We start from the raw sequence: 70,642 nt of genomic DNA, 5'->3' as shown, positions 1-70,642 counted from the left end.
TGAGAACAAGGACTAACACTACCTGCATGCTCTCTCTTATCATGGAGCCATCCCTCCCCATTTCCCCCCTATACTTTTTTCTGACGAATTGCTTGCTTTCACAAAGTGCATAAGGGTTCAGGAATAAACTATAGCTTGAATCCCACAAAAAGTGTAAGCATACAATCAAGATATGGATAAAATTATTAAAATACAATGATTTGTGATCTTGCCTATGCAGAATGAAGCCTCAATATGAAACTGAAAAGGCAAGCAAAGAATAGATTAATACGACAGGATAAAAGCAGTTTGACTAAGGGGTCATTTTCAGTGGTCCAAAAACTGGATTTTGCAGTACGAGTTAGCCACTTGGCTGAACTCTACAGATGATAAGGTGAGCTGACTAACCTTTAAGTTACTGTGCACACGTGGTGAATATGAAGATATCTGAGCTGACAGAAAAAGCTGGTGGTGTTTTGCTGCTAGTGCCTAGTCATTCATATATTTTGGGACACCCTCCAGATCTCAAATTATAGATTGCCAGTTATCGTGCATTCTGTAGAGAGAAATTGGACCATTCTACATTTAATTCTTGCTTGCCTTTGGGGACATTTAGGTTAGGTTCCAGCCAATATTAGCCATGTTTAGGTCCCTCATTGTTAAAGAGGCAGAGACAGACATGCCCAATGGGTTATTAAGTGGTCAACAGGGCTGGGTAGGGTCCTTTGTTTAAAGCTGCTCATGCAAATTGCAGTGTCTGCACAAAGTTTATGTTCAGCATCACACAGTTGCCTCTGGTGTCAATAGTGGACGTTTCACTCTCCACACAGAGCAGCCTTTGCCAACCTGGTGCCCTCCAGAACTTTTGGACTTCAACTACCAAGTGGGCTGGTAGGATGCTGTAGACCATAAACATCTGGAGGCAAAGGCTGTTGACACCTCCAGCAGCTAAGAGCATATTTGGAACAGGGCAAACTGTGGTCAAAAGCAGGAAGCGTATGAAAAGCGGGAACCATTCTTCGAAGAATGTCCCTGGATGATAAATCTAGGATAGTTTGTTTATGGAAAGACTTTCGGCCTGTATTAGGTTCAGTGTTGGACTATGCTGGAAAAGAAGAGCTCAAGTAACATGAGATCCCTAAAAATAGATGGCTTGCAGAAGAATTAAGTGCACTTACTGTGCCCTCTGACACATACAAACACTGCTTATCTTCATTTCCTTATCTTGTCTGTTTGACACCTCATTTGATTACATATTTATTCATTTGGCTCCACAATCCACCTCCTGACAGTTCAGTACTGATACTGTTCGCAGCCTGAGGGAAGGGTCTTTCTGTTTAGGAGAGCAGGGGGTGGGAGTGGGTTTCTGTGTTTGAAAAAAAAGAAGTAGGCAGATTCTCAGTAAACAACAAGCACAGCAATTATTTTAGACGGGCACCAGCCTAGTTTTGCTGGGCTTTCAGTACTGCTCTTACTTTTTCCTGTATGGATTCAGGGACTTCAAAATGTGCTCTTCTGAGGCAAGACTTGGGACAGGGGCATACCTGAGGGGGCTTATTGGTGAAAGCAATGTGAAGCAATGTATATTTCAGGAAGCAGCTTGCAAAAATCTATATTAGGTGTGCATTATGAGAAATATTCACAAAACTTCATACAAATTTCTGTGTAGGTTTTTTTTTAAAGACTCAGAACTGCTTCAGAAATTGACTGAAGTGAAATAAAGATTGCAGTTCTCGCTTTGTTTGCAGTGCCCAAGAAGACGTGTAAACCATTTTGAGTGGGGTTTTTTTTTTAATACAATCAAGCAGTAGTATATAAACTTTATGAAATAAATAAAATTAAAATGCCAAGTTGCTGCTTTGGGTGTTATTCGTTTCACTATAAACATTCAGTATTGACATCACCACTTACTCTGCTGCTTAGATCAGGGGGCCATATATCCAGAGCAGTCTAATCCCAAGATTTTTTGTGAGGGACATGGTCAAATGTTTCTATATCTGCAGAATTCCGATCAGAGTTGCCAGCTTTTTTTCTGCCTGAAAAAGGCTATCCAGCCTCCTATTCTCACAGCAGCCAATCAAAGGCCCATGAGAAGTGCCCAAGCAGAACCTAAACACAAAATACTTATCCCTCCTGCCATTTCAAGCAACTGGTGTTCAGAAGCATTGCTCAGGTAAGAGATGGCCAGCAGCTCAGGCAAGAGATGGCCCAGATTTCAATGTGCACCAATGTGCACTCGATCTATTTAGGATAGAAAATATGAGCAGTGTTATCCTTGTTCTACCTCTTTGCAAAGAAGCCATTCAAATTCCCTCCAGCCCAGGCAGCTGATCAAACACTGTGTTGTTGAACTGTGGATATAACATAAACTTTGACCCTGGCATGGCACACAAACAATGGTGAAGAATATCACACCTGTGGCATCCAAAGCACCAGACAACTATACAAGACATGTGTTGTGGGAAACAGAGGAGCCAGCACAAGGAAAATCCATATAGTTCTGTCCCGGTAGAGTGCCACGCAGCAGATCCAGGAAGTATTTATGCATTATGTGACCACAATTAGCAGCGTAATTAGGCACAGCCGCCTACACCAACTTGTTTGTGCTGTAAGCAGACGGGGAGCTGTTACTCTCTCTCTCTCTGCATAATGCAGATGAGGAACTGTTGCAGATTTCAGAGCTCACTCAAACATCCACACATGGGATTAATTTCTCTTTGTTAAAAGTCAATTTGGAGAGTGAACACTTTTGCTTGAAGCAGAGTCCATTAGTCCACCCTAATCGGGTTTTGTGCAAACAAGGACTAGGAATTTTTACACCCTCTCGACCAAGGCGGTAGGTCTTAAAGGCTGGGTAAAGGTAAAGATAAAGGGACCCCGATCATTAGGTCCAGTCGTGACAGACTCTGGGGTTGCGGCGCTCATCTCGCTTTACTGGCCGAGGGAGCCGGCGTACAGCTTCCGGGTCATGACTAAGCCGCTTCTGGCAAACCAGAGCAGTGCACAGAAACGCCGTTTACCTTCCCACCAGAGCAGTACCTATTTATCTACTTGCACTTTGATGTGCTTTTGAACTGCTAGGTTGCCAGGAGCTGGGATCGAGCAACGGGAGCTCACCCCGCTGCGGGGATTCGAACCACTGACCTTCTGATCAGCAAGTCCTAGGCTCTGTGGTTTAACCCACAGCGCCACCTGCGTCCCATTAAAGGCTGGGTAGGAGGAAGCAATTCAGCAGCTGTAGTTTTTGTGATAGAGGTAGAAAAGACTCTACAGCCTGAAAGAAAGATAATGCGCATACAGTGGTACCTTGGGTTACATACGCTTCAGGTTACAGACTCCGCTAACCTAGAAATAGTGCTTCAGGTTAAGAATTTTGCTTCAGGATAAGAACAGAAATCGGGCTCCGGCGGCGCGGCGGCAGCAGGAAGCCCCATTAGCTAAAGTTAAGAACAGGTTAAGAACAGTTTCAGGTTAAGTACGGACCTCTGGAACGAATTAAGTACTTAACCCGAGGTACCACTGTACTTTTGTAACCTAAGAAAAATTATTTTTTAAAAAAATGTAAACCAGCATGATGCATTTGGGGGAACTTTCTGCTGATTGGGGCCCTGGATTTCTGCTCTGTCCTTTAAACTGTACCACCAAATGAAAGACCTTTGATTGGGAAGTGAAACTGCTGCACGTAAGCTGTCAGGAGTTGCACTGAGATGACATCCTCGGTGTTTGGTTCCACCTCTGTATTACTGTGAGAGTCATGATACTCATGATGTGTCATTAGAGACCTTGCAGATGATTCAGCTGAAGTTTTGGCTTCCTGATCAGATGAACCCTGATGCAAATGTTACCATAGTGCAGAGCTTTCCAAACTGTGCGTCGCAACATGTTAGTGTGTCAGCAGCATTGTGTAGGTGTGTTGCACAAACGCTCCCTGCGCCCTTCCAGGGGGGCTGGAGAGGGGTTAGTTTAACCTCTGGTTTGCTAGTAAAACTGAATTACTGTGATGCGAAATGATGCATGCTCAAAAAGTGTGTCACCAACTTGAGAAGTTTGGAAAGCTCTGCCATAGTGTATTCGCAGAGCTATGCAAATTAAAAATGGTGTTGCAGTTGTTGTTGTTGTCGTTTTAAACCTATTATTATTATTATTATTATTATTATTATTATTATTATTATTTTAAGCTTGAACTTTATTGACAATCTTATACAACAAACATAATGTATATCTTCTTAACTAGACAAGAATATAAACCGTATAAACAAAAAGCATATACAAGTAATACTCCATTTGCTTACAGACATTAAACTTATTTTATATTTTTACTATCTCTTATTTTCTTATCTATGTATTAACATAAATTTAAAAAATGTAGTTGGACTTCCTATCATTTCCCGATGTGTATTTTCTTTCTGATGTTGAATGTACCTTACATTATTAGCTTATCCTTTGTTTTCTTTTCCAATACATTCTTACAACAGTTTGTACCTCTTGATTTCTTTCGTTTGTGTTTCATTAGACAAGGGTCAATCAAATGCTTCCATAGACAACATACCTCTATTATGAATTCGTATAGATCTCTTATTTTTTCCCATTTTTGTGTAAACACTTGCCTTGTATTGCCTCTCAAGCTGTTTGTCAGTTGTGCCATTTCTGCATATTCCTGTAACTTGCCTTGCCATTCCATTATAGCTGGAACGTTTGTTTTAATCCTGTTATTAATCCATACCCAAAGGCAAGCATATGGCACCTCGGGAAGAAGAAACTTTGAGTCAAACTTTAGGACAAGGTGGAGGTTAAAGAATGCATTTCGACACAGACGAATTTAATTAACAATGTTTGAGAGCAGAGAGGTATATGCCAATGTCCGCCCCCCCCCCCCCCCGGTTCCAGCCCAGATCTACAAGATCTGTACTGTAGCGGGAAAGTTGACAAGGTCAGTAACAGTAGATAGGGAATTGATGCCACAGACACCAACCTGACCTCTACATAGTCATTAGCACTAGTGGAATCGTTTCCCCAAGACCCATGCAAATTCCTCCCTCAGGTACCATTTACTAATGAGATCTTCAAAACCAAATCTCACCCACACGTATCAAATATGGACGCAAGGCCCAGAATGGAGACAAAAGTTCCCAGACAGCCTGCTGCGGAATATATCTCTGTGTAAATAAATCAAAGGGCTGTTTTTTAAAAACCATCAAACTGTCAGCAGGAGCTAGTTGTTTATTTTTAAATACAGTATATTTTACAGATACCCTGTTGCACTGAGACAAGAGATCTTGTTTTATGAATGTCTCTCAGTGGTGGGGATATGGAAATCTTGAATTATAATCTCATCTCACTGAGGCCTGCTTGAGTTTCCGCGAAGACCGTTAGCAGGAAAATCTCTCAACAATGTCCTGAAAAGGGCTTAGTAATTTCTTTGGAAATTCATCCCATAGGGGATTTAGACTAGACAATACAGAGACATACATATATTGCCTCTGTCATGAACTCAAATTGGTTACAAATTCCATCTGCATGATCCACGGCATCTATTGACACTTCCTTGGTAACTTTTTTCATCTGTTGTACGTATACTGCTTGAAGATTTTTAAATGTTAAATTAATGTTTTAAATTTCATTAAGAAACATTTATTTTCTTCAACTTTAAAAGTTGTTAAATGAATAAATTTAAATGCATTTCTAAACCTCATAATACTTAAATGCATTAGTCTTTAAGGTTCCATGAAGCTCTTGGTGTATCAGGATCCGCCCTGCCCCTGCATAGTATTGTTACAGATTTGTGGGTGCCACGACTCTTCTGGGTTTCTGGGTGCCTTGCCCCCCCAGATTCCTGGGTGTTGGGGTTTAATCAGTGTTTAGACAATTAAGGTGAGCTAACTGACGTTGAAATTAGCAGTGTAAAAATACCAGTTTTCCTGTTCAGGGGATCGGCTGATAGAGGTGCCATTAAGAAACGAAGAGAGGTGGTCATTGAGAGACATTGACAATGCAAATATTGTCTTTTCCCTGCCAGCCGTGAGTAGTGGGCAGAGACAAAAGAGTTGGGAGGGGAAGGTTGCTGGGGTTACAGGGGGCATGATGTTACCACAAGAAAATAGTCTCCTTTTGCATGAGGTTTTTGGAAGGAGCAGGAAGGATGGAGGGGGCAGAAGTCCATGTGGGCTGGCTGGGATAGACTAAACACAGAGACCAGGGAGCATGGCTGGCTTCTACTTTGGACTGAAGCTATGGGAGAAGCAACAAGAGACACTCATGGAGTATAGTTCTGCACTCCCTCCATCAAGGTGTACATATGTGTAAATAGAGCCATAAATCTTAAAGACACTGCAGTCCCCTCTGTGCCTATTTCCCCTGCCCAAAGGGGAAACACAAGGCCTGGTTAAGTGCCAAGACCACTGGGATGGCCTGTAGAATTTCTTGCCAGTTTCATTCTCTACCACACACAGAGAGAGATTCTTTCACTTGAAGATGGCCAACTGATGTGATCGGTCAGGTCTGCTGCCTTGAAGCGGGGGGGGGGGGCTTCCTGTTCATTCTGCTGAGTTCTGTCCTAAAGTCCTGCTCTGATGCCACCACTGCATTAAAAAAAATCTGTTATGATGGGGAAACTGCTCCTTGGGATGCCTGCAGTTGATGACCCAAACCCAGGGTGCAAATGTGCAATATTAGTAACTGTAATACTTATTGCCCCCCACCACCACTCATCAAATGATTGATCTATTTACTGGGAAGAGTGCTGGGCTTCTCCTGACTCAGCACTGTTGAGATAGATAGATAGATAGATGATAGATAGATAGATAGATAGATGATTGATTGATTGATAGATAGATGATGGATAGATAGATAGATAGATAGATAGATAGATAGATAGATGATAGATGATAGATAGATAGATAGATAGATAGATAGATAGATAGATAGATAGATATAGATATAGATATAGATAGAGATAGAGATAGAGATAGAGATAGAGATAGAGATAGAGATAGAGATAGAGATAGAGATAGATAGAATGCCACTGGCACCAAAATAGGTAGGGGCAGGAAAAAAAATGCTTTGCATGGACAGTTTGAACCCCCAGTCTGAGGCTTAACTACACCTGCTCTACAGTGTAATACTAGAATTCAAGTCTGTTCTGAAGTCCTGGAGAAGATAGGCAGCCACTCTAAATGTCCCTGTGTTCAAGAACTTGAAAAAAAAGCTAATAATTGGATGCAGGTTTTTGGGTGATAAGCATCCGTTTCCAATAGATCCCCCCCTCCAAAAAAAAAATATTTTCAAGGAAGGGGCATCCATTTTAGGACAGTTAAAAGCTTTAGGATTTGGTTTTAGAATGTTAAGAGGGATTATTTTTCAAGTTCCCGTTTTTGTGCCAAGGATTATATTAATAAATCAGATCAGCGGATGATGAGAACTCTTTTCCTTTCTCTTTTGTTTAGACCATTGCCCTAATCTTAAGTGTATAACTGTACTGGAAAGCTGGAAGGTCTCCAGAAGGAGCCCTTCCTCCTTGGACCACTTCTGCTGCCGCTCATTCGCTCAAGTAACGATATTTGGCTTGGGCGAAATTCCAGCTGAAATACATGACATGAAAAGCACCAACTGTCTCTCAAAAAGCAAACACTGTTCCAGATTTAAACTTGAACTGTAAAACGGGAATGTCGGAGAAATAGCCAAGGGAATTAACAGTAGTTGGGATAGGGGAACGACTTCCCTCCCACCCCCTCCTGCTGCTGAAAACAAGGGAAGATTTGATGCATTAAACAGCTTTTCTTACCTACTTAACATTTGTTTTCTTTTCCAGGTCTCTCTGCAGACTAATGGTGAAAAAGTATCTGTTTGCACAAAAACTGAGCCCACTGGAACTTAGAAGTGTGTTTGAGGCTGCAGCCTCTGCGAATCAAGCTCTTATTATTTTCCATCTTGATTCCACAGCTGAGACATGCTTCATTCTATGCATTCTTCACGTATTGGAAAGAAAGACATGATAGTTGCAGTACAACCTCATAAATCTCCTCTGATTTCAATTCTGAGTCTATGAACTCCAGCAAAATTCTCATGAGAAAACAGTATCTGTCTATAAAAACTCCTGAACTCCCCATGGGAATTGGCTGGTTTAGAAGGGTTCAAGGGTTGAGGGCTGCGGCTTATTTGCAAAGATTTTCTCAGTAAATACATCATGGCAACACAGGATAACAACCACTGCACTCCGCGCGAGGAATGTCCATCCTTCTTTTTATAATGCATGAACTTTTGAGCCTTCCGACTGAAAAACAAACTTTGAGCAAATGGATTAAATGCAAGCGTATCCTTTCAGTAGGAGATGCTCAAATTATTGGTCAGGGATTTGCTTCCTGTTACAAGAGAGCCTAATTTCGCTTTGCGATAAACCAGATTATGAGAACGGATTTGTCAGCCAGATTTGTTTGGCTAAGACATGACTTATAGCAATTCTGTCAGCAGTGCTTATAGTTCTTTCAGAAGGGCGACGCTTCCGTCAGCCATCCTGCGGTGACTCTCTTTCTGCCATGAGATGCACAGCCGATCCTAACAATGCATGGAACACATTAACTGGATTCTGTAAGGTGTCCTATGATCAGTGCTACTGCTGAAGCCCTAGGCTGCCACCATGGCAAGCATAATCACAGGTTCATAAGAATTGGAACGGACACTGGAGGTCGTCTAGTTCAACAGTTGGTAGAGTGTGAGACTCTTGATCTCAGGGTCTCTTCCAACTCTATAATTCTATGAATCCCTGTGCTCAGTGTGGGATTTGCAATGCAGGATGAAACAACAGCATCCTTAACAGAAGGCCACCCTATGTTTTTGTTGTTTAGTCATCTTAATCGTGTTCGACTCTCCATGACCCCTTGAACATGCCTTGGAAACTCTCACTTTCTTCTCAAAACTTCTCCTTTTTTTATGTCCTTGGAGCTTTCCTGGCAAAATACTGGAGTGGTTTACCAGTTCCTTCTCCAGGTGGATCACATTTACAGTGGTACCTTGGGTTACATACTCTTCAGGTTACATATGCTTCAGGTTACAGACTCCGCTAACCCAGAAATAGTACCTCAGGTTAAGAACTTTGCTTCAGGATGAGAACAGAAATCGTGCTCCGGAGGTGTGGCAGCAGCGGGAGGCCCCATTAGCTAAAGTGGTGCTTCAGGTTAAGAACAGTTTCAGGTTCAGAATGGACCTCCGGAACGAATTAAGTACTTAACCCAAGGTACGACTGTAGTCTAAACTCTCAGCTATGACCTGTCCGTCTTGGGTGGCCCTGCATGGCATAGCTCATAGCTTCTCTGAGTTATTCAAGCCCCTTCGCCACGACACGGCAGTGATCCATGAAGGGGCCACCACCCTTAGCCAGGGACTAATGCCATTTGCTACTCTTAAACTGTGTGGTGTGACATCACATAAGCAGTCAAATACAACATTTCCTGTTTGCCCAGAGTGGACACGCAAGGGAATGTTGTTCCAGCCAGGAGGACTTCCTGTCAAACCTGGTTTTCAGCATCCTCCCCCTCCATGTGACTAGGTAGATGGGCATGACCCTGGCAGGCCCTATAAAGGGGCTAGTCACACAGCCGTCTTCCTCTTCCTCTTGATTCTCTCAATCTCTTGACGATCTTGATGCCTTTTGCTGTGTGCTGGCTCTCAGCCAGCAGCACATGGGCTCATCCCTCACAAGAGGATGAACTCACACCTTTCTCTGCAGCCGTAACTAAAATCTAAAGCCTGTCTTCAGGATCGTACTGTGAACTGAATGTAAGTAAACCTTATCATTACTTTCTAAAGGAAGACTGTCGTGTCATTATTGTTTTTAAGAGGGAACTAAAGGGGAAATTTGGGACGTGGGTGGCGCTGTGGGTTAAACCACAGAGCCTAGGACTTGCCGATCAGAAGGTCGGCAGTTTGAATCCCCGCGACGGGGTGAGCTCCTGTTCCTCAGTCCCAGCTCCTGCCAACCTAGCAGTTCAAAAGCACATCAATGTGCAAGTAGATAAATAGGTACCACTCCGGCGGGAAGGTAAATGGCGTTTCCGTGCACTGCTTTGGTTCGCCAGAAGCGGCTTAGGCATGCTGACCACATGACCCGGAAGCTGTATGCAGGCTCCCTTGGCCAATAAAGTGAGATGAGCGCCGCAACCCCAGAGTCGGCCACGACTGGACATAATGGTCAGGGGTCCCTTTACCTTACTAAAGGGGAAATTTACCAGGAACAATCCAATCTGGACAAGCCAGACTGGATTTCTCAATTTATATGGTTCCAATGAATCCATCAACTTGCTTCTGGGAGTGGGCTCTGCTATTAGCTCACTAGCGTGAGTGAGGAAGGATACTATTTAATCTCCTACTATCCTCAACATTCCCACACAAACACCTGACTAGCACTGTTGTAGGCAAGGAGGTGCACATTTTGTGTGTGTGTAACCTCTCATACGTCACACATATGCGTGACAATGCGTGTGTGACACAGGAGGCTGAGGGCTCTGGAGGAGTCGGCCACTGGACCTGCGTTGCGTGTTGCGCACGTGACTTCACACATGCGTGACGCGCTAAGACTGATATGTGGGTTGAACTGCATCTCTTTGTTCTGAAAGGATGTTTGCAACAACACTGGGATGTAAAATTATTTGTTTTCTGCTTAAAGTTCAGTCTTATGTAATCCAAGGAATAACAGAGCCTCCTTTCTTTGACCAAAGTAACACCTTCACATCTTCGTGTCCCTGTTAATAAGATTTGTTTAGTCTCATGGATAAAAGACTGGCATCATATTTCAAAAAGCCGCTCCTAAGTACAAATCTTATTATTAAAAAGATTTACCTTTATCTTATTATTAAAAAATTCTTTGTCTCTTTCTGATCTTCTGATCTTAGCCCAGAACATTTAACTAAATGGTGGATTACAGGAAAAAAAAGGCGGACATTCAGCCCTTGCATATCAATGGGGAACGGGTGGAGAGGGTGGCGGAATTCAGGTTTTTGGGAGTAACTATCGATCAGGGCATGACTTGGAGCGCAAATACCACTGCTCTGGTGAAGAAGGCCCAGCAGAGAATTTATTTCCTCAGACTTTTAAAGAAGAACAATCTGAGTGAGAGACTGCTGGTGTCCTTCTACCGAGGCTCCATAGAGAGCATTCTTACATACTGTATTTGTGCTTGGTTCTCCAGTTGTACAGCTAGGGAGAGGAAGGTGCTCCAGAAGGTCATAACCACAGCACAAAGGATTATTGGTCAACCTCTCCCATCCTTGGAAGAATTGTACGGTTCCCGTTGTCTTAGGAAAGCAAACAACATCCTGCAGGATTCATCTCACCCGGGATACAGTCTGTTTGCACTACTGCCGTCTGGCAGGAGATATAGAAACATCAAGTCAAGGACAAATAGACTGAAAAACAGTTTCTACCCGAGAGCTGTGGCCCTTTTGAATGCTGTAACTCGATAGTGTGACTTGGGAGATTGATGGGTGTGGGTGTGGGTGTGGCTGGAATGTGGTTTGTGGGTTGTTGTTGTTGTTTTGCTTTTGTTGTTTTTAAGGGATGGCATCCAATTTCGTTGCACTTGTGCAATGTTGCACGTGTGTAATGACAATAAAGAATCTATCTATCTATCTATCTATCTAAAGTCTAAGACCTGGATTACAAGGATAATTCGGAAATATTCAAGAAATCTTTTTTGGGGGGGTGGGGGAGAGAGGGAGATGCAAGGTATTTTATTAGTAACCCATATTGCGCTGCACTGGAAACTCACAGAAATACAGGAGGCAAATATGATGTTCACTTTAATAATAGTTTTATTATTTATAAAGGGCAGTCATATAGGTAATGCCCTTTTAAAATGTGTTGGGGGGGTTATTGGGTTGTTTTTATTTTGATTATGTATTCTGTGGTTTTATATTCTGATATTTTTCTGCCCTGAGACCTGCAGGTATAGAGCAGTATAGAAGAAATAATAATAATAATAATAATAATAATAATAATAATAATAATGGTGACCAAATTCATTTGCTGCTTCTCCAGAGGGTGAGACCTAAAACAATGGATCCACATTATGAGAAAGAGGATTTCCATCTATGTTATACTCAAAGTAGACTCACTGAAATTAATAGACCAAAGTTAGAAATCTGCAGAGCCTTAAATTACTGCTTATAATGGAAACACTGACAAAGTATTAACTTTGGCATTGCAAACACAACATGCTAATTATACCTCTATTCTTAACTATAACTTTTGTGGCTGAAATTATGGCTAGAACATATTATGTTTCATCATGGGATAGTTCTGTCCTTAGCATACACATGCAGCTCCCAGATAAAGATTGTTTTGCTTTCTTTCCCAGCAAGACTTCCATGCATGGCACTGATTTTATACTGGCCCCAGTTGGGTTTACTGCCAATTGTAGACTTCGCTGAATGCATCTACACACACTCATTTTTTAAAATCTTGAAATAAGGAATCTGAATTCATCCATACTAGTATTCTTCTAATACTAGATAAGGTGAAATGGGTTCAGCAAGACATTTAAACAAGAAAATGTTCAACCAGACAAGAGGAGCACTCTACAGTATTGACCTAGAAGGTACAATGACCGTGCAGAAGTACCGAATGGATGAGTTAGTTAATCATTTCCTTATTTCTTATTCTTTAAATTACTTTCAGTATTATAATGATCACTGTCATATTACTGTGCTGGCTTATTTGGTTGTGCCTAGTTTGTTCTCTTTTTCAATTATAATTTTGCATTTCCCTGTAACAATAAATTATGAACTGCTTGGGCATCTTATGAATTGTGCCCAACTAATTTCATCTCATAGTAGGACATTAAAATAATGGACCTAAGTTAGACATGTCCATTAATTTGAATAAGTCTGCTCTGAGTATGGCAAACACTGTATGCAATTCTATATATTTTTGCAGTGTTTATAAATAAAACACATCTGGGTACTTTTTCCTTCCTTCCTTCCTTTCTTTCTTTGTTTGTTAAAGACAACCAATTTGAATACTTTTAGAAATTGATCCCCAAGACTTGGGGGGGGGGGCGGCGGTATTTTAGGAGTACATTGTATTTACACACACTTTTAGAAGAAATGCTAACTTTGTTCCATCAGTAAAAAAATAAATACTTTCAGGCATAATTACATAAAAATACCAGGTAGGATTTAAATAACACTTAAAATTCTCAGCCTCTGCTGAAACATTTCAGAACAAAGGAATTGTCATACGCACACTAAACAAATAACAGGGAATGATCTTGACAAATATTTTCTCAGCTGAGTACAAATGGCTTCAGATGGCTCATTAAAAAAATAAATAAGAAGTTTTTAAGGCTTGGTTCTACTCTTTGTACTTTTGCCTGGCTTCTGTTTCTGGTCCCCAGATTGCAGGAGGTTCACTAGTGAAATATTTACCACTATGTCAACATTTGCTACCAGAATTACTGTTGTTGGCAATATAGCTCCTAATAACTGATGTGATGTTTGGCCCACCCAGCAGGAGTTCTGTGTATCTTAGGGGCTTCTGGCTAACCACTGAATTCAGGATACAGGAGAAAAGGAACCTCTGGTTTGCTCCGACAACACAGTTCGAATGCTCTTGCATGCCACCAAAATGGGTAGCATTACATGAGCAATAGTTGTGGATTGTTGTAGGAAAATAGCCCATAGGATTGTGTTTGTCTCAGAACTACCTGAGCCGCCTTCATTACAAGCATACAGAGAGAAACTACTGTTCTAAAAAGGGATGCAGGTGGTGCTGTGGACTAAACCACCGAGCCTCTTGGGCTTGCTGATCAGAAGGTCGGCGGTTCGAATCCCCATGACGGAATGAGCTCCTGTTGCTCTGTCCCAGCTCCTGCCAACCTAGCAGTTCGAAAGCACACCAGTGCAAGTAGATAAATAGGTATGGCTGTGGCGGGAACGTAAACAGCGTTTCTGTGCACTGTGGCTTCCCTCAAGCTGTCTGTGGACAAACGCCAGCTCCCTCAGCCTGGAATTTGACTGGACTTAACTGTCCAGGGGTCCTTTACCTTTACCCTATTGTTCTCTCAAACAAGCAAAGGCAAAGGCTTATAGGGAAAGAAAGAACACACTTCCTTATCTAATAGTACAATGCGTTTTCAATATAAGAAATATCCTTGTGGTTACAGAACAGCCTGACTTTTCTCAAAACCTTATTTTCCTCATCAAACCTCCCACCCCCTTGCCACATACACAGTTGTCCTGGACTTCCCCACTGCAGAAGGATGTGCAGATCAGGAATTGGCCTTTATGGTATGGTTACCAGATTTTTTCAAGTGAATTTGGGGACTTTTTTTTCTTTTTTTTAAAAGCTGAGTAGCAACAGGGAGTTAGTAGTGGGGATGGTGAGGCAAAAGACCCTAGGCCCAAGCACACCTGCATATTGTATAAAGGTGCAAACCCTTCTTTCGTGCCATGTGAAACATAAATGCACAGGTTTTTTTATAAACTGGGAAACGGCGCACCACCTGCCCATGACTCCCGAGCCTTCCCCGATCTCCTTCCCCCTTCCCCCTTCGCTTTGACAGATCAGGGGAGGCTCAGGAGTCACAGGCGGGCGGCCGTTGCCCAGGAGGGGCCAACCGGGTAGTGCAGTTGGCTCTGGCTGGCTTCAGGAGCTGCTCACTGCCTGCTACCATGGCACAGGAAAAATGGCGGGTGCCACGGCAACAAGCAGCTCCTGAAGCCAGCCAGAGCCAACTGCACTACCAGGCTGGCTCCAGACTGCTGAGGCTGCCGCGGCCACGTTTCCCAGGGACAGATTTGCAAATCCGGGGACTGCCCCCCGGAACGTCTGGTAACCCTACTCTACGGTCACTTGAGGACACACTGTTAAGCCAATCTTACTCGGCTATGAGTGATCACCAAAGAAGAAAATGGCCAAGAAGCAGCATATAGCCCTCATAACTAGTAGTCTCCACGAATGTGTCTAGCCACATCTAAGCTCGGGGCCATTGTGATAGTGTATTCCTCGGCTTAATGATGTATTGTGTGAAGAATCATTTCCTTTTGCCAGTCCCAAATATCCCATCAGTCAGCTTTGTTTGCTGATACCAGCTTCTGTTATTGTGAGAGAGGGAGGAAAACTTCGCTGCATCCACTTTCTCCCTCCACCAACTTGTATAATTTTATTGTACAATTATTATACAATTATACAATTATTATACAGTTATTCTCTAATCCTTTTAGAGTTATTGGTGGTGATGGGAATACAAAGAAATGGGGAATATAATTTTAAAATAGACTGCCGAGCAGAAACAAAGAGAAGAAGAAAAAACAATGTTTTTCTTTGGAAGAAAGATTAATTGACCGTTCCAGTTATTTTAAAGCATTTGCATCCAAGGCCTGCAAATATACCATATGCTTTATGGTCCAGACTCCAGGGGAAAATAATAATAAGAGGGGGGCAAGCTTTAATTGGTATGCAACTTGATGATGCATGTGTTTATTCATCGGCATTAATCAGCTGATTTATCAGAGAAGGCTGAGATGGAAATTATATTTGGGAATCTATTTTGGCTGTTTCATGAGCATATCCATAACACACACACACAAATTTTAATAGAGTGTTAGACTGCATAGAATCTACAGGTCCTTTTTCATAGGTGGAACATTATCTATTTTTTATTTTTATATCCCACCACTTTTTCTCCAATTCAGGCAGCATACCTGGCTCTCCCTCTCCTCATGCTGTCCTCACAACAACCCTGTGAGGTAGGTAAAGCTGAGAGACAGTGTTTGGCCCAAGGTCCCCCAGTGTGCTTCGTGGCCGAGTGGGATTTGAACCCTGGTCTCCCAGGTCCTAGCCCAGCACTCTAACCATTATACCACACTGGCTTAGCCTAGGCTTGGCAACACTCCTTCTCACCACTGACCAGATATGGAGACGTGCCGTGGGATTGATATACAGTGGTACCTCGGGTTAAGAACTTAATTCGCTCTGGAGGTCCATTCTTAACCTGAAACCGTTCTTAACCTCAGGTACCACTTAAGCTAATGGGGCCTCCCACTGCCACCACACCGCTGCCGCACAATTTCTGTTCTTATCCTGAAGCAAAGTTCTTAACACAAGGTACTATTTCTGGGTTAGCAGAATCTGTAACCTGAAGCATCTGTAACCTGAAGCATCTGTATCCCAAGGTACCACTGTACTGAACTTGTTCAGCAAGACACAGGTGGTATTTGCCCCTATTTTGCAGGGACCGTCCCAGATTTACAGAAGCCGTCCCGGTTTCTGATTTGAACCCAAAATGTCTCACTTTTCCTTAGGTAAAGGTAAAGGGACCCCTGACCATTAGGTCCAGTCGTGGCAGACTCTGGGGTTGCGGCGCTCATCTCGCTTTATTGGCCGAGGGAGCCGGCGTACAGCTTCCGGGTCATGTGGCCGGCATGACTAAGCTGCTTCTGGCGAACCAGAGCAGCACACGGAAACCGCCGGAGCGGTACCTATTTATCTACTTGCACTTTGACGTGCTTTCGAACTGCTAGGTTGGCAGGAGCAGGGACGGAGCAATGGGAGCTCACCCCGTCGCGGGGATTTAAACTGCTGACCTTTTGATTGGCAAGTCCTAGGCTCTGTGGTTTAACCCACAGCACCACCCACACCCCTCCACTTTTCCTTAGGAAGTCCCTATTTTCATCAGAGAAATGTTGGCAGATATGCATTGAGTCTCACCAGATCTCAGCCTGTGGGTACCCAGATGATGTTGAACTCCCATCATCCCTGAACTCTGGCCTTGCTAGCTAGGGGTGATGGGAGTTGTAGTTCAACAACATCTGGGGACCCACAGGTTGAGAAAGGCTGCAAGTTTACACTGACTTCTTTAAACTGACTTCTTTAGAACCACCTCCTTTTAGTCTTGGCACTTTCGCTTTCTACTTTCACCCACGCGGTGGCACTGTTGCCTTGCCTTGAAACGCTCCGGCCTCGGTCAAAGGAGCAAAAAACCCGGGCAAGAAAATAAAGAGGACGTACTAGGAAAGGTCTTGGAATTACGTCCACCCTACCCCACACCCCATCGCAAACCCGCACCTCCGAGGGCCGTCGCTACCTTGCAAAGAGGCCCGCGAAGGCACACCCACCCACGAAGCCTCCCTCTCACTCTGCGCCGGTAGGAGGCGCGCAAGAGAGCGCAAAGATGCGGATGGAGACGGAGGCGGATCCCGAAGGCGAGGGAGGCGCTGCCCGCACTGCGAAGCCAGGTAGGTGGGCAGCGGGAGAAAGGAGGTGGGCAGCGGGTGAAAGGAGGGCGCGCCGGGCAGAGGCTTGCTATGCGCCCCCCAGGGAGATGGGGGCCTGGGAGGGAGAGGGCCAGGTGGCGGCGGCGGCAGCAGCAGGAGCAGCAGCAGCCGCCTTTACATACCCCGCACAGTGCACCGGACTGACAGCAGAGCGCGCCAGCCCGGGCTGAAGCTCCCTCCTTCCCCTTCTCCGGTGCAATAGCCTCGCCTGGCCTATGGCAGCCCGCCGGGCCGCGATTGACAAGCCCGGCCAGGGCCGAGGGCCTTACAGAGCCGTCACTTCCTCCTGCTCCGGCGAGGGCTCCTCGGGTGCCTCCCACTCCCTGTTGCTGCTCCGGGTGTCGTTTTCGCGTGAACTCTTTGCAGAGCAAAAGGGAGATACCTCGCCCCCGCCACTGGGGATATGCAGAAAGAGCAAAGGGAAACTTGCAGGATTTGGGGGTGAAAACCTGGGCTGGGCGGGGCGGGGGCGAGAGAGAGGCCCGGCGCGCCCAGATAATGCCTCTCAGCTGGTGGTAAAACATGGCAGGCGCGCCGCCCTTGTTTTCCAAACTGAAACTTTTGCACGCGCTCAGAAGATCGGCGGAGGTCGCGTTTTGCAAGAGGTGTCACATGTGTGGGTTATCTTCCTGCTGATGCTGCGCAAAGCCATCCTGAGTCCAGAGCAGCCTTTCTCAGCCTTGGGTCCGCAGATGGAACAGGCTCCCTCCAAACGTGGTGGGTTCTCCATCCAGAGGAGATTTTTGAGCAGAGGTTGAACGGCATTGGGGTAGGGGAGGGAAGCTGTTCCACCCCCTAAATAAATAAAAAATATTAGTAAAGGTAAAGGGATCCCTGACCATTAGGTCCAGTCGTGGCCAACTCTGGGGTTGCGGTGCTCATCTCGCTTTATTGGCCGAGGGAGCCGGCATACAGCTTCCGGGTCATGTGGCCAGCATGACTAAGCCGCTTCTGGCAAACCAGAGCAGCTCACGGAAATGCTGTTTACCTTCCCGCTGGAGTGGTACCTATTTATCTACTTGCACTTTGATGTGCTTTTGAACTGCTAGGTTGGCAGGAGCAGGGACCGAGCAACGGGAGCTCACCCTGTCACGGGGATTCAAACTGCCAACCTTCTGATCAGCAAGTCCTAGGCTCTGTGGTTTAACCCACAGTGCCACCCGCTAACTGACAAATCGCATCGCAGATAGCTCAGTTCTGCCACACAGCCCAACGTTATAGATCCTGGCTACGCCCATGCTGGATGGCCATCAGTAATGGATGTTTTAGCTGAAGTTCCTTCACTGCAGAGGCTTGGATCAAATTCCATGATTCTTTGACTACAACTCTCATCGTCCCTGGCCCCTGGCCCTGCTAGCTCTAGGGGTGATGGGAGTTGTAGTCTTACAATTGGATTCTGCAACAGGGCTCCCCGTTCTGGTCATTTTGGGAGAGAAGCTTGCATCCAAGGGCAAACTGAAAAAGTAAATAACAAAACAAAAAAATTGGCCCTGGGAAACGGTAAAAAAAGTTTCAGAAGTTAAATTGCTAGGTAGGGTAGGAGGTTGACCTCCAGGACCTCCAGGTTAGACTTTTGAAGAATGTTAGGTGGCCATTGCGCAGCCTGGAAAAACTGCAAATTCTCCATGATTTGTAGGGAAAGTGGTTAGGTTTATTATGCTCTGGAGAGCAGTTTGGGATAAAGGGCCAAGGTACTTTAGAATTAGCTAAGAGCAGTGGCGGAATTTGGGCTTTTATATTTCAGCGGCGCTGAAATTCGGTGCCCTCTCCTGGCTCTCGCCTTCCGTTGTTTGCCATTGTTGCAGTGTCCCCAGTGGCGCCCTCTCAGCTCAGCACCCCCCAGTGCTGACAAACCAGTCCTGCCCCCCCCATCCGTCTCCACTAAGAGCTAGTTTGCCCCTTAACACCTGCCATGTGGAGGCTGCTGTTACCATGTGGTGAGCAGTTTTGAGTACAGTGGCAGGACAGGGCAGACTGCACCATACTGTTTTTATTCATTCATTCATACATACATACATACATACATACATACCCCGCCCATCTGGCTGGGTTTCCGGGCAGCTCTCAACAGAATATTAAAAACATGATAAAACATCAAACATTAAAAACTTCCCTAAACAGGGCTGCCTTCAGATGTCTTCTAAAAGTCAGATAATTGTTTATTTCCTTGACATCTGATGGGAGGGGGTTCCACGGGGCGGGTGCCACTACCGAGAAGGCCCTCTACCTGGTTCTCTGTAACCTCACTTCTCACAGGGAGGGAACTGCCAGAAGGTCCTCTGAGCTGGACCTCAGCTGAACAATGGGGGTGGAGACGCTCCTTCAGGTATACTGAGCCGAGGCCATTTAGGGCTTTAAAGGTCAGCACCAACACTTTGAATGGTGCTCGGAAATGTATTGGGAGCCAATGTAGGTCTTTCAGGACCAGTGTTATATGGTCTCGGCCACTCCCAGTGAACCAGTCTAGCTGTAGAGCTCGAAAACTCACTTTGTCTCTGGTATTTGTAATATGGAGACTGGTATCTTAAGACAGCTTGAATGAAAGACAGGATTTCTTCTAATCCTCCAGTTTGCAGACCTGACCATGGGTGCATATTGGTTTGCTGGGTGGACAGAGCTGACCGCCATGTCCAGGAATGTGTTTTCCTTTAATTGTTGGGTGTTCACAAGAACACTGGATCATAACTCTCTTTCCCCCTCTTTCCCTGAGTTTTTCTATATTCTCACTGGTAACTTGGTTTTCTGCCCTATAGATTTTTCATCATGAGTGTGGACTGGATTGGCTTTGGTTATGCTGCGGTTGTGGCTCTCGGAGGCGCTGCAGGATATATTCGCAAAGGTAAGCACTGGAATTGTAGAATACACACACACAAAAATGGAGTCTTCTTTCCCACTTCTCCTTGGATCACATTCCAGTGGTGTAGAAAGAATCATGTGAAACACTTCAGTTTCCCGTTTAGGGAAGATTTTAATGTTTGATGTTTTATCATCTTTTTAATATTCTGTTGGGGGCTGCCCAGAGTGGCTGGAGAAACCCAGCCAGATGGGCGGGGTATAAATAATAAATTGTTGTTGTTGTTATTTATTAAATGACTAAATAAATAAATATGTAGGGCTGGAGGAGAGGGGGTTACTCCCCTCAGCGCCATCATGATACAAAAGCTCATTTTCTGTCTATACTTTACCAGAGTGTTTGATGTGAGACGAGCCTAGTCATTTAATAATTCTGATTTAGTCTTCAGGTAAGGCCAAAAATCTAGTTAGTTAAGATACTTATGGAATCCAACTTGGGGGACACCCCACCAGATTTTGAGGTTCTGCTGAACCTCAGCCAGACAGCTTGCTTTTCACTTCACTATAAAAAGAAACTAAATTAATACGTGAGCGTTCTCTCCTACCAAAAGTGCTCCTTCTTTTAAAGTATTTTTTTTAAAGATGTCTTTGAATTTATCTTGTATATTAATTTTCTCTCTCACATACATACATAGCACTTTTGCGCAAAACTGGTTTCAAGACTGAAATCCATAAAGCCTTTCAGATTTCAACCAGATCAGAATAAAATCTTAAATCTGGTCTGGTCAGATACATTTTAAATACAGTCATACCTCGGGTTGAAATAGCTTCGTGTTGAGCGTTTTCGGGTTGCGCTCTGCGGCGACCCAGAAGTAACGAAACCTGTTACTTCCAGGTTTCGCCGCTCACACATGCGCAGACGCTCAAAATGACATCACGCAAATGCGCGGAAGCGGCGAATGGTGATCCGCGCAGACGCGGGTTGCATTCGCTTCAGGGTGCGAACGGGGCTCCGGAACGGATCCTGTTCGTATCCAGAGGTACAACTGTAAATGTATTTTAAGTTTACCAAAAACTGACCGTCATATTTCAAAAAGACATTGTAGAAGCATTTCCGTTTCTTTTTCAGTTTTCTGCATATTTCCTTTTTTCCCTCTAAGCTTGATCTATTGTGATATCATTGTTACAGGCAGTAAAATCTCCTTGGCGGCTGGCCTCTTCTTCGGCTTGATGGCTGCTTATGGCGCATATTGGGTAACTCACGACCCCAGAGATATAAAGATATCGTTGTGTAAGTATCTTGCTTTCTGGAAAAGGCAGTGCACGGCAAGTTTAACAGGAAATTGAAATCTTGCTTTGAACGTAGTCATCCTAAAACAAATGATCATAAACTGAAAACAGATAGCCGTAAAATGGGAAGTACCTTTGTAATAGCTGCAGGTATTGACTCAAAATAGTCAGTCACCTCCAGTTTTAACTGCTTCATTTGGCTCCAGGGGGCATTTGGAATTCCAGTGAGTAAATGTAATAGGCTGAGATGAAAGCAGCTCCCATGTTTTCTTTAATGTTAGGAAATGTTTCACATTTGGCAACACTAATCGATGGTTCAGCTCTTCCATGTGCAGAGCTATAATCTATTTACATAGCACCAGGGTGGATTTGATTTAAATCAGATCAGTTTAAATCACGATTTAAATCATGATTTAAATCACTAGTCAGTAAGATTTAAATCATTTTTTTTACAGAAAGGCTCATTCTTGCCGGTATAATCTTAATATTTACAACCAGATGAAGGTTTCATTTTTGGAATAATTAATTTTCAGAGTAGTTTTTACAGTTATATCAAAAATTACTGATTTGGTTATACATAGACAGATAATTATGAAATTATTGTGAGGTTTGATAAGTTAACTGTTTGTATTTGGACAACTTTTCTGCTGTACTTTATTGGAAGGAGAAGAACAATCATTTCCTTAATAACAATTTAACAATTTATTTAACTAAAACACTCATATTATAGCATATTTATCCATGTTTGTTAACTGATGTGGTTAAACATTTTTTGAAAAAACAAATGAACCTCAGACTGAGTTTTAGCACACATGAAAAACTTAAAACAAATCCTTATTTCCTGATGGATAGCCTTTGGACTATAATGTAACTTAAATAGAAAACTATCTTTAGAAAGATTTTTCCTCCAAAAGCATTTTATTTTAAAAATCCAATTAAAATTTTAAATTTCCAATTATAATTTTTAAAAATCCAATTTAAATTAAAAAATCTGATTTTTTTAATTAAGAAAAACTTTGATTTTTATCCACCCTGCATAGCACTCACCTGAGCCTTGCAGAGCTGTGCATCATGAGGATAGAGCAGTCTGGTACCCTCAAGATCTTTGGGACCACAACTTCCATCATCCTTGGTCACTGAGCACGCCCTGTTGTTGTTACGTTTTGTTGTTGTGAACTACCCTGGAAACATGGTTGAAAGGCAGCATTTAAAAACCCATAGAATTAATAATAAGCTAATGCTTGTATGTATATTTGCAGTCACAGCTTTCCTCCTGACAGTTGTAATGGGAGTGAGGTTTAAGAGGACCAAGAAGCTAATGCCAGCTGGAATCATAGCAGGCCTCAGGTAGGTAAATAAAGAGAGAGAGAGTCCCCTTTTTTACTCAGCTGCACTCCTGTCAGCACATACTTGAGAGAGTAAGCATCCTTGAACACTGGGGGACTTACTTCAGAGTAAGTAAGCATAGGATTGTATTGCACACAACTTTAAACCACGGTCAGAGAGCTGCTGGTTGCGAATCTGTCTCTTGATTATAGAACTAGTTTTTAGGTGACAAAAGTTGTGGCAGTTGCATCCAGACTGTCCCTTACACAAGCAGAAAGGGTCCATCTGTGAGGTCATGGCAGAAACTCTTGCCGGAAGAACAGGAGGCGATTTGGGTTGATCCCAACTTTTCCTCCGCAAACACTTTTCCTTCCACACTGTTCCCTTCGGAGCTGGCTTCAGGGAGCAGCAGGATACTGGGGAAAGTTTGCCTCTTGCTGGTTGCAAACCACAGCATTTCATAGTTTTCTGAGACCAAATTCTGTGTGTTCTGTGATTTTGCAGCTACACTGAGGTACATGCTTTTATATTGGAGATACAGTTTCCAATATAGATTTTATATTGGAGATATAGTTTCCTGACCTTTAAAACAAACAAGCAAGTTTCTTGTGTTTTAAAAGTAGGAAGCTAGGATTGAGAGTACATCATCAGTAGACTGAGGGAATGTTCTTTCATATGTGGTCAAAGAGTATTGGGAAATAATCCATCATGAATTGGGGGGGAAAGGTTAAAAGTACTTTTCCCAACCCCCCCCCCACACACACCAGAATCCTTTTTGTTGGGGATAATCCAGATGGAAATTCCCAGTATGCCACTGCTGCTGCCCGTGTTTTGTTAGCCCCAAAATGGAAAACGAGCGAGTTCCCAAATAAAGAGGAATGGCAACTTAAACTGGTGGAATGTGTGCAGCTTGCAGACCTAACATATAGAATAAGAGAACAAGAAGAACAAATGTTTCAAGAAGATTGGAAAAATTTTATTGAATATTTGGGGGGAAATTGCGCTCGAAAACGTGGGCAGCATTAAGATAAATTCAACAGTGTAAATAAGTTTTGAAGGATGTAATACTTTAATGGAATACTGAATAGTTTAGTTTATGTAAAATATGCAGGGATTTATGATAGGCAAAATGAACCATGGAAAGAGAAGAACGGAAGTCTTTGATATTTTAAGGTTGTTTAAATGAGTATTCTAAATTGTAAAACAGAAAATTTAAGAGAGAGATAGAAAGAGACAGAACATCTTCAGTGCCTTGTAAAACTGGGGAGAGGGGTAGGGGGCAGTTTTGGCCAGCCTTTTTTTTTTTTGCTTATCTCTATGATTTGAAGAATAACTAAATGCACTAACTAAATAACCAAATGAATAACATTTGCATAGTTTGTGCAGTTCACAGAATTCAGCTTTTCTGAGCAGGGACTTTGGGTTACCTTGGTGTAGGGTTTTGTTTTTTAAAAAAAGATTAGAGTACACATAGTCCTAGATATGGAAATGTATTTTTCACATCTCAACTGGCAGCATGCTTGCTAATTTCACTCTCTCTCTCTCTCTCTTTTAAACATAGCCTTCTGATGATCTTGAAGCTTGTTCTTCACCTGGTATGAGAGACCAAAGCAGGAAGAAACAGCATTTGTATAATTTTACATGAACAAGCAACAATTCCTTTGTATTTTTCAATGTATATGTAGGAAGATCAAGCACTTTTGGGTTTAATGACTACTGCACAAAAGGCAGTGTTCCTTTTTTTTTTGGATTTGGGGCTACATTCTTTAAGTTGCATTAGTGTTTTCTCTAAGTAGCATTTTCTTGGGCTGTGGTCCTATACCCCTGGGAGCTATTGACCTCAATGGCATTTATTTCTGATTAGAAATGCATACGATTGTTCATAATTTTTGTTGACATCTATGTTCTTGTTTAGACAAGTGATTGACTTGTCCTTTAATGACGATCCTAGTTATTTTTTTTACTTTTTGTGGAGCAATGAGATTTCAGTGATGCCTTACTCTTAACAGTAAGAAGTACACCATCAGAAATAATAGGAATCACAAGAGCATTGAAACTCAGACTCCTGCTCTGTGGCATATGCTTTGAAATTCATCTGCAGCCCTGAATGACAATTTTGCAGACATGGAGATTTACAAAACATGAAACAGAGCATTGCAAACATGCATACATAACAATTTTCATTATATGGATCTTCTTATGTTGTACTGAAGCTCCCTGATTAATAGACATATCTGATGCATATAGAACTAAAAACATTTTTTATTGCCGAAACACAGGAAAGCTTTGTTTCCGTCCAGAAGTCCAGAATATAGAAACTGCCAAAACTGAAATAAAGAAGTTTAATATATTGAAGGCATGTTCTCTTGTCTTAACTGCTGACATTGAAAAACTTCTTGAATTCTTAGGATGATGAGGTATAAGTAACCAGAAGCTTTTGTGATGTTACTACTAGGTAAAGGTAAAAAGGTTAAGTCCAGTCAAAGGCGATGATGGGGTTGCGACGCTCATCTCACTTTCAGGACGAGGGAGCCGACGTTTGTCCACAGACAGCTTTCCGAGTCATGTGACCAGCATGACTAAACCACTTCTGGTGCAATGGGGCACTGACGGAAACCAGAGCACACAGAAAAACTGTTTTCCTTCGTGCCACAGCGGTACCTATTTATCTACTCGCACTAGTGTGCTTTCGAACTGCTAGGTTGGCAGGAGCTGGGACAGAGCAACGGGAGCTCACCCCGTCGTGTGGATTCGAACCACTGACCTTCCGATCGGCAAGCCCAAGAGGCTCAGTGGTTTGGACCACAGCGCCACCCGCGTTACTACTTGGTGTGACTTATGTTCTGTGTCCTTCAAATGTTGTATTGTCACCACTCGGGATTTTTAAGGTGAACTTTGGAAGAGTTCAGAATCAGGCCAAAGTCCTCACCAGTTCATCATCCCGTTGTCACAGTAATCAGCCAGATGCCTATTCGAACCCCCAAAACAGGAACTGAGTGCAAGGACTCTACTCACTTGTGATTCCCAAGTCTGGCATACAGTTTGCCCTAAGTACCATGTATGCATTTCACATATTTCGTTTAATTTTTTTGAAAAAATAATACCATGTGGAGGGATCAGGTCCATGGCACACTGGAAGAGAAGGCTAACCCATTCCCTCTGCTGAGTCTTGATGGAAACCCACTGCCACCTGCCAAAAGATGCTTCCTTCTTTCAACATGGGATGAAGCCTTAACTCCCTTCTCCCTGTTTGTCATGAGCCCAGTCCTGATTTTGCTCTGCTGCAACAGCTGACCTCAGAGCAATAGGGAGACATATTATTCTCTCCAACACTGTCCAGTGTCGCAGCTAAATTTCTGCTCCAGGGTGAAACTTAATTCTGCAGTCCAAACACCTATACAGTACTCAGATTATGATCTGAAAGGAATTGTGCAATTCCTTTCCCTCTTGTGTTTCTTTAACAATTAACCACCCTGTTTCCTTGCTTGACTTAGACACACTATGTTCATTCTCTCCCTCCTCCCCCCACCCGCACAATCATCCCAACCTTTCACCCAGTCAGACACTTGGTTACATAAGTGCCAGGTTGCTAGGCTGATCATTTGGTGCCCCCCCTGCAAAATGTCCCCCTGTGTCCCTTTAACATTCTGTGAACCTTTGCCCAGACTGTGCAGTGCAGGCCTCTGAAACCAAATGCAACCGTTTTGTAGCATCTAAACACAAAATGGCGGAGCATGTTAATTTCTTCACTCTACTTGGTCAGAAGCCCATTGGGTTCAATGGGACTTGCTCCTGATAAGTATAGGAAGGCTGCCTGAGGAGGCTCAGTCATCTAAATGCTATTTACCTCCCATGTTCACTACGTCGGCATGACAATTTACAGTGGCACAATGACACACAGAGCTATTTATAGTGGTCACCAGACATGAGCTTTGCCTGTTTCTTTCTCTCTCTCTCGCTCTCTCTCTCTTCCTCTTTCTCTCACTCTCTCTCTCTTGTGTGTGTAAGTGCCCCCAGATTAATCTCCAGAATCGATAAACAACAGTAAGACAGTCCTTTCTGCATTTGTTCAACAGCTTAATTTTAAACCAGCTATTAAACTGCTGAGTTGTACTCATTGTATCTCCAAGGCCAGAAAAGTTGATAATTAATTCATGCAGTGAGTTTTGCAACTTTTTTTTAAAAAAAGACAACAAACTAACTGGATAGGGTGAAAACAAAGTAAAAAAATTCCTTCCAGTAGCACCTTAGAGACCAACTAAGTTTGTTATTGGTATGAGCTTTCGTGTGCATGCACACTTCTTCAGATACACAGTGTGCATGCACACAAATACTCACACCAATAAAAAACTTAGTTGGTCTCTAAGGTGCTACTGGAAGGAATTTTTTTATTTTGTTTCGACTACGGCAGACCAACATGGCTACCTACCTGTAACTAGAACTATAGATAGGGTCAGCCACTAAAGTCTGGCAGAGCACCCAGTCATTTTCCCACAGACAGAACTTCAGCAGCTACAGTTTTCCATTACCTCATAGTGAATTTTGCAGCTGTTGAAGGCCACATATTTAATAATGTAAGCAGGCGTATTCCATGCATTATACTGAATGCACACAAGGCGGGGAGCATGTCCATGGAACATGTCCGTGCTGCAGGTGGAGTTAGCTCATGTGGTCCTATTAAGCCATGTGCCAAACTCCCAATAGGAAGATTTATGGCTCTAAATCGGGGTGTGAAGCCTGTGGCCTTCCACATGTTGTCAGACTCCAAATACTATCAACCCCCATCCAGCATGGCCAATGAACAGAGATGAGGGGCGTTACAGTCTGACAACTTCTGGAGGGCCATAGGCACAGAAATCACACATCAATACTTTTATTTCTTGTATTTATAAAGTTTGCAACCTACTCAAACATTCCAAGCCGACAGTATTATTGTAGGTCATGTGTAAGGTTGCCAACTCTGGCTGAGTGGCTGAGGTAATTCCAGGATAGAGTTTTCAAACTGAGATTGAATTTCGGCATGTTTCATTACCGAAATGCTGGTTAGAATTCACAGAATTCTTTCACCCCTTTAAACAGTAAACCCTGGGGAGTTACCAAGATAAAGAAGCAGCATAAATTGGAACCTCCTAATGCTCTGGGTAAGTGGGGGAAAGGATAAACACAGGTTAAATGCAGGCCCAGTCTTGTTTGATGACACAAGGCTGACAAATTAACAAGGCTGAGAATTGGGATTCTCTAGTTTAGTAGTCTAAAGCAAGTATATTCCATTACAGGGATTATTATAGTACTTCTCTGAAATGATCAGAGCAGTAATCATTTGCTTTGTGAATATTTCAGTTCTCATACTGTATCATCTATTTGGCTGGAGGGTGAAAAACAAACCCAAGGAGTGGCTCAGTGACTGCTTACCCTGGTATAATACTGTTGTTTTAAACAGATTAGTTCCTTGTTAAGTGCCCATGGCAACTTTGGAAAACAAATAAATGTGGGACAAAAAGAAAGCACTTTTCTTTACAATATTCTACTTCTAAGGCAAATCTACCGATTAAAACTTTTAAAGGCATGGGAGACGTGAAAGTTTTGCATCACAAGTGTAACACTCGTCCTCAGGCCCTTTTTGCAGAGAGGTGAGTGGTGGTCATGTACCCATTGCTGAGAATAGTCCTCTGTTTTGAGGGGCTGGGGAACCTGTGGCTCTCTGTACATCAGCTCTTAACATCTTCCTGACAGTAAGAGCTGTTTGACAGTGGAATTTGCTGCCAAGGAGTGTGGTGGAGTCTCCTTCTTTGGAGGTCTTTAAGCAGAGGCTTGACAACCATATGTCAGGAGTGCTCTGATGGTGTTTCCTGCTTGGCAGGGGGTTGGACTCGATGGCCCTTGTGGTCTCTTCCAACTCTATGATTCTATGATTCTATGATCTCTGACCATCAGCCACATGGGCTAGGCTTCCCTGTTCTATTCAAGGGACTGACCAGTTCAAGCCCTTCAAATATAAAGAACCCTAAGAAAGACGAGTAGGGATCTTGGAGGTGCCCATCAGAAGCTGGCACATGGGCAATGTTTCTCATTTGGCAGCACTCATTGATGGGGCTGTGAGATGTAAGAATCAGGTGCAGTCAAACACAACATGGGTAGAGTAGACATGAAGGTTCTCTCAGTCCTCCAGCCGGAACTTCCTGCTTTCCAGGACTGAGACGAAACTTCCTATGTACAACTTGAGATGGACGTGGCCTCTCCTGAAGTAGAAAGAACCAGAACCACAGGCTGGCGACCATCTTGTCTCTCTCGTCTTTATCGATGCCATCTTAACAACAGCACTACTAAGATGCACCCTTAGCTCCAGGCCAAGAGAAGAAAAAGGGGGCTTTCTCCCATAAGGAGATAGTCACCACATTTAAACTATGTTCTAACCTTTTACGTCTGGGAACCTTTGTGTGAACAGATGATTACTTGTGAGTAAACATTTTATGCTTTACAGAAGACTGTGTAGCAACTTATTTTAGGGAGAATTAAATGGGGGAAATACCAGGAAATATTTACAGAGACTCTAAGGAGTCTGAGCAAGCTATCTGCTGTGTGTGTGTTTAAGAAAGGGGAATGTTAACTCTGCTGATTTTGTTGAACTTGTAAAGACTAGTTGGGATAGGATACCTTAGACAATATATCCTCACCTCCATCCCTAAACATTCCCACAGGGGCTGCCCCTTCTTGTATGGAGCTCAGCTCCCCTGCACTCACCAGAGCCTTGCACAGCTTTGTATTCTCATCATTTCTGACCACTGGCCAAATTGACTCTGCTGGCTGTGACTTGCAGGTTTCCTTTGAACTGTGGGTGGAAGGGAGATGAACACAGCTTTTCTATTCCAGTGTGGACTTTGATTCTCTAGCTGAATTGGGCAGCTTCCAAATCACTTTGCACTTGAGACAGGCCATTTTCTAAAATGCCAAGTTGGAGTCGGAACCGAAATCTGTGATCAGCACATACTGAAGCGTGTAAGATCATGGAAAGTTGGGAGGAAAACCATCTGGGTTGAGATCTAAGCATGCTTACGTGAAATGAGTAGGATTTCCTCCTAAAATCCATGTTTCACAGAGAGATGCATGCTAGCAAACAGTCGTAATAAATACAGCTCAACAGAAAAGAAAGAAATGCATTTTAATTGTTAAGGCAATTATCCTTGTTAATGATTGAGTTACTACATAGTAACAAATTCAGTGCCTGAATAGATTTGTGTCATAGGGCAAGGAAGACAAAGGATAATTTAGTAACATAGTAATAATCACTAACAGTACATATGACTGCCTTTGACATGATTTCTACATTTCTCCTGCTGCTGCTCATCTGAAGACATTCTAAGTGGCACATAACCAGTTGTTTGTTGACCCTGGCAATGTTTTCCAACAATGGACAAAAATGTAATTTAAACATTTTATTCAATTTTTTCGGTATATGAATGCATAAAAATCAAAAGGCTTCTGAGTAATTTGCATAAATCTAACTGGATGTTGGGGTTGATATTATAGTACACAACAACTGATTTCTCAAAATTAGCACACAGCCCTGAAATTCATGCAAAATGTTGTAATTCAATTTTAAGACCTTGTTTGGATCTACCTGGGTTCTCAAGCATCAAAATCATAGACTCCCCACATGTTTAGCATAAATCCTGATTAATGTAATTGAACTACTTTTGCCACCAGCAAGTTATATCTCTGAGCTAATACTGAAAGAACATACTTTTAGTCTGGATTGAGCGGCATGAAGGGTCTATATAACCCCATCATTTTCTTATCCCAAACTGGTTTGGACATTATTATTACCCATGATTATGCCAGGTTTCTGAAAGCATGCCCCCTTACCAGAATGGATTTAAAAGTTGAGTTAGATGTGGGAGTAACTTTTCACAGAATTTGTAATAAAATATCAAGGTGGCTGACAAAAAGTTAGCGAAGGTGTATGTGGAGAAGCAGTATAAATCAAGAAAAATAAGGCCACTGTTTGCAGTGATTGTCGTAGCTGAAGTGCTCAGAAGTTGAAAATCTTCCTGATCTGTACAATATACTTTTCATCAAATGGGGGCTTCCTCTGGCTGCCAGGCTGCAAGAATTTCTTAATTGTGGGGATGTTGCTTACTCTTGTCTTGAAGGCCTAGATGAAAAAACAAGAATCTCCTCTAAGAATAAGGAAAAACTTCCCAACATAGATGGGCTTACATTTGAGAAAAAGACCCCATCCATCAGCTTCAAATGTTTGCTTCCCTCTTCCCTCCCCATTCCATTTTCCTTTTGAATCATTGTGAACTTTGGGCAGGGGTTTTGAAAATGTTATATGTTTCCACATGCATTATTATTGCTGTTGTTTCTAGACATGTACAGTGGTACCTCGGGATGCGAACGGGCTCTGTTCCAGAGCCCCGTTCGCATCCTGAACAGAAAGTAAGACGCAACAGCACGTCTGCGCATGCGCGTGTCGCGTTTCGCAGCTTCCGTGCATGCGCGTCTGCGCATATGCAAGCGGCAAAACCCAGAAGTAACGTGCTCCGTTCATTCCGGGTCGCTGTGGAGCGCAACCTGAAAATACTTATCCTGAAGCGTATTTAACCCGAGGTATGACTGTACTGAAAATGGAATTCTTTGATTGTCAAATTCTGAGTGGTTGAAATAAAGTTTTAAGCACTATTATGACATGCGAGTTTTGAAAAGCAACCAATCTGCTTAATAATAAGCAGGGGCATATTTTTACAAGCATTGTAAAAGTATTCAGAGATAATTATAAACATGAGTGGAAGAATGCATCTATGGAAAAAGATCTGTGGTCCCATGGTGTTGAATCCACATGTGAAATCTGAACTTTATAGTCTTTCTACAAGGCCCCCCCCCAGCTTTATAATCCGGTGAGCCTTTTTTGGTCAGGTTGTCTTGTAATGCATCAAACTAAGGCAATTCTAGCCAGGAGACGAAGCACTTTTACCATCAAGCAAAGTAGATGCAGAAGTCTAGATGCCTGCTCCACAGAAACTTCCAGATACCTGACATAAGGACATAAGACATATCCCCCAGATGGCCACTTGGACTTGCTCTCATACACCACCATAATCACCATCATATAGATGCTAAGTGCGGCACACTCCTATGACTGAAGTTTATCCAGTTGCTGTATTTGCACTCTGTGAATACACACAGTCTTACAGTTTCCGTTCCATCTCATTTCTCAGAACATGTCCTAGTTCACTCACTTGAAGCAGAGGAAAGGCAGAAAGAACATCAGGCTTCATCTCTTCGACCATCAGAATAGCTTCAAGCAGATGGACATCTGCCCAGCTGAACTTCCCACCAACAAGGAAATCTTGTCCATGATCTTTTAGAACCTGTGGCATACAAAGAAATATAAGTCAGTGTTGAGGGTTTGTAGACCCCTGGCTCAGACTGGGCAACAGAGGCTCCTTGTGGATTATTTCTGCTTCTTTTGTGTTTCAGACATGTAAGGCTGAGAGACAGGCAGGGACTGTCCCATGAGAGTAGCCACTTGGCTTTTTCGTTCAAATATACATTTTACACACCTGCATGTATCCCATTGAATAACACCGAAAGGCCCTCATTGCTGTGATCCTCTGCTCGGTAGCATTGGAACTTGACATCGGGAGTGGGAAACCACATATTTGCTGGACTCCAGCTCCCATCAGCCATAGCCAGCATGGCCAATGGTCAGGAATTAGGAGAGTTGTAGTCCAAAAAGAAATGTTGGTAGACTTGTAGGTTTATTATTCCACATTTAAGTGCTGCTGCAGAATTTTGCTACTGCTATAGATGGTTCTCCCCATACACCTTCAGCAGTTAAGATCGAACTGCATATTCTATGTTGCTACCTGACAATCCCTTACCTTTTCATAAACTGGGAAGTATCTGGTTGTGGCCCTCTCAAAAATTAGGCTGGTCTGCTTTTCTTTGTTCTCAGGGGGCTGGAAAGGGAGCGTCATTATCATCCCCATCAGATCAGTTGTTCCTTCCACGTACATGTCAATCCTGAAAGAAGCCATCAGCACAGTTACTTTCATTTTTTATGTTTCTTCTTCTTGTTGTTGTTGTTGCTGTCAATCAAAGTACAAGAAAATCAAAATATAATTACAGCATATGATACATTCCAAAATTAGCAATACATTAACCATATAATGCATACAGTAAATAAAAAATAGAAACAGATTCAATGATGCTGTTTATCCAAACAGAAAAATATATATAATTACTTATGTGACTTTCACCATTCCTAAATTTATATGCAGGTGAAAAATCATGACCAGCTCTAATACATTTCAGCAGCCATGTGGAAGGACATAGATTTGTGCAACCAGTCAGTTGCAACCCAGCATGCATGGTGGGATCTTTTACACATGTATGGAAGGTTAGCAGGCATGGTGCATGATGTGTTTGGTATTATCATGTTATTAGGCAGTTTCCCTCCCCAAGGAGCTTTAGTCTAAATGTTCTTGTAAGAATCACATTGTGACATATAGCTCTGGGAATATAGAGATGCATAAACAGAAAGATGATTGAATGTTTGCAGTTCAGGGCAGACATTCCGTGTTTTCAGCTTCTGTCAAGAGCTGGCTTTCTATTCAAAAATAAACCTAGAGTGAATTCTACATGTTCATAAGTACAGTGCTCTCTCCTTCAGGTCCTTCCCGTAGAGGTTGTGCTTTGCTGCGATGTAGTTGAGAATAGCTCGCGTCTGCACCATCTTCATGCCATCTATTTCCACCATGGGCACTTGCTGAAACAGGAGCTGTCCATCTTTAAAGGAGAAAAAGATGGGGGTGAATGATTCAGTTCTCACAAACTTAGTATTTCAGATTGTTTCAGCCTGCCTTCTTTGAAAGTTAAAACTGAAGTATTGCAGTCTCTAATAAGGATCACATCTCGGTAGAGCAGCTTTCTTTAGGAAAATGTGGCTCCCCATTGGTTTCTATGATTCAAATAGAGATGCAAAAAGACATCATTTTCCATTCCAGCCTGTATTCATTCCATACACTGTTCCTATTCATCATTCATTTCTCTCTCCATTGTAATGGGTTTTAAAAAGATTTTTTGTTGAAAATTTTCGAGATACAATACAATAAAAAGCAAACTAATAAAAAAGAGGAAGCAAAAGGAAAACAAAATGACAAAGACAAAGACAAAGAAAGAAAAAGAAAGAAAGAAAGAAAGAAAGAAAGAAAGAAAGAGAAAGAAAGAAAGAGAAAGGAAGAAAGAGAGAGAGAGAGAAAGAAAGAAAGAAAAAAGAGAAAGAAAGAAAGAAAGAAAGAAAGAAAGAAAGAAAGAAAGAAAGAAAGAAAGAAAGAATACAAAGCCCTCTTTAGGTGGATCTTAATCTTTATCTCACACAAAAGTGGATGGACCATCCCATCTCTCACCTGGGGACCCTCCTTTCCCTGCCTCTCACGCAGGATCATTCATCAGCAATCCATTACTTTCCCACTGTGATAAAATTATGTAACTTACAGAATTAGTTACATAGCTTACATTGGTGTTACGTTACGTCATCCCATTCATTTTGGTGCAACCTAAACTCAACACAAATGGGGCATTTGTAAGTACTTTCAAACTGTTTTCAATGTTGTGTTTTAATATTGCAACCCCCTCTTTGGGGCCATAAGGTGAAGAACGGGCGGGAAATAAATAAATATCAATTATGTGTCATTTGCGGACAGAAAGAAACAACAGTGAATCCCAGTCATATTAAGCGGATTGATTTCCATTCTGGACATGGGTAAATACTCCAAGCTGGCAATTTCTGCTCCCACTTCCATTTCTGTTGAAATTCTATGACATCCCCAAATCCAAATTCCTTTGTGTTTTTCCTGTGCAAGCGAAAACCAAACCATTTTTTTTTTACCCATGAAAATAACAGTATTTGTAGACTCTGATGTGGATCCCAACACTAAGTGGTCTCTGAGGTTTTCATTTAAAGAATCAGTCCCATGTAGAGAATACCTTCACCCATAGACTTACTCTTCCGTAATTTTTCCAAGTCTTCATTTGTTTCAATAAATTGTTCTTCAAACTGAAACAGAGCAGAACAAACAGAATCATGTTTGCTTTTCATGTCGTAATTGTTTTGAGAGAAATAGATGCTTGTCATTTTCCTTGATTTTAAAAGCACCTGGAGCTTGGGGGACTGTTTTGAAAACCTGCAAAATGTGTGGTGTAGTGGTTAGGAGTGGTAGTCACGTAATCTGGGGAACCGGGTTCGCGTCTCCGCTCCTCCACATGCAGCTGCTGGGTGACCTTGGGCCAGTCACACTTCTTTGAAGTCTCTCAGCCCCACTCACCTCACAGAGTGTTTGTTGTGGGGGAGGAAGGGAAAGGAGATTGTTAGCCACTTTGAGACTCCTGAAGGGGAGTGAAAGGCGGGATATCAAATCCAAAAAAATAAAAAAAAAATACAGCCATTAAATTCCTTTTCCCCTGCCTCACTGCTGTATCCTCGTATTGATTCATATTACAAAATGGATGGTTGGGATGAAAAGGGCCCCTTTGTCTTGGTAGAAATCATGTGCTTGGTCAGTATACAATGCAGAGTTTCTTTCCTATGTTTATTTTCAGCGTGCCACACCATTCATATGATTCTATTGCTTGAAAGGACTTCAAAAGACAAACCGTCCAACCCACTGAAATGAGATCATGTTGAAGATTCTGAATCATTCCCAGAGACACATTTGTCTTGGCCTTCCCTCTGTAGCTGGAGAGTGGGATCCCTCTCTCTTACATATAGCATTTTCTATTATGCCAAAAATAAATTTTTATATATTCTAAAATACACCCACAGGTTCTCTGTTTTTGAAATATACTCGGAGTCGAGAGTGGATTTCATGCTCTTTATTCAGCTCATAGTGGTGAGGAGGAATAGAAGTTCCCCCAGAATGTCTGCTTTATATACATTATTTACACAATGGGCCCCACGTGATTGGCTAATTCCGGGATTCTCCTGTAGGCCAATCAGGTTGTGGATTCACTTTCACCTGGAGATGGATTGGGTGGCTCCTGTGGACCAATCAGACTGCTGCATTCTGAATCCTATTGTTCTAGGACCAATCAGACTGCTGCATTTTGGATCCTATTCAACAGGTCTGCATGCATTTCTCTGAACTATATGGCTGATTAGATGACCTATATTCACTTGCCTGGGAGTACAGCCCACCAAACTCATTGGGATTCCCATTTAAGTCAACATGTATAGGATTGCGCTGTATGACTGAAAACAAACAACTGTCCCTTGAATTGGCAGCCAAATAGTTTTATTACTTGGGATAGAGATTTTCCTATGCAGCTAGGGTTGCCATACGTCTGGGGAAACCTGGACATGTCCTCTTTTGGAGGGCCGACATGCCTGTCCAGGCGGATTTTTACATTTTACAGGAAATGTCCGAGTTTTGGGTGGAAGAAGGCTTGGGCTTGGACTGCTCTGCATGCTGTGGCCGCTGCCAGCCTGAGCTGAGGACTAAGAGGTGCATGGGTATGGCAACAGCCCCAACTCAGACTGGCAGTGGCTCGGGCTGTCCTCCTTTTTGCTCTTCAAGATATGGCAACCCTAGATTAACATCAGAGTCTTGTGGCATCTTAAAGCTGCCTAGAGTGGCTGGGGCAACCCAGTCAGATGATCGGCATATAAACAACAACAACAACTAATAATAATAATAATAATAATAATAATAATAATAATTTTAGTATGGCATAATTTTTCATGGACTACAGTCCACTTCATAAGATGCTTAAAACATTCTCCTGAGTTGCAGTAGAAGTGTATGTGTTTGTGTATACAGACACACAAACATACAGAGAGAATTGTGTTGATAGCACAACATACTGCACATATATTCAGCTGTGTGTGCAAAAGAGGCCATTCATCTTAACTATTGCTAGTTCATTCATCCAGCATTGCCTCCCAGCTTTTATGGTCACACAAACCTCCACTCCAGCTGCTGCAAGGAGCCAGCGTATAGATTCCATCTTCCCTCTCCCTCGGACATAGTGCAACTTGGGTTTCCCAGCCATCTTTTCAGCCTTCTACTTTGTCAAGTACTGCACAACTGGGTTTCGCAGTAGAACAATGTTATGGACTGTCCTAAAATGGAAGATACAGAAAACTGGGGATCAAACAGACAGAACGTTGGAAGTGTTGGGATACAACTCTGGTTGTATTGGAGGCTGGTGGGTCTGCACGGGGAGAAAGAAGATAGAGAAGAAACCTCATGGCTTCCTAGATTGTACTTTAACATGTGCTGACCTTTCCTCAGGTGCTAGACTGATGCACTCACTCTAGCTGACCTCATTTCCTATGGCCCCCACTCTTATCTTGAGAGAGGAGACATTGTTATGTTTCTCTTGCTGAGAACAAAGAGCAGGCATGGCGCTCTTTTTCTCCCTCCACTTTAGTTAGCTAAAACTAGGATCTTTTCTATCAAGTATTTTTCGCTCTATAAGACGCACCAGTCCACAAGACGCACCTAGTTTTTGGAGGAGGAAAACAAGGGAAAAAATATTCTGAATCTCAGAAGCCAGAACAGCAAGAGGGATCGCTGCGCAGCGAAAGCAGTAATCCCTCTTGCTGTTCTGGCTTCTGGTATAGCTGCGCAGCCTGCATTCACTCCATAAGACGCACACACATTTCCCCTTACTTTTTAGGAGGGAAAAAGTGAGTCTTATAGAGCAAAAAATACGGTATTTCCTTTAATAAACCTGTCTTTCCTAAACTCAGAGCCTCAGTGTGATTGCATCAAGGGTAAGACATGCTCCTCATTGTTAAGCTCAGCTTTTAATGATCATGCACTTCAACTCCGTCTCCCATCGTTCAGCAGGTAGACTGCTCTGACTTTGTGCTGGGCGACAGTTTTATCTGTTGAATTTCCACCTCTCATACAGTTGTTAAAGGCACAAAGCGTACAGTTATCTATCTTTCAGGCCTTGGAAATAGAATGGGGATGTATGACTGCGCAGATCTGAGCAGCGTAAAACTGATCTGTTGAACAAGCACACATAGAATCATAGAATCTTAGAATTGGAAGGGACCACTAGGATCATCTAGTCCAGCCCCCTAAAATGCAGGAATCTTTTGCCCAACATGAGTCTGGAACCCATAACCCTGAGATTTAGAGCCTCATGCTCTACCCACTGAGCTATCCCAGACCCTCTCTGCTTCTCAGCAGTTTCTTTGTTGAGTTTGGATCTTTCTCTCAGATCAGATACACAGAGTGAACTATGCCACCAACCCAAGTTCTTATAGCTGCTCCCTCTCTGAGAGGGCCAGAATTGATCTCAGAGGCTTGCAGTTGATGATGAACTGCCCCGAGACCTCCAGGTATAGGGCGGTAAATAAATGCAATAAAGAAATAATAATGGTGATGATGATCTGTTAAATACAATCTGGATTTTAGTATGCTGCAGCATGACCTTGCAATTAAGTTAACCATTTACCTTAAGTACGGGTTTACGTACCCTGAACCATTTGATAGTGATAGCTGTTGCAACCAGAGCTGCCAACTTCTGAACTGAACACAAAAAGAGTTCTGCTGGATTAGGTCAATGGCCAGTATCTTGTTCTACAGCGGCTAGCCAGATGTCTATGAGAAGCTTGCAAGCAGAACCTGGGGAAAAACAGTACTCTCCCCTTGTATTGTTTCCAGTAACTGGTATTCAGAAACAGGCTGCCTATGACAGTGGAGGTAGAATTACCTCTGTGTGATCAGGCTGTGGAATTCCTCTTGAGCTCACCTTTGCTTATTACATTGCCTGAACTATTGCCTCTGTGTGACCTGACCTTGGACTGTCTCTTGACCTTGACCTTGCCTGAATTACTAGCTGGGTGTCCAGTACCTGGACTGCTTTGTGGCCTAATTATGGACCCTTTCCAGCTGGGAGACCTGGCTTGGAACTCTCCCAGTCTTCAGCTTCATTGAATGTCCTCAAGTTCCAGCATTATGAGTGTGTGTGTGTGTGTGTGACTCCTCTATCCACTTTCTCTACACCATGCATAATTTTATATATGTCTATCATAATTTTATACACCTCCATTTGCTCCTGTAGCTGTGCCTTTAATGGTCACTTGATGTCCTATAATAGTACTACTCTCCTCTGCCTTGTATCCTGGAGTACTGTATCCAGTTATGGACACCACAGTTTAAGAAGGTTATTGACAAGCTGAAACGTGTGCAGAGGAGGGTGGACAAGTTGATACAGGATCTAGAAAGGAAGCCTTATGAGCAGGCATAGGCAAACTCAGCCCTCCAGATGTTTTGGGACTACAACTCCCATCATCCCTAGCTAACAGGACCAGTGGTCGGGGATGATGGGCGTTGTAGTCCCAAAACATCTGGAGGGCCAAGTTTGCCTATGCCTGCTTATGAGGAACAGTTGAGAGAGCTAGGTATGTTTAGCCTGGAAAAGAGAAGACTGAGAGCCCTTCAAATACCTGAAGGGCTGCCACATGGAAGATGGAGCAAAATGTGCCCAAGGCCCTATAAACTAGGGATTGTCATTTGATATAGCATGCCTGTTCATTCAGCTTTCATTCAATCTTGAACCCCTCCCGGTTCACTACAGTTTCAGCATTTTGTTGTTCTTGCCGTTTGCTGTGCAGCAGGGCTTGTAATCCATTTAGAAATGTTTGAGCCAACTTATGTAACAAGGAGGTGTCCGCTTACGAAATCAGCTAGGTTCTGTAACCTGACTTCTCTGACTCATATCAGATGTGCATATATACTGCATGGGTTGCAATGTGAATATGCAGAATACTGTCTTGATACATTCCCCTTTCGTTTCCCCGCAACCTGCTGGCTGAGTGTGTTCAATGTGTTTGGTCCTTCGTGTTTTCTGCTTTGGGTTCAAAAGAGCACTTGCCATTCTTGTTGGAAGTGGTCTAGACACCTCAGTTTATTACAGCTAGCCGGGGGGGGGGCTATAGTTGTGGTGACTATAGCCCCTCTGGACAGCAATAATGTGGGAGCACTGGGGAAACCTTGCAGAACAAACTCAAGCTGAATAAACCCAACCCGAATGCACTATTATTGTGTCAGAACATGCTGCAGAATACAGCCACAAAAAACCACCAGCAGTCTGGAGGGGTCTCTTGTCTCCCAGGTCCTAGTCCAACACTTCAATCGCTACACCACACTGAAAGGTGTTTGTAAGAGAGGATTTAAAAAAAAAACATAAAGGGAGGGAACACATTCTTTCCCCATAGATTTGTAGCTTGGACAGAACTATCCATTTGGTAATATGTATGTGTGAATTGAAAACTGCGCACTTCCTAATTTGAGAAGAAATTAAAAACAGCAAATAGAACTTCTGAAACAATTGGTTTCCTTAAGGGTCATGGAAGGAAAATTTCCCCTCCTCCTCCTAGCAGCCATCTGAGACTCCCCAAACGGTTTCCAGGAAAAAGTCGTCCCTAACCGCTCCCCCTCTCTCTTGGCATATTTATTTATTTATTTATTTATTTATTTATTTACGGCTATTAGCCCATAAAATATGTACAATATGTACAATAGTAATATGCATATTACTATTGTCAGCTTGTTCTTGTAGCAGTTGGTAAATTGTTCCAATCAAATCTCTGCGAAGCCCGCCTCACTTTCTTCCCTGCAACATACCACAAAACCCCAGAATAGTGGACCTTGCTTACTTTATCCAGCTTCTTCTCTGTTCCTCTTTTTTCCCCTCTCTGCCCCTCCCAACACCCTTCACAGCTCAGTAAAAGAAACTCCGGTGATCCAACGTCTAAGTTTGCAGTTATTTCCCAGCCACGATATATTCCCTATCAAAGCTGCCTATCCAATTTGCTTATCCAGCTAGTTTTAATTCTTGCTAACATTTGCTTTCACCTTTTTAGATTCTACTTCTCGACTCTCTAAAATCCCTCTTTCCCCTTTCCCCAGCACAGCAAGCTAGCAACATGCAAACTTTGGCAGATGTCAAGTTTATTTTAAACAGCTGAACTACTGGCCCCATTTCCCCGCCCCTCCAGCCCTCGTTTACATGGCAGGAAAGCAGCGTCTGATCCTGAACTGTTACTTCCAAGCTTCTTGTTTTGACTTCCCTTCCACCCACTGTACTGTAGTTTCTGCACTCTGCTTTCCTTTTCTTTCCCTCCACGCTTTAAAATCCCACCGTCCTGCTTTCGAAAAGAAAAAAAAAAGCCCTTGTTCTCCTTTGCTCATCTCTACTGCAGCTAATGTCTCCTAAAGTGGATTTTTTAAAAAAATGCAAATCTGTCACCTTTGCTGCACTTCTCCCTGGTTTAAATTACTTCCCACATAGCTGAGTGCAGAAAGCAAAACACTTCACATTTTCTAGTACTAACCTCCAAACCTGAATCCCCTTCCAGGGTCTAGGCAAAGAAACTGAGCTTCAAAAGGCTTTGTTTGGTTTGGTTTTGGTTTTTGTTCCACCTTCTCTGAAGATTTGCACGGGGGTAGGGGGTTATCCTGTGCCAAAAGCACAACGCCTGCTGCACAGATCCAATCAGCTTTGCCTGAGTTGCCCACAACTTTCTGACACTTGAGTCTCTCTCGCCCACCCTTGCAGACGGGGAGGAGGAAATCTCTGCAGCGTCAGGACTCAGCTGTACAGAAGTCCTATAAAATTCCTGAGGCGTGGCTCCGCTCTGAACAGAGAATATTCTGGAGACTAGTTTATTGTGGACAGAGTTCACTTCATCAGACACATTCTATGTTATCCTCGTGTGTGTGTGTGTGTGTGTGTGTGTGTTATAGTTTGTTTGTGTGTGTGTGTGTGTGTTATAGTTTGTTTGTTTGTTTGTGTGTGTGTGTGTGTGTGTGTAAAAAAGATAAAAATTGAAATGCTCATACGCAGTACTATTTTTGTAGAAAAACAGGTGCCAGAGCTCACCGTAAACTTCCCCCCATGTTCTCTTAGAAGGAGGTTGGCACCCAACTGAGAGATGCTGGAACTGAGTTCTAGCAAGTTCTGGCTGGGGAAAAAAGCCCTGCTCATATGCTGATAAATTGTAAAATGCCTCACCGCTTCCCTCTTCCAGCACCCATTCCCCTATTGCTATTGAATTTGTAATAAACAGTTACGTGGGTGAGAAAACCTGACTGACAAGACTTGTTTTGCAAGGTAGTCATTTGATTGGATTGGATAATAAAAATATTGCTCAGAGAAGAAGGGAAGGGGAGAAAAAAGACCTTATACTTATAACCAAGGCTTTTTTTTGTGTTGAAGGTGCTTACTGGTATGGAGTAGTGGCCATCTTTTGTTGCCCGTGGCAGCCATTTTGTGCTGGCACCCATGGCACTTTTGTCAATATATGAGTACTGGCACCTCTCTTTCTTTCCTTTTCAACCAAAAGGTTATGATACTACGATCCTACTACGTATAGCCCCGCTGAATCCAGTAAAGCAATCTTTATTTTTTAAAAAAGACTCCTTTCATTCCTCACTTGAAACAGACAGTATTGATCCCACCAGCAGGAAGAGAGGAGCAGAAGCCGGGACAACTGTAAAGCAGGTAAATGTTTTGCCACCATTTCTCTGCTTTGCTCCCTTTTGAAGGGAGAGGGGAGATGTTGGAGCATCCATGAAGGACCCTGGACCCAGATGTTAAGTTGTGGGTGAACATATCAGAGGACACAGCGATTCTTCAGACAGCTCTTGTTTATTCACAGGCCAGAACAGAACTGAACCGAAGGGTTCAGCCAACCTGCTTATATAGAGCTCAACTACAAGGCAACAGTAACAACTTTCTGTAACTATCCAATCACTGAACGTCACTTTCAATTCCTTATTTGCATATGTGGACCTGAGTGAAAACTATCTACAGTATCCCCCTGCTGGCCCAGGGTGAGAACTTCAGTACATAACACCAGACACTGCTGATTTGCAGCAGCTGGCCTGATGACAGACTTCTGGGCCAGGTTAAAACGAGGGAATTGCTGGGTTGAAGGGGATTGCTTTTGGATGGTGGGATCTGACTTTCCATTTGCTTGGGGATTAAATAAGCAATTGCATGTGGACCAGATAATGCACTACCGCCACTGAACAACAGCTGTTCCTAGGCCTACCTCTTTTTGCCATTCCTAAGAGAGTACTTTCAGATGTCAATGTAAGTACTTTTCCCGTAATTTCATTGGTGTCATTTTCTACCCCATACGAAAATAGTAACAGGGCGTAATCCTGTGATAAAATGTTGCGGTCAGTGCAGCAACGGAACAAATCATGTGCTTTTCATGTGAAAATAAATGATCTGAGCATTATTATTTTTTAAAAAAACAACCCATGCCTGTCATCAGGGATTTGGGTGAAGAGAACATGAAGGGTGTTTCACGTATGATGCAGCAGGAAGCGTCTGGCACCATATATACACCTGGCAGGAAGCCACAGGTCCTTTCAGTCTGATAATAGTATAGAAGGTGTAACTTTGACGTTTTAAAACTGAATGGTAAGACAGTGGAAAGAGACTTCACCAGAGTAGCTGGAATTTCCTGGGGTGTAGGACGTTTTAAGGCACAGTTTCTTTCTGTGTGGAGAAAGAGATCGGATAAAGCAAGTCTTTGCAAAAGGTTAGTACTGGATGTTTGAAGTAAGTGACTTTTTCAGCCTTAGCATGTGCAATTCTATACAGGTCTACCGCAAAGTAAGCTCCATTGCAGCCAATGGAACCCAGTGTGGATATAGGATTGCAGTTTAAGATACTTTAAATGATCTGCTGTGTGGGTTATGAGTTAAATATTAACTTCAAAAAGCTACTGGAGCAATGCAATAATTTTTTGCAGCTTGCTGACTTTACAGTGCGTTTGCAGAACTTTGACACAAGGAAAGAGGGGAGAATTAATTGCATTTTAATCTATGAAAGCAGGACAAGTGAAAATAAAGCATGGGGCGGATTAGCCAGGCCAAACAGTGAAAGCACAGGATGAGGGAGAGGAAGGGAAGATAAAGAGTGGTTGAAATTCAGCTGGAGTGGTTGAAATTCAGCTGGATGAAAGCAAAGAGAAGGGGCTTGGGCATGAAATGTGGTTCAGAATGGCATGTTTTGCTTTGAAGCAAAGCCACAAGTCAGAGAGGAATGTTCCCTCGTGGTGTGAGAAGGGGGATTTCATATGGTTTTCTGTTGCTGGAGGGAGTGGAAACACTGTTGGAGCTCATATAAAAGAAAGACATTGCTGAAAGAAGCCAATTTGGAACAGACTACCATCATTTTATGGGGGCGAAATAAATGCTGTAAAAATCCCACAACATATTTTTCTGAGAATAAGCACCATTGAATTCTGTGGCCCCTGTTTCTGTATAGGCCTTGGCTGCATAAGACAGGAATCCCTAAGCACACGTTCCTCAGTGAGTGCCACTGAGTTTCATGGGACTTGCTTCCAGGCAAACATGTATAGGATTGTGTTGTAAAGAGGGGGGGGGAGTTGAGTTTCCATGTCACCATTTTAATATTATTATGCGCCATTATTTTAAATCTATTGCAAAATGTCCTTAAATTTAGGATTGGTTTCTGCATACAACAAAACCTGTTGATTTGATGTCTGTACAGCTTGCAATAAATAAATAAGAAAGAATATGTTGATTTTCTGCATACAGTGGTACCTCGGGTTAAGTACTTAATTCGTTCCACAGGTCCGTACTTAACCTGAAACTGTTCTTAACCTGAAGCACCACTTTAGCTAATGGGGCCTCCTGCTGCTGCCGCGCCACCAGAGCCCGATTTCTGTTCTTATCCTGAAGCAAAGTTCTTAACCTGAAGCAATATTCCTGGGTTAACGGAGTCTGTAACCTGAAGCGTATGTAACCTGAGGTACCACTGTACTGTTAAATGCAGATAATACAAGAATGGAACATGTGCAGTTTTGGAATTTTTAATGCAAGCCAAAACAGCTCATGACCCCCCAAGAACAACTTGGCTCACCCCTCAAAGCAATACCCTTTCCTCCTTTCAGTTGGCCCCAGCTGCAAATTTTCATGGTCCACCCAACCACCCATCTGGGTCCAGCTGCAAACCTCTGAATCTCATGATCTGCCAAGAAAGCATCAGCATGTGAAAACAGCTAAAGGCGAGGGAGTATTTCTTTAAGGTGAAATAACTAGATGACCTCAATGAAACAAACTTTACATGTAAAAGAATGGCAATGCTCACAATTTTGCAGCTGCTGTACTGGATTTGGACCTTAACAAGTCCTAAACTGCCTGCAGGGGGACTGTTTGCATTGCTTTTTCACTTACAATTACATTTAACCTTTCTGTTGTGCTGTGGATTTCATTCCAGTCTTAAACGATGCACTGCCTGGGCATGTAGAGCTGGTAAAGAGCTTTTGAGCTGTGACATGTTTGCAGAACAGTGATCTCGTTCATTCATTTTTGAGGGCAATGGAAATCTTGGTGTTTGCTTTAGATTAAGTTTTCATCAGCCTTTAAGCATTAATACCTGTGACTCAGCCTTGGTTGACTTGCTTCATAGTAACTCCCAAGCCGCTGTTCTTTTCTCCCTCCAGTGTTCTCCTTTGTGTCAGGTATAAAAAGCAAGATGATGTGGCTCAGACATAATGATATTGAGCTGAGAAACCACCCTAGTCATATTGTGTTTGTAAGCAGTGTTTAAAGCAGAGTTTCCCAGCTCAGACACCATGGGAACGTTGTTTAACCTGTCAATATATAAGCACTGAAGGCAAACATGTGAAGAGAGGAAGGGAAGAGGAAATGCACATTGCACATGCACACTGCTCATTCTCGAGCCTGTAAACAATGGTTTGTTGTTTCTTTGTCATTTGAACTTGGTTTAGGGGGTTGGGGACTCAACTGAGGGTGCAGTCAGATGTGGGGAATGCTGCATTTGTTTTCCTGATTATAAGGCTAGCACTGCTCTCCCAAATTCTAAGGTTCCATTTATACTGCATTACCTATTGTGTTGGACGCAGGTGGCGCTGTGGGTTAAACCACAGAGCCTAGGGCTTGCCGATCAGAAGGGTGGCGGTTCAAATCCCCTCAACAGGGTGAGCTCCCATTGCTCGGTCCCTGCTCATGCCAACCTAGCAGTTCGAAAGCACGTCAAAGTGCAAGTAGATAAATAGGTACCGTTCCAGCAGGAAGGTAAACGGCATTTCTGTGCACTGCTCTGGTTCGCCAGAAGTGGCTTAGTCATGCTGGCCACATGACCCGGAAGCTGTACGCCGGCTCCCTCGGCCAATAAAGCAAGATGAGCGCCGCAACCCCAGAGTCAGTCACGACTGGACCTAATGGTCAGGGGTCCCTTTACCTTTACCTTACCTATTGTGTTGTGCAACTGGCTTTTTGATTAAGATACCATCATTAATTTTTAAATGGGGGGGGGGCTGCATCCCAGAATACTGCCTCAAATTTCATCCCGTGAAATTACAACACAAAGCTCCAGCAATTTTTTGAGTAAACAGGTTTGTAAATGGTTTGTTTCTGGAAGAAAATAATACAGAAGTGAGCACTGAACTTCTGCTAGTTTTCCAGAAGTGGCCTTTACACCCTGTGAACGATAATGTAAAATGTGGAAGTTAACAGGTAAGGAAATGTTGGGGAAACATAATAAATTGCTGTCTGAATGGAGATCAAGTTCCGTCCTGACCTACTTATTATAATTTAAAGCCTCTAATCCATGGGTAGGCAAACTAAGGCCTGGGGCCCGGATCCGGCCCAGTCGCCTTCTAAATCTGGCCCACAGACGGTCCGGGAATCAGCGTGTTTTTACATGAGTAGAATGTGTCCTTTTATTTAAAATGCATCTCTGGGTTATTTGTGGGGCATAGGAATTCATTCTTCTTCTTTTCCCCCCAAAATATAGTCCGGCCCCCCACAAGGTCCGAGGGACAGTGGACCGGCCCCCTGCTGAAAAAGTTTGCTGACCCCTGTTCTAATCTGAACCAGCCTTCACCAATCTGACACCCTCCAGATATTGTTTGACTCCAATCCCATCGTCCCTGGCCCTTGGTCATGCTGACTGGATCTGATAGGAGTCATTGTCGGAAACATGTGGGAAGGACAGATCTAATCCATACAATTCAAGTTGTTTCCATAAATTTGTGAGCATCGTTAACATAAAGAATATAAACAAGGGATTGAATTATAATAAATGTGACAGAAAACCATGCCACAATTTCAGACCCAACAATATCCACCTATGGAGCCCATTTCAACGCTGATGAGTTTGTAGGTTATTATGGCTGATGACTTTTGAAATTTTGTGCTTGGGCACCAATATAATATATTATTTATTTCATAAAATTTATATACCATTTGATTGTAAAAACATTGTTTACAGTGTTCTCCCCTTAAATGTCCTTGGGACTATAGTCTTTGGAAATCAGACAATCCTTCCATGTCCTTTTCCTGTTGTAACCACAAGAATACTCAGCCTTTCCATCTGTGCATAATACATATTCTCTTCATTTTGCTCCACCTAATCAAACTTTTCAGCAAAATCGTACCTGCATGGTTGTGTACACAATTTATTTAATTAACCTTTTTCTTCTCCCCATTAAATGGCACTCATCAGGAAACCAGCAGCTTGGAAATATGTCTGGGAAACCAAAACTGACGTATTTTGAAGGCAGAGGAAGAATGGAGTCCATCAGATGGCTCTTAGCAGCAGCTGGAGTGGAGGTTGGTTGCTTATGTTTGGAAAACTCCCCTTACACCAGATTGCTTGTGAAATTTGCACTATTGTGTGCTCTGAGCTTTGAACAAGAGATTTCACAATTCACAGCTTACACTATTAGCTATTTCTGTATCTACGGAAGAGCCAATGCAGTACCTTTATGCAATGAAAAGAACTGGCATGACATAGGAATGAAAATAACTTGATTTGTTTTCCTGTCTTTTTCCAGTTTGAAGAAACGTTTTTGAAAACAAGAGAACAGTATTTGAAGTTAATCAAAGGTAAAACTCACCTATATATGAGTTAATCAAAGGTAAAACTCACATATATAGGTGCAAACCTATATATGCCTATTCAGAGGGGAACCCCACTAAATTCAGTGGGGCTTATGCCCAGATAAGTGAACAGCTTTTTGCTACCCATGTATCTTTTTCTCCAAAATTTGGAAATACCATTTGACATGTTTGACAAATATGTCATCTGAAACGGCAGTCAAACTCCATTCATTTGTTTAAGGATAACCTTGCAGGTGGCTTGCACATCCAACTAAATCTGAGCAAATGCCTGAAGCTTTACTTATAACCTGGATTTAAGGCTGTTGACAAGGGGGTTAAATGGATTGTATCTGCACTATCAATGCTAAGTCTTTATCAGCATATATGGTGCAGCTATGATCAGTTAAACCACTAAGAATAGGCTTAAATCTTCCAGGTTATAAATGGCTTAAATCTAGGTTGTTAAGTGGATTGTTTGCTCAGATTTAGCTAGATGGGCAAACTATCTACCAGATTGTCCTTGGAGAGATTAGTGGAGTTCAACTGACTTTCCAGATGACATATTGACAAAGGGTACATGAGCAGCAAAAGCTACCATGGATGGTTGTTTCCTGGCACCTTGCATTGCTTATTTTCCTTACTGTGGGCAACTCATGCATGCATCTGAGTTTTTATATTAAATGTTGGTGCTGTAGGTGCAGGCAATGTTTCATGAGAACATGCATCTATAGATAACATGCAGTGAGGAATGCACAGAGATTGCTGCCATTTCTCACAAAGGTTTGACTCTTAAGTCACTATTTTAATTTCAGCTAGAAGTAGGTATGTGGCTGAACTCTTGGGCTAGCTAGACAGTTGTTGAGTTTTTTTGAGAGCTGAAGATAGTTTGAGAGAGACCTCAGCATCCATGGGTCTGCACACACACACTTCTTTTGTCCCACTATTGTTACCTCTGGTCAAACGGGTTTTGCATGTTTTTCTGAAACCACAAAATGTTTACCAAAGGCAAAAGTGGAATGCCCACATGCAAGAAGCAGCAAAAGAAGCAGAATCTTTCTTTTGTCCAGCCAAGGGTGTTTTCACACATAAAGCACAAGTCATGCTGTTGCCTCTTCTGCTCCTGAATGTCCCACATATAAAATATAAAATCTATATTGGTAGGAATATATTGGTAGGCATCAGGCTTGTTTACACATTTTTGTCTACTTGAAGAAGCCATGGTCCGATCTGAAAAATACAAATATTTAGGTTACAAAACTATAAAAATAAAGAAAATTTAAGCTTGCAAAACAATAATTGCCATGTGGTTAGGGTAGAACGACGTGTCAGTGTCCACTTATCCCCAGTGTAAATATGACATATCGGCAAAAGTCGGAAACTGAAGGATAATAGCATGTACACGAAAATCGATTTCAGATTATCAGCATTGAAAGAAAGTATAAGAACAATTGAAAAATCTCATGCAACAGAAAATGAAAAAAAAAATGTTGGAGATCTGGACAGGGGAAACTTAATTAATATTCTCCCCAAAATGTGTAATATTCCTTGGTGCAAAAGATATTTCAAATTTTATCGCATGTTACATAAGCCAGGTTGCAATCCACAAGCTCTTCCTTGCAGGCAGTTTTAAATGGGCTTGAGTACCTGGGCTGTGGGATAGAATATTGTAACATGCCTCCTTGAACAATTAGCTTTATTTTGCTTGGTGTATTCTTTGGGGGTGGTAGATTATAAAATGGCCCCAGGATCTGACATTCAAATGGCCCGAGCATGTAGAAATCTGTCCAGATTTAAAGGTGTGGTTGATTCTTGGAATGCTGCAAAACCCATGGGAAGCTGGAGGTTTGAATCATATGCAAAACAGGGCCTGGGTTAGAAAATTTACTGCTTAGCAATGTTTTTGAATCCTTTTAATTATTTTTAGCATTGTTTAGCCAAAAAGGTTCCCAGAGTGGCTTACAGATCTTGAAAATAAACAAGACAGTTCCTGCTCTCAGGCTAACAGTCTAAAAGTTGTGACACAAAAGGAAAAAGGTGTTGGGCAGAGAAGAAAATAAGCAAAAAGCTGATACCAGTTCTTAGTGCTACTAGGTAAAGGTAAAGGGACTCCTGACCATTAGGTCCAGTCGTGACTGACTCTGGAGTTGTAGCGCTCATCTCGCTTTATTGGCCGAGGGAGCCAGCGTACAGCTTCCGGGTCATGTGGCCAGCATGACTAAGCCGCTTCTGGCAAACCAGAGCAGCACATGGAAACTCTGTTTACCTTGCTGGAGCAGTACCTATTTATCTACTTGCACTTTGACGTGCTTTCGAACTGCTAGGTTGGCAGGAGCAGGGACCGAGCAACAGGAGCTCACTCCGTTGCGGGGATTCGAACCGCTGACCTTCTGATCAGCAAGCCCTAGGTTCTGTGGTTTAACCCACTAGTTTCTTCTAAAAAGCCAAAAGGGGCTGGTCTATCTGCAGAACTAACATAGGAGCCCTAGCAAAGCACTTCTTGCTATGCTGAGCTGATTTCCCCCAGCTCTGCAAACTGTGTAAAGTATTGGTTGTTTTTTCTATCTCAGGTTGTGAGCTTGATGCAATCTTGTGTTAGACACTCACACAGGTGGCACCTGGGAAAGGTGGGAGAGCTTATTCAGTGAGTCCAATGTTGGACTCATTAGTCACCATAGCAGGGAGAAGTCAGCTTTTCTTCTCTGACAACGGAAGAGCCTCCAGCCTATTTGGAAGGTTGCACACACATTCCAGGCATGAGATACGTTACTAAATGATAGTACTGTAGATTGAAATTTCTCTTGGCTGTTTGCCTTCTGGCAGAAAGTGAGGCCACACGCTAGCTTTGAAAGTGTTTCACTCTGGAGGAATCTTGCCACATTTCCTTAATCTCACAGAATAACTGTTTTGGAAAGATGAATAACTTTGCTTTTGCTTTTTTCCTTTGCTTTCTTAAAGATGGATACTTGCTGTTTGATCAAGTCCCTCTGGTCGAGATGGATGGACTGAAGCTGGTCCAGACCAAGGCCATCCTCAACTACATCGCGGGGAAATATAACCTCCATGGGAAGAACCTGAAAGAAAGAGCACAGTACTGTATCATGGTTCACCATACTGTACTTGATAGCTGCATTAAAAGACTCCAGTGGCGTTAACAGTGTTTGCACATGCTCACAAATTTGCATTGCGTAGAAAAGAGGGAAAAGGCTATGAGAGGCCAAGGAAAAGATATTCTGGAAGATTTTGGCTTCTTGTTCTAACACCCATCCCATATGTGTGTTCATCTGGTGTGTTACATTTTATGGGTGATGTCCAATGTTGATCACACTCAGAATAGACCCACTGAAATCCATGAGCAAAAGGCCACTGATTTCAATGGTCTCCTTGTTCTTTTATGTATGACTAACCTTGGCTTTTACCCTAACATCCTACTGTTATGTGCTCTCACTTTAGAGTGTCAAGGAGCAATATTTAGAGGTTCAGCTTCTTTTAGGATGATGGAGAGGGAACCCTGGAGGCTTATGTAAATAATGGCATTATTTACATATCTAGGGAAGCAAACAGCCTTTCCACCAGAAAGTAGCAGCTCCCTAGGCAGCTATTTCTGCAGCTTCCTTGAAATAGCTCCTAGGTTCAGCTTATTCCACTTAGAAACTTCCAGTTCTCTCTCTCTAAGGGGGTTGAGATAACCGCTAAGCATTGAAATAATGCATGAGGATAGGTCAACAGGCCACATAAGCTAGACCCACCTCCCATTTTTATGTTCCTATTTTCCCAAGAAGTTCAATCTAGCAGATTAATTTTCCTTATCCATGCTTGCCTTGTCCTCACAGCATTGACATGTATGTGGAAGGAACCATGGACCTGATGGGCATGATTCTGGTGTATTCTTTCTCTCCACCTGAACAAAAGGAGAAGCAGCTTGCTTCTGTTCTTGAGAAGGCCACTACCAGGTACTTCCCAGTCTACGAAAAGGTAAGACAACAACGATTCCCATTTGTACCTACATCAGGGATGGAGAACCCAAAGCTGAGTTACACATTACCCAGGACCAGCCTGTGCCTTCTAGATCTTTTGGACAACAATTCCCAACTGGCAGGGTATTTCAAGGACCAGTCCTTACCCTCTCCTTCCTGGTCTTCAAGAGTTTATTTGCAGTGCCTTGTCCAACTTTATGTTACCAAATCAATGGTTGGACTAAATTGATGCCTAGGGTTGTCCCTTTTTTGTTTTCAACTTCATCACTTGATAAAGATTTGCATAGCTGGGAATAAATATTGCAGGGAGAGGGCATTCAAGTCTCAGCAGGCAGGTCTTCTCAGCCTTGGCTGCCAAGTGATGGCCGTTCCACCAGGCATCACTTCTGTCCAGTAAGTCTCTCTGTAAACGAATAGTGATCTCAATTCTTTGAGTGCTGGTTTTTACGCAGCCAAAATGGCATCACGCAGACATATGAGGGAGGTATCACCATTCTTTGGGGAACCCCTGAGGTTTTCACAGAAACGAAAGCTCTTTGGGTGGGGAGGGGGCACTAAGGCAGTTTTTTAAAAAACAAAACACCTTGAAACACGAGAAGGGGCAAAGCATGGTGTGCTGAGTGATTGGGGTTTCTTTGGGGGGGAGCCGAAAATGAGGATGGGTAGCTAGAATCTTCTACCCTGCAAATTTTGACGATTCCCTCACAGCTGGGGGGGGGTTCACCTGCATTATATCTTATTTGAGACTGTTTCACCTGGTCCAAATATGCCTGTAAGGGAGAGGGGTGGGGAGGGAGCTATCAAGTTCTGCGTAGCATATATAATGTTTGAATAGAAGTCGGCCACACCATCCCAAAATTCCCCAGCAAAATTAAAAGTACGTTCTTTATTTTTGTTTTCTAGGCCCTGAAACAGCCTGGACAAGAGTTTCTCGTTGGTAATCGCCTCAGCTTTGCAGACGTACAGCTGCTTGAAGCAATCTTAATGGTAGAGGAGCTAAAATCTGATGTTCTTGCACCCTTCCCTCAACTGCAGGTAAACTGTTGGTCGAGTGCGTTGTGCATAATTCTGCTCTTGTCATGTCTCAGAATGTGTTGGTTCTGACCTCTGGATTGACGTGTGTAGAATTCTTGACCCTTCTTTCTTTCTTTGGCGATCACTCGTAGCCGAGTAAGATTGTCTTCCATAAACACAGTTTTAACAATGAGTCCATAAGTGACTGTGGAGACCAATTCTGGATCCACACGTCCTTCCACAGTGGGGAGATTGGTTTCTGGGTGGGAGTTGATCATGGTGTGGATTTGCCAAGCATGCCTTCCTCTTAGCACATTTCTCCCTTGCGCCCTGAGTTCGAGTGTCTTCAAAGCCCATGGCACCTTTGGTAAAGGCTGTTCTCCAACTGGAGCGCTGGCCTGCGAGCGCTTCAGTTGGAGAACAGCCTTTACCAAAAGCTTGACCCTTACACAAGGGACTATAATGATTCCCTATCTGGGCAACTGATTCCAGGAAGCTGCCTTCTAGAAAGTCAGACTGTCAGTCCATCCAACTCAGTTTTGTCTACGCCAACTCGCCAATTCTCCATAATTTCAGACAGGGGAACCTCTGAGCCCCACTTGGGGATTGAACCGAGAACCTTCTGCATACAAAGCAGAGGTTGTACCATGGATTTATGGCCCTTCCTGCTCCTTCCCTGCTCCCTCTCAGCATGTTGGATGAAGGACTCTGGGAGGGTGCAGTGACCTCTCTTTGCTCATCTTCCTCACACACACACCCAATCTTTAGGCAATGTGCTGTGACCATGAGTCATTGATTTTTACAGTGCTTGATTGTTCAAACAACAACAACAACCCTCAAAGCTGTCAACTCAGTGGTGTTGATGTGATGAAGCGAGCCAAGGGAGAAACCAAACCACTGTGCCCACCTTCGCTCCCCACACTTCTCAAGTCCTGCTGCTACCTTGACGCAGTGGCTCTCTGACACTGTTCTTGGCAGACTGGCAAGCCCTAAGTGCCAGTGGTGTAGCGTGGGTTGCTGGCACCTGAGGCGGGGCAAGTGTTATCCCCACCCCCTGGTGGACTGGGCAGCTGGTGTGGGGGCACATGCTGGGCGGTGTGTGTGTTTGCACAGAGCCTGCAAGGAGGATGAACGGAGCCCGCCTCCAATAGGCTCTTCGCTGGCTGCTTCCATCCACCTGCCCTCTAACCCAACCCACCCACTGCCTTGCCTCAGCTGCCAGGGCTCTTTGCCTGTCTTGAGGGTGCCTGGTTGTGCCCCCTCAAACATGTGCACCCCGGGCCACAGTCCCCCTGCCTCCCCCAAAGGCACACTCCACAGAGCTGCTTCCCTGTGCACAATCCCCATCTTGTACTATTATGTTTGCGTCTCGAGGCTCCAAGACCCACCCCCAAAATAAATACACACAGACACTTATATTACTTTAAGTTTTTTGGGCAAATTTTGGCCACAACTTTATTGAAATACAACCACGTGAGTGGTGTTGGCTTAGGCATTGACTCCCCACTATAACTGACTCCATCTCTCAGGGTGATGGGGTAAACCAAATGAGGGAGCAAGGTCGATGAGGACCAACCAAAGCTCACCCCTGGGTTCCTGTGGTCCTGGCATGGCCCTAGCCCCTCAAGCAGACTTCAGACGAGATCCAGGACCCCCAGATTCCTTTAACGGAATACCCAGTTCTTGGAGGGGCAGGTGATGGCCGCACCTCCCCTCCCCACAATCCAACTGAGCCTAACCGCCACCTTACAAGTTGTGACGATTTGCTACGGGGTAGGCGAAAACTAAATGGCTAAAAGCCAATCTGCCAAATGGAAAAAAATCCTACCCAGCCCCTGTTCCAAAACAGGCGACCCAAACCAAAGCAAGGCCAAGCGACTCTACCTAAACTAGGGAGGGTGGGCAGGTGTTCAGCCGTGCAAATGCAAGTGCCCCACTTGCATCACACTGCTGCTTTTAAAGCCCCTGGGATCATGCCACCTACTGGCTATTGGCTAAAACAGCCTGGCATGATCCCAGGGGAATGTCCAGGACTTCCTGCTGCTTCCTCTCCCCCATCATTTTAACCCTGTCAGGTGAGCTCTTGGGTCCCGAGTGCAACCAGGACCGTCTGTTATGAGGATCCCATTTACTTGTTTACAAGTACTGGCAAAGGGGCAGCAGGGGTTGAAAGAGTTCATGGTTAAAGGATCGATGCCAGCTGGCAAGGCAGCAGAGAACACCAGGTTGGTGGCGTCAGAGATCAAGAAGGCAGCTGGGTGAGAGGGTGTGTTTCTGGTTCAGAATTCACGAGGCCGGCAAGATGCTATCTGTTCTGAATCCAAGTGTATGGAGTCATTTGGATTACTTCAGACCTTCTACCTGAAAGGGTTTCGCGTTGGTTTGTACATGAATTGAACCAGATTATCTTCATTAGTGGAACAGTTTAGAAATGGTGTGAATCAAGACTGGATTAGGGATAGATGAATCTGTCAGATTCAAGTTGTCTCTGTTTCTCAGTTTTCCAATCTCAAGTGGAGTTTGCTACCTTTCCAGGTTTTTTTCACCAGGTTTTTTTAGTGCTCATATTTCTTAACATGGAGGTTATTGTATCTAGTGTAGTAGCCTAATACGCCCACCTTTGCAAGTGATTTCCCCTAATAGAAATCATTTGGGGAACTCATCGTCACTTACAGTACTGTATATGCGATTTTTGTGCACTTTTCTCTAAAAATTCCATTTTTGTGGAGGGGAAAAGTTCATTTGGAGAAGCGCATAGCAAAATGCAAAGAAGTGCAAATGCTGAAGGACAGTTTCCTGTTTCGTGGAACATAAATTATGCTATTTATCCTTAAAATGCAAATTTCTCCACTATCCTTAGGACAAATGGGAAGAAGTGAAGTTTTTCTGGGGGGGCGGGCGGGTGGCAGCAGGAACATGTACTCAGGAAGATACACCCTAGGGAAGTTCCCACATAGCTCCAGCAATGTGCCCAGAGGCTTCCACTTATGCAGCTGATTGCAGCATCTGGTTTCCATATCAAAGAAGTGGACCTTTTTGGCAGATTTAGATGTTGGCACCAAAGAGTGGGATCTATTCAGCGGGGAGCAGCAACCAGACCTTGTGGATATTAGCTTTTTTATATGCAGGGCAAGTCTCTCTTTCTGATGGTTGCTTTATATTGACGCAATTCCTTTCTAAACAGCTCTTCAGGTTGTATTTTCAAAAATCCTTTTAAAAGGATGTTGCTCTATGCTCAAGAAGCTATTCTGTTGCTTAGGGGGGGAAACTTCTTTGCTTTATTTGTTCATCTTTTGCTCTAGGCTTTCAAAGCAAGGGTAAGCAATCTTCCCGCTATAAAGAAATTCCTGCAGCCTGGAAGCCAAAGGAAACCGCCCCCTGACGATGCATATGTCGCAACTGTGCGTGAAGTTTTCGCGAGTGAATAAGAAGCACTGCATCAGATTGTTAAGGCTACTTGCCAAAGTCACTATGACTGCTGAAAACCAGTAGGCCTGTAAATGAAATGATTGTTACCTCTCATGAAAAAGCAAAAAGTGACAGTACGGAATGTTGAGCAGATGTTGTTTCTGTGCATGGGGGTAAATTGATTTAAAGTATGTAAAGTGCTTGCATTAAAATATTCAACAAGAGTGTGTTTTCTTTTGTACTGCAAAACAACACGGGTACTTATTTATTTATTTATTCGTGCAAATATTTATAGCTTCCCATCTAATGCATTCCTTTTACTCAGAATGGCTCACAATAGTATTTTTTTTTAAAAAAAAACAAACCTTGACATCCACAATAAAACAACTATATACAGTGGTACCTCGGGTTACATACGCTTCAGGTTACATACGCTTCAGGTTACAGACTCCGCTAACTCAGAAATTTTGCTTCAGGTTAAGAACTTTGCTTCAGGATGAGAACAGAAATTTTGCTCAGACGGTGCGGCAGCAGCGGGAGGCCCCATTAGCTAAAGTGGTGCTTCAGGTTAAGAACAGTTTCAGGTTAAGTACGGACCTCCAGAACGAATTAAGTACTTAACCCGAGGTACCACTGTATTCCAACAGCCATAAGAACAACATCAACCTATTAAAATAGGACTCTAAACAGGGTTCACCATAGAAAACTTCATTTTTCCAGCACAGTAGAAGTGGGCGAGAACAGGAACGTGTTCAGCAACCAATGGAAAGTGGCAAGGGAGAATGTGAAAGGAACCTCATGTATTCCAGAATTTGGATGCAGCCTCTCAGAAAGCCCTTTCTTTTGGCCCAGCCAGTTGTCTCTCCAGTGTGGGGAGATGGCAGTTGTCTCCATGCCCTGCTTTCAGGTTTCCCATTGGCCCTTGGTTGGCCACTGAGACAGGATGCTGGGCTAGAAAGGCCTTTAGTGTGACCCAAGCAGGGCCCTTAAACAGGCTCAGATGGTCCTTCTAGTGACCTAGTCATGAGCCATTTAGCTCATCAAGGTCGTAACCAGCATTTTGAATTGTGCCTGGGAAGGAACCAGAAGCCAGTGCAGCTGTTGTGCTTCTTTGTCTGGCTCAATTTCTGCAGATTATATTTTCCCTTCCTATCCCCAATATTACCTAATTACTACTGTTTATTAAATTCTAGTATTCCCAAACAGGATCTATAACAGTATCATAGCCCACAGATGCTGTATTTTGCCTTGCATGCATGGGGAGTCAGATTCTGTGAGCAGAAAATAATCCATTTGAGATGGGCTAATCTTACAGAATTTTGCAGATAAATAAAGTAAATAATAGGATAAAAAGTGTCTTGTGCATTGAGGACTAATAGACTAGAGGTTTTTTTCCCCAGTGTCCGTGTGACTGTAACACAGATGGATTTGTTTCTCTGTGTGGATACAATACAGTGGTACCTCGAGTTAAGAACTTAATTCGTTCTGGAGGTCTGTTCTTAACTGGAAACTGTTCTTAACCTGAAGCACCACTTTAGCTAATGGGGCCTCCTGCTGCCGCCGTGTCGCCGGAGCACGATTTCTGTTCTCATCCTGAAGCAAAGTACTTAACCCGAGGTAATATTTCTGGGTTAGCAGAGTCTGTAACCTGAAGCGTATGTAACCCGAGGTACCACTGTATTTGGTATTTTTAAAACTTTCCACAAGGGTCTTTTGTGCTGTGCTGTGTAACAGAGTAGCATAGCTACGCTTCAGGAATGTGAAAAGGCTGTAACTCAGCACTGACCTTGGCGGGACTTCCTCCTCCCCCTCAGCAAAAGGGTGGGCAAGGGAAACCCCCCTGATTTACCAGCCAGGCAAAACTGCTTGGACTTGTTCAGCAGCAGCAGCAGCAGCAGCTTTATCTTCTCGTAGATGCAAATCTTCAGAGAAGGTGGAACAGAAACGAGCAAAGAAAAGGCAGAGCTCAGTTTCTTAGTCTTAATCTGGAGCTGGTCCTGCCTTTTTTCCTCATCTACTCTTCAGAAAAGCAGCTGACACAGGCCTCCAGACTGCTCACATATCCTCCAATATTTCTCTGATGAAAATAGGGAAGTTCTGTTCAACAACAACAACAATTTATTTACACTCGACCCACCTGACTGGGTTGCCCCAGCTGAAATAAATCTGGGAGTGTCCCTGGAAAACAGGGACACTTGGAGGGTCTGTCATCAGCAGGGAAGTCCTGTGTATTTGACCTTTTCCTGTATTTTCTAGCTGGCAGCTGCAGTGACTTCATCCTCAATGATAGAAGGATTTGGGCTGAATATACCAAGAGCACAAATGTTTGTCTTCAGTGCACCTGCATACATTTACCCAAAACTGAGTTGCATCATATTATACACTACAAGCATGAGAAAACTACTCCCATTTTAATTAACTGACTGATTGTAGGTGAAAACTGTTACGAAAGGCAAAGCAAGTGTTTATTTCTATTTAAACTAGGGAGATACAGATAGGCTGTTCTCTTGTCTCAGAAGGTGGAGCTTCTGAGCTTTTATAACCTTGAGCCACACAAATTCAGGCCTCACTCTGCTTGAGAAGAACTTTCACATGTCCAGCAGGACTTCCAGCAGGTTAGTATTCTAAGGGAGACAATTCCTTTGGAGAGTTATAGCTCAAGAGCAGCACCCTGGACAGAGGAGTGGTGCAGGGACAATTTCCAAAGACCTCACCTCTGCCCAAAGGTTTTCTTCTTCTTACCAGCAGAGTACTAAAGGTTTGAGGGGCCGAGGGGTACTGTATTCCTCAGAACAGAAGCCCAAAGGCAGGAGCTGGGCAGCAGGCAGAGTTCTAAAAATTAAACAAGAGGATAGTCTTGGTCGCACTTCAGAGGAAAAAGGAGTTTTGGGTAGGCACAGGAGAGAATTTTTTTCCTTCTTTTTCCCTTTTATCATTATGTATTACTTATTAAATTTGTATACCCCCCATCGTTCACAGATCTCAAAGTTTACAGCATAAATTTTTGCATTTGAAAGGCAAAACTTGCCAAATCTGCATCTCCAAACAAACCTCTCCCTTGAAATTTAAACTTATTGGAATGCATATATTATAGAAAAGAATGTACAAAGAGGGTGTAGTTGTCCACGGTTGAGGGGGTTGTAGATCCTTTTTGAGAGAGAGAGAGAGAGCAGGGTCCCTATATAACTATCCTAGGAACCCAGCTGCCAAAAGTGGAGATCTATATTGGCTTAACAGCAGTGTTGGTAAATGGACTGCAAAGAGTAATACCAACTATTATTAAAAATGACTAAACAGGGTTTATAAAGATGAGACAAGCTGCAGATAACATCTGGCTGGTAGTGGATTTGATAAATTTAAACAGGAACAGTGAAGATTTAGCTATACTATCTCTAGATGTGGAAAAAGTTTTTGATAACGTCCACAAACAATATATGGAAAAGGTAAGCAAGATGAGTGCCACAACCCCAGAGTCGTCCGCGACCGGACCTAACGGTCAGGGGCCCTTTACCTTTACCTTTATTATAAAAATTTGGCTTTCCATTAGACTTTATAAAATGGATAAACATATTATATTGCTCCCCTACCTCTAGAGTTAAGACAAATGACGTTATGTCTGCACCTTTTGTATAATCCAGAGGTACTAGGCAAGGCTACCCACTTTTGCCCTTGCTTTTTAATATCTGTTTGGAACCCCTGGTGTGTACAATTAGACAGCATAAGGAAATATTTCATGTAATTCATAACTCACTTGAATACAAATTGGTAATGCTTGCAGATGATATTCTTCTGTTTATCACAAAACCTCACAGTACTATTCCAATATTAATGCAAAATATAGATGTTTTTGGGAATATCTCTGGGTATACTATAAACTGGTCCAAATCGGACTTGGTGTTAATAGGAAATAACTTTTTGGTCCAACTGTTTAAACAATACCAATTTCATATTTGCATAGACAACATTAAATATCTAGGCATATTAATACCACGAGACTTATCCAAATTAGCGTCATTAAACATCAACAAAATATATCATGAGGTATCAATTGATATCGACAGATGGGAGTCATTGAAACTGACCCTGTGGGGAAGAGTCAATGCTATTAAAATGAACCAAATACCTAAACTAGTTTATATCTTAAGAGGAATTTCAATCCACATACCGAGCAAATACTTTCACAAAATTAAATCTTTGTTTAGAAAATGCCTTTGGGGATCTTCAGTTCCAAGAATATCTATGCAAAAAATGCAAATATTGATAAAGGAAGGAAGATTTGGGATCCCAGACTTAGAACTGTACCACCAAGCTTACTGTATTTACTGCCAGGTACACAATTCTGGAGACCCATAACTGAAAACAACTGTCCAAATTGGGCTACAGTGAACGCTCAGGTTGCAAACATGAGGCACGTTCGCAACCCGCAGTGCAGCGTCGGCGCACACACAGGTTGCGATTCAGTGCTTCTGTGCATGCGCAAAGCGCGATTTAGCGCTTATGTGCATGCACGAGCACCGAAACCTGGAAGTAACCCGTTCCGGTACTTCCGGGTTTCGGTGCGTCCGTAACCTAAAAATGTGCAACCTGAAGCGTCTGTAACCCAAGGTATGACTGTACTTTGGAATATTCCTATGTAGCACCTTTAGATAGTTGGGCGGCACTTGGATCTAAATACATTAATACTCAAGATACTATCGAAACAATAACATCATTTCAAACAATATGGTACCACATGTCCAAAAAAATATAAATTTGACCTTTTCTCCCACAACAAAATGACTTTGTGGCAAAAACCCATCTCTAAAAATCGGGAAAGAATTAACTAGAAAAAAGAAAGAAAGAAAAAACATTGGGAAAGAAATGGTTGTATGGGAGAGGTGGATGAATTTGGGTATATTAATGTTAGACCAGCTGATAAACGAAGAGGATGAATTTTATACATATTCTATCTTAAGAGACAAATACAGATTACCTATAAAGGCTCAATGGCAATATCTCCAAACACCTGCTAATCACCATCTACGGACCAGCAGCTTTTACAGCCCCAGAGACCCCAGAGATATTGAAGCAGCTGATTAATTCTTATGCAAAAAAAAAAAAAAGCCATCCATCAACATATATAAATCTTTGTTACTAGCAAACCAATCTGATATACAGGTATTGAGGGAGGAATGGAATAAAGAATTGGAAGTCTCAATTTTGACCACACAGTGGTGAACGCTTTTAAAGTGCTATAACAAGGGTGTGTCTGGACCTTAAATTGAGGCTCATACAACAAAAAATAATATTTAGAATATACTGGACCCCATTATGTTTGTTTAAAAAAGGGCTATCTAAGGTATCTAACTGTTGGAGATGCAAGAGGAATAATGCTTCTCTAAAACATATGTTTTTCCATTGTCCTATGTTGAAATATTTTTGGCAGAAGGTAACTGAAACTATCAACAGAACTGTACGGAACAACTTTACATTTACAGAGCAAAATATCCTCTTGAATTATATACCCAGCACATTTTGTGACAATATGAGATGACTCTCTGTGCCCTTACCATGGCAAAAGGACCGATACTGATGAATTGGAAAAATAAAAACGCGGCTCCCTTCTACGATTGGATTGAAGACTTATACAAACTTGCAACATATGAACAACTTGCATATGAACGCAGACTTCCCATGGACAAATTCAACAATATTTGGAATCCATTCTTACAAATACTGTAATAGGTTAGGATCTGGTGAAGTACAACAACAAATTTGTAAAGTATACTGTTTTGGGTTTTCTTCCCCTCCCCCCTTTACTTTCCCTTCTACATGGGTGCTGTTTCTCTTTCTCTTTTTCTCTCTTTTCTTCATGTCTCACCATGTTTAGTGCACATGTTTTTTTTAAAAGGGGGAAAGGAGATGCAAGGCAGTTGATGGCCATGGCAGTGGTGCGAGTACAAGGGGGGAGTTGCCATTTTGTTTCTCTAGGAGCAAAGACAATGGCCATCTGATGGAGGTTAAATAGTAATGGATGTTTGGGAGGACGGGTTTAATTCTTGTTTCCTATTTTATCTGTGCAATACTATGCTACATCTGCTTACGCTTCGTGATTATGAAATTGAGTTGTTGTTTTTTAAAAAAAGCAGAAGGCTTTAGTATGAAATCCTTTCTTGCTGCAAGCAATCACCAGAGCACCATTTTGAACAGTTGTCCTGCTCTGCAGTGGTTTCCCTATCAAACATGACCTCTCAATCTCTCTCTCTGTCTTTCATCATAACAGGAAAGCAAACACTTAGGAACATGGCTGGGAAACCGAAGCTTTACTACTTCAATGGAAGAGGCCGAATGGAAACCATAAGGTGGCTGTTGGTTGCAGCAGGGGTCGAGGTCTGTTTGTCTTCAGAATTTCTCTGAGAAAGCACCTTTCCCCCACCCCCAAAAAAGAATCAAGGGAACTGTTGTTTGTTCAGCGTTGTTATGTAACAAGAATTGGGGTAAACTACACCTCCCAGGATTCCTCGTGGGAAGTCATGTGCTTTCCAAGCGCTCTAAATGTAAGGTGTGTACAGAATCTCCAAGTGTCCCTATTTTCCAGGGATGTCCCTGTTTTAGAGAAGCCATCCCAGTTTCTGATGTGATCCCAGAATGTCCCGCTTTTTCTTAGGTCGTCCCTATTTTCATTGGAGAAATGTTGGAGGATATGGAGTTATCTGACTCCCGAACTGTCTGAAGGCAATCCTGTATGAGGAAGTTTTTTAAAAATGTTTAATGTTTTCTTATGTTTTTATATGTGTTGGAAGCCACCCAGAGTGGCTGTGGCAACCCGGTAAGATGTGGTATAAACAATAAAATTATCATTTATTAGTGTTTTGCGACTTTGACCTGTTGCAGGACCTTAGCCAGACCTTAGTAGAGCATACGCAGAGTTCCAGAAAGCAATCAGTTGCAGGCAGGATGGACGAAGCAGGAACAAATGCTGCTACTAGTAACTTGGTTACTTTGATGTGTTTATTATTTACAGCAGACTCTACAAGTTACAGGGGACGCAGGTGGCGCTGTGGGTTAAACCACAGAGCCTAGGATTTGCCGATCAGAAGGTCGGCAGTTCGAATCCCTGCAACGGAGTGAGCTCCCGTTGCTCGGTCCCAGCTCCTGCCAACCTAGCAGTTCAAAAGCACATCAGAGTACAAGTAGATAAATAGGTACCGCTCCAGTGGGAAGGTAAACAGCATTTCCGTGTGCTGCTCTGGTTTGCCAGAGGTGGCTTAGTCATGCTGGCCACAGGCCAGCTGTACGCCACAGGAAGCTGTACGCCAGCTCCCTTGGCCAGTAAAGCGAGATGAGCACCGCAACCCCAGAGTTGGTCATGACTGGACCTAATGGTCAGGGGTCCCTTTACCTTACCTTACTACAAGTTACTATATACAAGAACAAAAATGGATCTTAACTAGCTCTCTCTTAACAAACTCCAAACAACTCTCAGAACACCACACTGACCAACAACACATTCCAGTCAGTAGGTCATAAATCATTATGCCTGTGTGAGACTTCAACCAATGGTAAAGCTGTTCCCAGGCTTCCATATCTCCAGGCAGAATTACTCCTTTCTGCTCAGTCATCCTTGGCTGTCTGCCAATTCTTAATTGACTCTGTGTGAAGCTGAACAGAATAACACGTAGTCAAAAATCCCAACATCATTATGGAATGGGACGTCCCTATTTTCATCGGAGGAATGTTGGTGTGTGTGTGCATGTAGACTAAGAATCCATTTCTGACAGTTTCTAATTTTGGGTCCAGCCCTACCATTTGCCAGGGGGAAGCACCTGCCTCAGGCGGTTGATTTTAGCTATCCTGGAAGGGGCGGCAGATTGTTGTGTTATTTCCATTCATTATTATTGTACTTTTACTGCTAAGGAGGGGGAGACATGATTGTAGGATTTTTTATGCTTCATGTGATAAGGTAATGTGACCAGCCTGTAGTACTAGTATCTACCTTGATTTCTGCGTGGGAAACATTTGCTGTTTTGTCCCAGACAGAAGGAAAAAAGCTGGCCCAACTTTCACACCGAGGCAACTGCTTTTTGTTGCCAAAAAGTTGACTGTGAAGGGGGAGAATACTTAAAAGGTTTTCATCAAATTTCCTTCAGTGGTTTGGAAGGAGTTTGGAGCCTGAAATTATTTCATGATGCCCCTGAAATATTTTGCCTCTTTTATTTTCTAGTTTGAAGAACAACTTATTGAGGTGAAAGAAGATCTAGAAAAGTTAAGGCAGGGTAAGTATGTCATCTGAATGTTTATATTATATTATATTATATATTATATTATATTATATTATATTATATTATATATAGTTTTTTATATTTTATATGTTATATGTTATAATCCAGTTGTGGACTGGGTATTTTCCTATCCCTACTCGGATCAGAACAGAACTCCTGAAATCAATACACATGACTAATGCAAGTCTGTTGATTTCAGTAGGTCTGTTCTAAGAACGACTTTATAAGATACAACCCATAGAAATGGGTATTATTTCTATTTTTTCACCTCTCAAGACATTTACAATCATAAGTACACAAACCTCAGGACTGCAGTGAAGCCCTACCCGCCTCCTGCCCAGGTTTATGGCAAACCTCCCACTGAAGTTAATAGAGCAGGGTAGATTCTCTGTACAATATGAAGAACAGATTGTCGACTCAGAAAAGTCACTGTGCAATTTTACGTGTGCCTACTCACATGTGGACAACACTGAGTTCAGTGGGACTATCTTCCAGGGAAGGGTGTATAGGATCTCAGCCTTAGTAGCAGGTGTTTTCTAAATATACTTGTTCCTCCAGTTCTGCATTGCGCAGTCTCAGTTATGTGTGCACACTTTAAGGCAAAAATATGTGTGAATACACTGTTGTCATCTGGTTAAATTACTTTTATATACAATGTTGTGATCTGGTTATTTTGCCACTCAACTCTGCATTCTGAAGAATGGTTTGCTTGTTTTTTTAGCTAGAGAGCAGAAGTAGCTTAAATAACATACAAAACTAGTTTCCAATGTGTGATTGCTGTATTAATTTAGCACATGTTCTGCAAAAAGGTTTTGAGGGGAAAGCAGAGGCAAACATGATTATTGCAAAGGCACGATGTAAAAGTAAAGGCTCAAAATCAAAGCATGGCTTGTGAGATGCTCCTGAAAATTTACTTTCCGTAGTAATTATCTGGGAGGATGGACTGATTTTTCATCTTCCTTTCACAAGGTAGAGAACTGCTCTTTCACCAAGTGCCCATGGTGGAAATGGATGGGATGAAGATGGTGCAGACCCGAGCTATTCTCAACTACATTGCAACCAAACACAATCTCTACGGGAAGGACATGAAGCAGAGAGTATGGTACTGTAACATTCCTTTAAGTTTGGTTCATAAAGCACGTTTTGGTTTGCTGTATATGATATAAGAGGAAATCTCTGTTCTGTCATATGATCTACTGATGACTTATGAGGCAGTATGTTTCATCTCTACTGTCAGATTGGGCAAGAAAGGTTCCAGAGGAACCGGCATGAGCTAATTCGACCTCTCAGTCCCAGCAAAGTTCTTGTGGACTGGTTCCTTTGAAATCAACGTGGTTTCTCCAAAGTTCATACTCTAGTCTTTCATGTAATCCCAATAGCCTGGATCACTGGAGGGCATTGTATTTTTCTTTTGCAGATGTATAAATTTGAGTTTTGACATAAGGCTCTTCCTTAGAAAAAAGTGCAGCCATTGAAGATCATAGTACGCCAAGAAGCACATGTATTAAAAACACAGAGAGAGGCTCTTTCCAAAGAAAAATACCCTTTCTCCAACATACCAGATTGCACCTGTTTATCTGCTGGGATATCACACATTTTGTGCCTGTGATGCTACTACAATATTCCATGCCCCTCCCCTCCCTGACAGGTTTTTGGCTCTGTTTGTTTTACATTATCATTACTGCCACTGCTACTGTTGTTGTTTTTCTTGTAATCTGAATAACTGAGATGAGGAAACACCTTTCTACTATTGACAAATGAGTTTTATTATAACCAACACATTTCCAACATAACAGAGCGATTCACCTGCTACCGAGTGATCCGGTCATGGCAACATTCTCTTTCCTTCAGGATTGATACGTACTGTGAAGCTACTATGGATATGAATAAATCAATAACCATGCTTCCCTTCAAGCCAGCTAACAAGAGGGAGAAGGCGTTTGCAGACATTATTGAAAAAGCCACCACCAGATACTTCCCAGTCTTCGAAAAGGTACGAGGCGAAGAAGGAATGAAACTTACAACTCAACTCAACTGCAATGTTGATAGGACTGCTTGGTCCAACATAAAAACATAGAAGCATAGAATTGTAGGGTTGGAATGTTGGGAATCATTCTGCATAGAAACAGTAAAGATGTTTGTACCTTTAAGAACTGTTTATGGGAGCTTTGGGCAGATTGGATACAGCTGGTCTTGACTACAAAAGGGGGAAAGCTTCAGTTTAAACTTTGCCTGCCGAAAAAAAAACACCCACAAGCTTTGCTGTTTGTTGTTTTGTAATAAAACCTTTATTTAATTTGGTTTTACACCAGTCTCGTGGTGTCACAGTCTCTGTCATCTGCCACCAGTGGAAAATCCCCCTCTAACATGGAAGGGACCACAAGGGACATTTATGGCAACTCCTGCAAAGCAGGAATCTTTTCCCAGCATAGGATTCAAACCCATGGCTCTGAGATTAGGAGCCTCACATTCTTACTGACTGAGCTACCATTTCCTTATTCTTTGCATTTTCCAAACTTCTAATAGCAACTCTTCAGTTTTAAAAAGCTGTGTGAGAGAAGACCAGGAATCACACACAGTATTCATTTATGACATGAACTTCTTATCTCAGCTTCTGCACTGCCCCATTGAAGCAGTGATTTGGGGAAAAGTGCTCCATCTTCTCCTTGTTAGGCAGTCGTTTGTTGGAACTCATACTTCAGAAATTATACAAATCCTCTTCCACTCATGATGCAATATTATCCGGGTGTTAGATAATTCAAAAGTGGTCGGAATACACATTCTTCTTTTTGCATATTTTTGTGCATTTACCTAAAGCACTCTCAATATATTTCATGCTGCCCACATAACCCAGAAAGCTGTCTGTGGAGAAACACCAGCTCCCTCGGCCAGAAAACAAGATGAGTGCCACAACCCCATAGTTGCCTTTGACTGGACCTAACCATCCAGAGGTCCTTTACCTTTTCTTTTTTCTTTTTACCTTATTTCATGCTCTGTAGGTCTTCAAAGATCATGGGCAAAATTTTCTTGTTGGAAATCAGCTCAGCAGAGCGGATATTCAATTGCTTGAAGCCATTTTAACAGTGGAAGAGCTGAAGGCTGATATTCTCACCAAATTCCCTCTTTTGATGGTAAGTAACACCATTTCACAACTTATTATAAAAGTGAAAAGATAGGCAGTGAACAGGTTCCCTGGCTCTTGCAAGATCTCATTAGCTGCCAGATCAAGAATGTGAAATCCTCCAGATATTGTGCAATGCAGCTCCCATCCACTCTGATCATTGGGTTTCTACAAGTCATTTGTGAATTAAATGTAGACACATAGAGGTTAACCCACATACGATTATAAGCCTGCAATAGAGCTCAAATGTTGACCTCCCTTTTCAAAGGGACATAATTGGGTTTTCAGTAGATATGAAGTTTCTCGCTTGTAGTTTCATTATTGACCATGAAACTGTTGTAACCGTAGATGACAAATTATTATTTGGGAATGCCACCATTTCTCCTTTTCTCTTCTAAAATATTTTGCTCTCTCTCTCTCTCTTAGGCTTTTAAAGAGAGAATAAGCAACATACCTACAGTCAAGAAATTTCTGCAGCCCGGTAGCCCAAGAAAACCACCAATAGATGAAAAGGGTATTAAAAAGGCAACGGAAGTTTTCCACTTATTTGACGACTAGCATCATAGTTGATGCACTATTGTAGCCACAGGCAAAGCGCTAAAACTGAAATGGGACAACACTGTTTCGCCTCAGCAAGCTGTCCTAAGTTATAAAAGAGTCCTTAACTGTTAACAGATGAAATAATAGTTTAATGGGAATTGTCTCATTTCATGTTGTTCATATACTTGGAGCACAACCTCAGTAAAGCCCTTTGATTCCTTTATAACAAGAGTTTCTGCAATAACAACTCAAATAATTTTTTGCAAACACTACCCTCAGCTAAAGCACACATGATGCGGGCAATAAGAACTCTGTCATATCAATCACCAAAAAAAAGATAAAAGAATATACAACCCATACAATAGGTAAAGGTAAAGGTACCCCTGCCCGTACGGGCCAGTCTTGCCAGACTCTAGGGTTGTGCGCTCATCTCACTCTAGAGGCCGGGAGCCAGCGCTGTCCGCAGACACTTCCGGGTCATGTGGCCAGTGTGACGAAGCTGCTCCGGCGAACCGGCACCAGAGCAGCACACGGAACGCCGTTTACCTTCCCGCTAGAAAGCGGTACCTATTTATCTACTTGCACTTAAGGGTGCTTTCAAACTGCTAGGTTGGCAGGCGCTGGGACCAAACGATGGGAGCGCACCCCGCCGCGGGGATTCGAACCACCGACCATGCGATCGGCAAGTCCTGGCACTGAGGTTTTACCCACAGCGCCACCCACGTCCCTGATAATACACAACATTAAAACACAATATCTATCTATCTAAACAATTAATACAAATAGGGTGGGTTTTTTCGTGCCCAGTCCACCATGTTCTCCTCAAGGAATGTTCTTCTCAGTTTTCGGGGACCATTCCTGATATAAAACAGAAGCTCCCCAAGGTCTAAAATGTTCCTGTGTGCATGGTGTATATATATGTATGTGCTTTGGTGGTGGGGCACACAGCATTGCATGGCAACGGGCACTTCTCCCAAACCTGGACTTGGTTGTTTTATAGGTTGAGAAGTTCTGGAGCACTTCACTGTTGTACCATTAATTCAGCCAAGAACTATACTTGCATCTTCAGCCTCCAATTATATGGATGTGGTGGGCCACTCAGTATGCTTACTGAAGCATAAGCAAAGCTCTAGTGTCGCACTTTTATTCTTTGCATATCTAAAACACCATTGTCTCTGGATTTCTATTGCAAAAAGTCTAAATCACATAGGAGGCCCACATTCATGGATAAGCCTTTTGTGAGTTAAATTTAGACACGTATAGGTCACCTACCTACGATTATAGACCTGCAATGGAGCTTGAATGTTGACCTCCCTTTCCAAAGGTGCATGCCAGAAATAATTGGGTTTAGCGTACATATCAAGTTTGAGTACACATAAAGTAGTTTCATTATTGACTATGAAATGATAGTAACTGTAAGTGGCAAATGATTACACCTACTCTCACTCTCACACACATTTCAAAGTATAATATCCTAATAAGTGAAAAAAAAAGGACAGCCTATGTTTTAGTTCCAAAGTTTTAACCACAACTTTTCATGATTCATCCTATCAAACTAAGATCAGCCCAATCCTCCCATTTCATCAACAAGTACCGCCAGTGCTATTTTTCTAGAAAAAGAGGAGCCAGAGCTCACCATGAACACCTCCCTTGTTCTTTTGTAACGGCAATGGTGCCCACCTGAGAGGTGCTGGACCTGAGTTCTGGCTGGTGGGGGGGGGGGGAGCCCTGCATACAGATATACTCTGATTGAGATCTCAGTTCATATTGGGTTCTGATTGCTTTAAGTTGGACTTTGACCAACCTGAAACTTCCATTAGTTGAAGCTCTCTTGATGGCTGCTGAACATTGCAGTCAACTCTTTCCCTTACTGCTAATTCCTTAGGGTAATTGGCATTTGACTCAGGCTCCCATTTTCTTTCCAAGCTTGTCATATTATGTGAGATGTACCGGATTTTTCGCTCCATAAGACACACTTTTTTCTTCCTAAAAAGTAAGGGGAAATGTCTGTGTGTCTTATGGAGCGAATGTGTGGTCCCTGGAGCCGAATTGCCCAGGGGCAAAAAGCAGATCAAGCTTTTTTTTTTTTTTTTTTTGAAAGAGGGAAGTGGGTGTTGAAACAAAGCCACTGATTGTTTGCCGATCGGGGAGAGATATAAGGGATGCTAGAGATAAAAGAGGCTGCCTGGGAGGGGGGAGGTAAAGACAGCGAACTTGCAAAGGGGGGAAACAGGAAGACTAAAGCAATAAGGAGAGAAATTAGAAGAAAAGGAGGAGCAAAAAACTGCTCCAGCTAAGGAAAAGACACTAAGGCAAACAAGAGGGAAGGGAGAGTTGAAAGGAAACAGTTGATCAGTGGGATCAGAAGAGAGATGAGGGATGCTAATGGAGGCTGCCTGGGAGAGGGGAGGTAAAAGCCCATGGATCCTCAGGATTTTTACATTGGGTCACCCCAAATTCACCATCAGATCACATAGCATGTCCATGGCTACAGCCTGCACCAAAAAAATCACGCACCCACTGTTGCCTGGGGCTGCAATGGTGCAGAAACGTGGTTACAAAGCACGGATCCACATGGATCCTCAGGATTTTTGCATTGGGCTACCCCAAACTCACCATCAGATCACATGTCTGTGGACACAGCATGAACCACAAAAATCATACATCCACTGTTTCGTTCAGAATATTTTTTTCTTGTTTTCCTGCTCTAAAAACTAGGTGCGTCTTATGGTCGGGTGCATCTTATGGAGCGAAAAATACG

At 42.8% G+C, this 70,642-nt stretch overlaps 4 protein-coding genes across 6 annotated transcripts; 3 read left to right on the top strand and 1 right to left on the bottom strand.

Annotated features, from left to right (window-relative positions):
- Positions 1-16,984: 16,984 nt before the first annotated feature.
- TMEM14A (transmembrane protein 14A) lies at positions 16,985-25,007 on the top strand. Of its 2 annotated transcripts, none has more exons than XM_083607511.1 (5): positions 16,985-17,204; positions 19,997-20,082; positions 21,226-21,327; positions 22,586-22,673; positions 24,214-25,007. In XM_083607511.1, the coding sequence occupies exons 2-5, from the start codon at positions 20,007-20,009 to the stop codon at positions 24,251-24,253; spliced, it is 306 nt and encodes a 101-aa protein (XP_083463637.1). In that variant the 5' UTR covers positions 16,985-17,204; positions 19,997-20,006; the 3' UTR covers positions 24,254-25,007. The 2 variants fall into 2 exon arrangements, with proteins under 2 accessions (XP_083463637.1, XP_083463638.1); XM_083607512.1 differs by lacking the exon at positions 16,985-17,204 and adding an exon at positions 17,739-17,960.
- Positions 25,008-29,792: 4,785 nt separating this feature from the next.
- LOC310759761 (glutathione S-transferase-like) lies at positions 29,793-41,228 on the bottom strand. Its single transcript, XM_083607460.1, has 7 exons — positions 41,008-41,228; positions 36,618-36,774; positions 34,662-34,713; positions 33,311-33,443; positions 32,537-32,678; positions 31,892-32,023; positions 29,793-30,804 (listed from the first exon to the last, which is right to left on the bottom strand). Exons 2-7 carry the CDS (start codon positions 36,702-36,704, stop codon positions 30,682-30,684), a joined length of 669 nt encoding a protein of 222 aa, XP_083463586.1. The 5' UTR covers positions 36,705-36,774; positions 41,008-41,228; the 3' UTR covers positions 29,793-30,681.
- A 1,748-nt stretch (positions 41,229-42,976) lies between these two features.
- On the top strand, positions 42,977-56,183 carry LOC310759760 (glutathione S-transferase-like). The gene is made up of 7 exons (XM_083607459.1): positions 42,977-43,227; positions 47,187-47,293; positions 47,518-47,569; positions 50,519-50,651; positions 51,394-51,535; positions 52,441-52,572; positions 55,854-56,183. The coding sequence occupies exons 2-7, from the start codon at positions 47,207-47,209 to the stop codon at positions 55,977-55,979; spliced, it is 672 nt and encodes a 223-aa protein (XP_083463585.1). The 5' UTR covers positions 42,977-43,227; positions 47,187-47,206; the 3' UTR covers positions 55,980-56,183.
- Positions 56,184-58,423: 2,240 nt separating this feature from the next.
- Positions 58,424-68,047, top strand: LOC310759758 (glutathione S-transferase-like). Of its 2 annotated transcripts, none has more exons than XM_083607455.1 (7): positions 58,424-58,574; positions 62,222-62,328; positions 64,163-64,214; positions 65,190-65,322; positions 66,072-66,213; positions 67,220-67,351; positions 67,768-68,047. In XM_083607455.1, exons 2-7 carry the CDS (start codon positions 62,242-62,244, stop codon positions 67,897-67,899), a joined length of 678 nt encoding a protein of 225 aa, XP_083463581.1. In that variant the 5' UTR covers positions 58,424-58,574; positions 62,222-62,241; the 3' UTR covers positions 67,900-68,047. The 2 variants fall into 2 exon arrangements, with proteins under 2 accessions (XP_083463581.1, XP_083463582.1); XM_083607456.1 differs by lacking the exon at positions 58,424-58,574 and adding an exon at positions 61,438-61,683.
- Positions 68,048-70,642: the final 2,595 nt, after the last annotated feature.

The sequence above is a fragment of the Podarcis filfolensis genome (genome assembly GCF_964270895.1).
Source record: "Podarcis filfolensis genome assembly, chromosome: 3".
In the NCBI taxonomy this organism is placed as follows: Eukaryota; Metazoa; Chordata; class Lepidosauria; order Squamata; family Lacertidae; genus Podarcis; species Podarcis filfolensis.
The sequence above is the reverse complement of the archived record's forward strand: the minus strand, read 5'-3'. Positions and strand labels throughout refer to the sequence as shown.

Excerpts from the sequence above, each read along its gene's own strand:
- LOC310759761 (XM_083607460.1), bottom strand. The coding sequence starts at position 36,704 with ATGGCTGGGAAACCCAAGTTGCACTATGTCCGAGGGAGAGGGAAGATG. Across the intron at positions 32,679-33,310 it reads GACCTGAAGGAGAGAGCACT|GATTGACATGTACGTGGAAG; the intron begins GTACTTATGAAC and ends GGCTTCTTTCAG. Across the intron at positions 32,024-32,536 it reads ACTTCCCAGTTTATGAAAAG|GTTCTAAAAGATCATGGACA; the intron begins GTAAGGGATTGT and ends TGTATGCCACAG.
- TMEM14A (XM_083607511.1), top strand. The coding sequence starts at position 20,007 with ATGAGTGTGGACTGGATTGGCTTTGGTTATGCTGCGGTTGTGGCTCTC. Across the intron at positions 20,083-21,225 it reads TGCAGGATATATTCGCAAAG|GCAGTAAAATCTCCTTGGCG; the intron begins GTAAGCACTGGA and ends TCATTGTTACAG. Across the intron at positions 21,328-22,585 it reads AGATATAAAGATATCGTTGT|TCACAGCTTTCCTCCTGACA; the intron begins GTAAGTATCTTG and ends GTATATTTGCAG.
- LOC310759758 (XM_083607455.1), top strand. The coding sequence starts at position 62,242 with ATGGCTGGGAAACCGAAGCTTTACTACTTCAATGGAAGAGGCCGAATG. Across the intron at positions 62,329-64,162 it reads TGGTTGCAGCAGGGGTCGAG|TTTGAAGAACAACTTATTGA; the intron begins GTCTGTTTGTCT and ends TTTATTTTCTAG. Across the intron at positions 65,323-66,071 it reads GACATGAAGCAGAGAGTATG|GATTGATACGTACTGTGAAG; the intron begins GTACTGTAACAT and ends TCTTTCCTTCAG.
- LOC310759760 (XM_083607459.1), top strand. The coding sequence starts at position 47,207 with ATGTCTGGGAAACCAAAACTGACGTATTTTGAAGGCAGAGGAAGAATG. Across the intron at positions 47,570-50,518 it reads GTATTTGAAGTTAATCAAAG|ATGGATACTTGCTGTTTGAT; the intron begins GTAAAACTCACC and ends GCTTTCTTAAAG. Across the intron at positions 51,536-52,440 it reads ACTTCCCAGTCTACGAAAAG|GCCCTGAAACAGCCTGGACA; the intron begins GTAAGACAACAA and ends TTTGTTTTCTAG.